The sequence below is a fragment of the Zingiber officinale genome, chromosome 2A (assembly GCF_018446385.1).
Source record: "Zingiber officinale cultivar Zhangliang chromosome 2A, Zo_v1.1, whole genome shotgun sequence".
Taxonomy (NCBI): domain Eukaryota; kingdom Viridiplantae; phylum Streptophyta; class Magnoliopsida; order Zingiberales; family Zingiberaceae; genus Zingiber; species Zingiber officinale.
The window spans coordinates 89663374-89735462 of record NC_055988.1 but is presented as its reverse complement, the minus strand read 5'-3'; the positions used below and the strand labels follow the sequence as shown (position 1 = coordinate 89735462).

Here is a 72089-nt window from a genome sequence, read left to right as displayed (position 1 = left end):
AACCCGATGATCGATCGACCGAACAAGGCAACTCAGAGTAGATATCAGTTCAGACCAAAATAGAGTAGAGTCCGATCAAAGCTTGATCAGTCGACCGAACCAGAGGATCGGTCGACTGAACCCAGAGGACTCAGCATAGATCAGTTCGGTCAGAAGCAGAGAAGGAAACTAAGTTGATCGATCGACTAAACCAAGAGATCAGTCGACCGAACAAACACCTCATCAATGCAGCATTAAGTGCGAATCTCGGTGAATAGGGAAATTCTCTATTCGGTTGACCGAAAAATGGGATCGGTCGATCAAACACTTAATTGTCATTAAATGCCGAAGATCGAATCAGCATCAGATCTCAGCTAAGATGGAAGGGAGCTGGTTCGGTCAACCAAACCTAGGGATCGGTCGACCGTGTTAGGACCTTCGGACGCGGCTAGAGAGGGGGGGGTGAATAGCCGACCCCAAATTCTCGTTTCTTCCTACAATTTGAGTTAGCGCAGCGGAAATAAAAGATAGAAACGAAACGGGAGAATATCAAACCTCAAACGCGACGATATAACGAGGTTCGAAGATGATACTCCTACTCCTCGGCGTGTCCGTAAGGTGGACGAATCCTATCAATCTGTCGGTGGATGAGACCCCGGAAAACCGGCTAATAAAAACTCCTTCTGGGTGGAGAAATCTCGCCACAATCTCTCTTGCAACAGCAAGATCAGAGTACAAGAAATACAGCAAGAAGCCAAGAACAATATGAATGTAAAAACACTAGTTTGCTTGCCTTCTCGTCGACTGTTGATGAAGCAGCAACTTCACGGATGCCAACCATAGCAGCAACTGATCAGTTGGAGACCCAGCCGAGGGAAGCTCACACGAAGCTTCAGTAATGGAGAGCTCAGCAAAGCTCAGATCGCCGGAGCAAGAAGAAGTCAACTTCACATTCCTTTTGTAGAGGCCTTCAACCTCGATTTATAACCTGAACCTGCGATACGAAGAAGACAAAAAAGACACAGAAATCTAGCCGTTGTGACTCAACCGCTAGGCCTGGACCGATCAGGCTATGGCCTGATCGGTCCAGGAAATCCCTGATCGGTCTGTGGACCGATCAAGCCTTAGGCTGATCGGTCCCCAGACCGATCCCAACTCTCACAGAGAGTTGGTTGCAGAGCCCTGATCGGTCTGTGGACCGATCAGGCCATAGGTGGATCGGTCCACAGACCGATCCCTCCTATTCCTTCTCCCAATCTGTTTGGTTACTGATCGGTCACCAGACCGATTAGATGACCCACAGTGAAGACCGATCCAGATACCCATAGTATCACTGGATCGGTCAGTAGACCGATCCAATTTCCCAGCCTTAAACCTAAAGCCTTCCTGATCTAGAGAATGAGCTACCGAGCCCTCTCTGACCTAGTCCGGAGAACGAGCTACCGAGCCCTCTCCGACTTCCACGTCCGGTCCAGAGAACGAGCTACCGAGCCCTCTCTGACCTAGTCCGGAGAACGAGCTACCGAGCCCTCTCCAACTTCGTTCGGTCCAGAGAACGAGCTACCGAGCCCTCTCTTGACCTAGTCCGGAGAACGAGCTACCGAGCCCTCTCCGACTTCCACGTCCGGTCCAGATAACGAGCTACCGAGCCCTCTCTGACCTAGTCCGGAGAACGAGCTACCGAGCCCTCTCCGACTTCCACGTCTGGTCCAGAGAATGAGCTACCGAGCCCTCTTCGACCTAGTCCGGAGAACGAGCTACCGAGCCCTCTCCAACTCCATCCAGTCCAGAGAACGAGCTACCGAGCCCTCTTTGACCTAGTCCGGAGAACGAGCTACCGAACCCTCTCTGACCTAGTCCGGAGAACGAGCTACCGAGCCCTCTCCGACTCTATCCAGTCCAGAGAACGAGCTACCGAGCCCTCTCCGACCTCCCATGCCAAGCTTCCATAGTTGGACATTTCCCCGTGCCCAGCTCCCTGCTTAGACTTTTCCGTGCCAAGTCTCCATACTTGGACTTTTCCCGTGCCAAGCTCCCTGCTTGGACTTTTCCTGTGCCAAGCTCCCTGCTTGGACTTTTCCGTGCCAAGTCTCCATACTTGGACTTTTCCCGTGTCAGGTCAACTCAAGTCGGGTCAACCAGGTCAGCCTTAACCAAAGGTTGCACCCACAATCCCCCAAGTTCCTATTCTTGTCAAACATCAAAATATAACTTCTCTATTCTTGTCAAACATCAAAATATACCTCGAGTCAGGTCAACTCGAGTCGGGTCACCCAGGTCAACCTTGACCTAAGGTTGCACCAACAATCTCCCCCTTTTTGATATTTGACAAAAACCATAATCAAGTTAGGTTAACTCGATAACCTAACTTAGGTTTTCCAATAGTTCTCCAATGTTCTTTCTTGAACATTCTCTGAACATTCTCCCCAAACTCCAATGTTCTTCCTTGAACATTCTCTGGACATTCTCCCCCTTTTTGACACACATCAAAAGGAGTGAATCAAGGTTAAGAGTTTCTTCCTAATGAAAGTCCCATACCTTTCATTGAAACCTTTAATTTCCCCCTTGATACTAAAGTCAACAATCAACTTAGTGATAATTCCATATCACTCATCCTCAGAAATATTGATGAGTAAAAACTCCCCCTAAAAGTCAACTCCCCCTTGACCAATAGGTAAAACTCCCCCTAAAGGTCAACTCCTCCTTGACCATTGCACCAACAATGTCTTGGAGAGTTTCAACCCTTTAGAAATCTAAAACACCAACTTCCACAGCTGAAATTTCAAACAACAGTTGAAAATCAGTATTTTGGCACGCTCTGACCGGTCACCAGACCGATCAGGACTCCACTGGATCGGTCACCAAACCGATCCACACTGCCCTGGATCGGTCCAGTGACCGATCCAGACTTCCCTTGACCGATCAGAATCTTCTCTGATCGGTCCACAATTCTCTGATAAGAATTTCTGATTTTTCTTCCGAAATTTAGAAATCTCTAAAAAAATACAGAAAATTCTAAAAATTGTAAAATTTTGAGGATACATTCCTCATAACATATATTATCATGGAAAAATAGTTTTCTATGAAAATAACTCCCATTTTTTAATCTTGATACAAAGTTCGAAAGACTTTGAAATAGCTCAAGGTTAATCCATCTTTGTATCAACTTGCTCAATGATGAATGCTATCACTAGAAAAGCTTCATCAAGGTTTTTCAAATCAATTTTGAAATGATCTTAAACCGTTCAATTTAGGACCACAATCTTAGGGCTAAATGTACATGACTTGTACACAAGTTTTCCCTGTAACGCCCGCCCTTCCAGGTAGCACTAAGGCCACCCCGGAGGGACGGACGTCACTGAAACATAGACATCAATTACTAATGCATATAGATTCATGGCAGCGGAAGACTTATTTAAATTTTTTTTTTCTTTTATCATATGCATTTAGTTTACTTATCATGGCATGTGAATCAAAACATACTGAACATTTCATCATATCATCATCATTCTAACATGAGTAAAATATCATAAGTGTATGAAATACTAGCTGAAATCATCATCATAAGCATAGGGTCCAACTTAGTTCACATGCACAGCTTAACTAATTATAAGTTCCAAAACTTAAGTAGATCTATCCACCGAGCACTTCCACACACATCCATCACCTTTCCTGCTACTCCCCTTAATTGATCCATTCCTTGCCTTTATCTGCAGTACAAGGAAAACGTGTAGCTATAAGCCAAAGGCTTAGTGAGGTCCTTGCCTACCCATAAATCCGAAAAACACATAACATAACATAACATGTAGAAACCATAGCATAGCATAACATAGCATGGAGAATCATAACATAGAACATATCTTATCATGTAAAAACCATAACATCTCATAACATAACATGAGAGAAAGCAGAACATAATATATCATATCACATAATGAGCATAACATATCAAAGTATATCATGTGAGTGCATATCATGATTCATATCACATTCTGTAAGCACATATCATGAAGCCTATCATATCATGTAAACATGTATCATAACTCATACCTGTTCATAAGGGTGCATAAACATAATTTCATAAATATGTGCATGTAGATGCAATATGTATATTTTTAAAACATGTATCATGGAATGCACATATGCATCATGCTTCTTTCAAAACATATAGTATACATACTTGAATATCATATCATCATCATGAGAAGGGCCCTGGCTTGTACCACATGTAAACATAAATGCGCGCAATCCCTAGGACAGGGTAGCTAGCCCCGAACCTACTAGGGATCTAGGTCCGTTCATAGTCCGTCGACCTAGGGGCGTACTGAGGAGTCCATCCCTTAACGAGGTCCGTTCATAGTCCGTCGACCCCGGGGCGCTTATGGAGCCCACCCTTGGTACAAGTCATACAAAGTAAAATATCATGCATATCATATCTCATCATATCATACTTGTCATAATTCTTGTCATATCATTAAGAGAGTTCTTGATCCCAACTTAAGGGAAGCATCTCTTTACCATAGCATGAAGAGTGCTCTTGATCCCAACTTAAGGGAAGCAACTCTTTTCCATAACATGAAGAGTGCTCTTGGTTCCAGCTTAAGGGAAACAACTCTTTAGGCTTTTATTCTTACATAAGCCATTCATACATGCATTATGAAACATAACATGTTCTTATCATAACATAAAGTATAACATGTCATTTTCATATCATCAAACATGGCATATCATCTCATGAACTTAGCATACATATCATGAACATGGCATATCATATCATGAGTCTAGCATATCATATCATTAACATGGCATATCATGTCATAAGTCTATCATATCATATCATGAACATGGCATATCATATCATAAGACATAGCAATGCAACATATCATAAGGCATATTTTCATCATATCATGAAGCATGAAAGCTTAATCTACTCATATATCAAAGGCTACATATCATGAGAATACATAAACATGTTTAGTTAGGTTTAAACTCTTTCCTAACTCAATTAATCCATCTTGGCCGAACCACATCAGTAGGTTTCATCCTCATTTCATTCCATATTAAGCATAGAACTTACCCACATAACATGTAAACTTGATCTAAACACATACAAGGCATTATACTTCATGAATAAGCATGTTTGAGTTCAAAACTCTAGCCTTAATCCATTTATCTCAATTTGGCCGAAACACATCAGTAGAGTTCTTATATCATTTGGTTCCATATGAAGCATAAAACTTATCCACATAACATGTAAACTTGACCTAAGCACATACAAGGCATTATACTTCATGAATAAGCATGTTTGAGTTCAAAACTCTAACCCTAACCCATTTATTTCAATTTGGCCGAAACATATCAGTAGGGTTTCATATCATTTTATTCCATATGAAGCATAAAACTTAATCATATGACATGCAAATTGGATCTAAGTATATACAAGGCACTATACAAGCATATACAAGGCACTATACTTCATGAATAAGCCTATTAGAGTTCAAAACTTTAACCTTAACCTATTTATCTCAATTTGGACGAAACATATCAGTAGGGCTTCATATCATTTTATTCCATATGAAGCATACAACTTAAACATATAACATGCAAATTTGATCTAAGCATATACAAGGCACTATACAAGCATATACAAGGTACTATACTTCATGAATAAACCTATTTGAGTTCAAAACTTTAACCTTAGCCTATTTATCTCAATTTGGCCGAAACATATCAGTAGGGTTTTATATCATTTTATTCCATATGAAGCATACAACTTAAACATATAACATGCAAATTTGATCTAAGCATATACAAGGCACTATACAAGCATATACAAGGCATTATACTTCATGAATAAGCCTATTTGAGTTCAAAACTTTAACCCTAACCTATTTATCTCAACTTGGCCGAAACATATCAGTAGGGTTTCATATCATTTTATTCCATATGAAGCATAGAACTTAACCATATAACATGCAAACTTAATCTAAGTATATACAAGGCATTGTACAAGGCATTGTACAAGCACATACAAGTCACCATACTTCATGAATGAGACTATTTGAGTTCAAAATTCTAACCCTAACTTATTTATCTAAATTTGGCTGAAACATATCAGTAGGGTTTCATGATTTTTCATTCCATATCAAGCATAAAAATTAAGTTATCCACATGTAAAAATTCATACATCATAAAAGAGTACAACTACTATGGTTTCTATGCAAAATTCTTGACCTAAGGCCTATAAGTCATGTTGGTCGAAACATATGTATAGAAATCTCCTTGTTTTTGTCACAACATGAAGAATGAGAACTTAACTATCAACACATAACATTCACATATCATATAAGAATGAAATCAAGCATGTTCTCACAAGAAAGAACCTAGCCTTAACCCTCTTTTGTCTCTTGGCCGAAATATTCATAGTGAGGGTTTAGATTTCTTTTTTTTTTTTTTTTATAAAACATAACTTGAAACTTGTTGACCCTAAAAGATCATCCATCAAAACCCACAAGAAAATTTTACGGTTTTGAAAACTCTTGAAAAAAAACTTAACGATCGATTCGACAACAACTTGTACTGCAGTGAGGGGAATACTCACATCCTTCGCTAAATTCTCTAAGGAGGGAACCTTGCTTGTGAATCCTTCCTAGAGGAGAGCTTCCTTGCTCCTTGGTCTCGGTAAGAGGATGAGAGGGAGAGAGAGGTCACGGTGAGGGAGAGTAGGAGGAGAATGAGAGCAAATGACAACTCATCTTTAATTTCCTCCTTTTATTCATTATGAGAGGAGGAAGGAAAATATATTTTTCTTCCTCTTTTCTTTTACTCTCTTCATAATTAAGAGAAAAGTCTAGATACATCCCTTCTTGGTGAGTAAGAAAGGAATATTCTAGAGCATCTCTTCATTAGAGAGGGAGAATGCAACTCTTACTTCTCCTTCTAAGAGAAGAGTCTTTTCTTCTTACATTTAATTATGGTTTCCCTCTATTTCCTAACAATAAATTTCTCTTGGTCTAGTGGTTATCTTATTCAGGCATCTAATGAGAGATCTAGAGTTCAAGTCCTAGATCTTATGTATTTTTATTTCTATTTTATTTGTTTAAGTGCTCGGCTAGGAGCAAAATTCAACTAAAGCATATATATTTTTCTTTATTCATGATAGAATATTCTAGAATTTTGCTAAGGACCCTATGGGTGTTACATTCCCTATGATCCTCAAATTCGAATTAGGCTCATCTAGGTACAAGAACTATGCACCTTGATCCTAACTCATAATCCTAATATCTCACACACATCTAAGGTGTATCAAACACATCCAAGTCAATTTTGATGTGAGATATGGGTTTAGGTCATCTTAAGCTAAGTTCTCATGTATTTTCCAAACAATAATTTGATCTCCATATCAAATTGTGTTTCTATCCTTAAATCAAATTTATTGATCATAACTGCAAGAGATGATGACATGGCATAAAATAATATTATAAGTGAAAACATGTGCCAATGTCATGATGTCATGTCATCAAGTATGAAACTTAAATAAGGCATGACATATAACTAACCTAAGCATTATCGTGACATTTCAAATGATAATAAAATAAATATGATGTCATGACATGACATATGACAAACAATGTATGACAAATAACATATAAAGGTATAGAAAATACCTAATTCTAGCCTTAGTTGCCATTTTTGATAATTTTGATCATTTTACCATAAATTCTATATTCCTAAGTGTAATAGACCTAAAATCATATACTAAAGATTTTTAGATCACTATGTGTCAATTAGATTGATCCTAGAAAACTCCTCAAATGTGGTTGGCACATCCTAATCACCTTAGGAATAATTTTTAATCTCATTTTCAAGGCTTGATTACACCTTGAAAATTCCTAAAATGCCACCTTTTGCCATGAGTAGGTTAACTACCTATCCAATTAAGGTTGGCACACCCTCAACCATCTAGCGTGAAGGGATCACGCTCCTAGGAACCCAATACCTATTTGAGCTCATTGGGTTCACCAAATATTCACTAGGGATGACTTCCCTAGCAACCCTCCTAATGACCCTCCTAGGCTTTAAAGTCTTGGTCATTTGGGACTCATCAAGATCGACTCTAGGGGTGACTCCCCTTGTGACCTTGGTGATGGTCTTCTTAGCCCTAGGTCTTGTTCCATAATCGAATGGAACATTATGATAAGCAGGTTTGACCACTTGAGACTTAGGTTTGTGACCCAAACCTCTCATGTCTTTGGGCTTTGATTTTTGACCCTTAGACCCTAGAGTTGACTTCTCCAAATTCTTAAGAGCCTTTTCTAAAGTGTCAAGTCTTGACCTCAAGACTTGATTTTCCTTCTTTAATACCTCAAGCTTTAATTTTTCATTTTTCTTTGAGGTATTCCTAGGCATATGTCTAGTTGTTTTGGGATTCCTATCTAGGTTTTCCTTAACCTTAGATGAGTTAACACTAGGGTTGGCATTTCTAGCATTGCCCTTATCTAGGCTAACATGTTTGGCACTTAAGCACATGTATCGGTTTCTATGGTTATCATGCTTATCACTATTGACAATTGCAATAAAACTACTAGCATGTGTCTTATTAGAATTGCAAGAATGTGCCTTAAAGGATACCTTAGGGTTTGCCTTAGCTCCCCCTATAGATGTGCTTGGTCTCTTGTCCTTGTGGGGTTGCCTCCCCCTTGGACATTGACTCCTATAATGTCCCCTTTGCTTGCATTGGAAGCACACCACGTGCTCCTTGCCCTTGCGTATCGGGACTCCGGCATCCTTGACTTTTGGTGCCGGTGGAGTCTTCCTAATCCTCTTTGGACATTTACTTTTGTAATGCCCATATTCCCTACACTCAAAGCACATTATATGTAATTTACTTGAAATTAAGTTGCTTAAGTTACCTAGGGTTGAGGATGGATATAAGCTCTCTCCTTCATCCCTTCCGGAGGTAGAGGCTTCTTCTTCTTGCTCCAGTCTTGAAGAAGAACTCTCCTCCTCTTCTTCCTTAGATATTGAGTAGCCCTCACCTTCTAATTCCATACCTCCATGATGTGAGCTACTTGGCTCACTTGACTCCTCTTCATGACTTGAATTGGAGCTCTCCTCATGGAACTTAGCCAAGTTGTTCCACAATTCCTTGGCATTAATGTATCCACCTATCTTACACAAGATATCATTAGGTAATGAAAATTCAAAGATTTTCGTTACATCATCGTTGATTATGGATTGGTGGATTTGTTCCTTCGTCCACTTCTTCTTCTCGAGAGGTTCTCCTTCTTTATCCACCGGAGGAATAAAACCTACTTGTACACAATTCCAATTTACTAGGTTAGTCATAAGAAAATACTTCATTCTTACCTTCCAATACGCGAAGTCGTCGCGATCGTAGAAGGGTGGAATCGTGACGTCTTCTCCAAGTTGATCCATTCTCTAGCTCGTGCTCACCCGGGTGTTAATCCGACGAAGAGCGACCTCGCTCTAATACCACTTGTTAGGACCTTCGGACGCGGCTAGAGAGGGGGGTGTGAATAGCCGACCCCAAATTCTCGTTTCTTCCTACAATTTGAGTTAGCGCAGCGGAAATAAAAGATAGAAATGAAACGGGAGAATATCAAACCTCAAACGCGACGATATAACGAGATTCGGAGATGATACTCCTACTCCTCGGCGTGTTCGTAAGGTGGTCGAATCCTATCAATCCGTCGGTGGATGAGACCTCGGAAAACCGACTAATAAAAACTCCTTCTGGGTGGAGAAACCTTGCCACAATCTCTCTTGCAACAGCAAGATCAGAGTACAAGAAATACAACAAGAAGCCAAGAACAATATGAATGTAAAAACACTAGTTTGCTTGCCTTCTCGTCGACTGTTGATGAAGCAGCAACTTCACGGATGCCAACCACAGCAGCAACTGATCATTTGGAGACCCCCGAGGGAAGCTCACACGAAGCTTCAGTAATGGAGAGCTCAGCAAAGCTCAGATCGCCGGAGCAAGAAGAAGTCAACTTCACATTCCTTTTGTAGAGGCCTTCAACCTCGATTTATAACCTGAACCTGCAATACGAAGAAGACAAAGAAGACACAGAAATCTAGCCGTTGTGACTCAACGGCTAGGCCTGGACCAATCAGGCTATGGCCTGATCAGTCCAAGAAATCCCTGATCGGTCTGTGGACCGATCAGGCCCTAGGCTGATCGGTCCCCAGACCGATCCCAACTCTCACAGAGAGTTGGTTGCAGAGCCCTGATCGTTCTGTGGACCGATCAGGCCATAGGTGGATCGGTCCACAGACCGATCCCTCCTATTCCTTCTCCCAATCTGTTTGGTTACTGATCGGTCACCAGACCGATCAGATGACCCACAGTGAAGACCGATCCAGATACCCATAGTATCACAGGATCGGTCAGCAGACCGATCCAATTTCCTAGCCTTACCTAAAGCCTTCCTGATCTAGAGAACGAGCTACCGAGCCCTCTCTGACCTAGTCCGATCAGGCCATAGGTGGATCGGTCCACAGACCGATCCCTCTTATTCCTTCTCCCAATCTGTTTGGTTACTGATCGGTCACCAGACCGATCAGATGACCCACAGTGAAGACCGATCCAGATACCCATAGTATCACTGGATCGGTCAGCAGACCGATCCAATTTCCTAGCCTTAAACCTAAAGCCTTCCTGATCTAGAGAACGAGCTACCAAGCCCTCTCTGACCTAGTCCGGAGAACGAGCTACCGAGCCCTCTCCGACTTCCACGTCCGGTCCAGAGAACGAGCTACCGAGCCCTCTCTGACCTAGTCCGGAGAACGAGCTACCGAGCCCTCTCCAACTTCGTCTGGTCCAGAGAACGAGCTACCGAGCCCTCTCTTGACCTAGTCCGGAGAACGAGCTACCGAGCCCTCTCCGACTTCCACGTCCGGTCCAGAGAACGAGCTACCGAGCCCTCTCTAACCTAGTCCGGAGAACAAGCTACCGAGCCCTCTCCGACTTCCACGTCTGGTCCAGAGAACGAGCTACCGAGCCCTCTTCGACATAGTCCGGAGAATGAGCTACCGAGCCCTCTCCGACTCCATCCAGTCCAGAGAACGAGCTACCGAGCCCTCTCTGACCTAGTCCGGAGAACGAGCTACCGAGCCCTCTCCGACTCTATCCAGTCCAGAGAACGAGCTACTGAGCCCTCTCTGACCTAGTCCGGAGAACGAGCTACCGAGCCCTCTCCGACTCTATCCAGTCCAGAGAATGAGCTACCGAGCCCTCTCCGACCTCCCATGCCAAGCTTCCATACTTGGACTTTTCCCCGTGCCCAGCTCCCTGCTTGGACTTTTCCGTGCCAAGTCTCCATACTTGGACTTTTCCCGTGCCAAGCTCCCTGCTTGGACTTTTCCGTGCCAAGTCTCCATACTTGGACTTTTCTCGTGTCAGGTCAACTCAAGTCGGGTCAACTAGGTCAGCCTTGACCAAAGGTTGCACTCACAATCCCCCAAGTTCCTATTCTTGTCAAACATCAAAATATAACTTCTCTATTCTTGTCAAACATCAAAATATACCTCGAGTCAGGTCAACTCGAGTCGGGTCACCCAGCTCAACCTTGACCTAAGGTTGCACCAACAGACCGAACGTTGACGACTCTTATAAAAGTGAGCTCGAGGTCTGAGGTTGTGCAACAAAATTTGTTTTGGTTCAAAGTTCATCTATGTGCTAGCTGCTGCTGTTCGTGCTCTACAACTCACGCAAGAAATTACCTCATTCAAGCGCCGACTGAGCATTATCTTCCACATAAGTGTCAGTATACTTTTATTTTAAAAAGCTTGCATTGTACTTAAACTCACATAAGATAGTAGGTTGTTAATATCTTATATTCTTGCATATTGTACTCACTGTTTCTACAAATAGAGTCTTAGTGGATTGTTCATCAGCGTGATCATGGATCGCGGGTCATGGAGTAGGAGTCGATCTAGACTTTGAACCAAGTAACCGAACTTGTTCTTTACTTTCCGCTGCACAACTTTGCTTTAAACGATTAAAAGAAAAGTTTTTAAAAGTGCGATATTCACCCCCCCCCCCCATCGTACTCTTTCGATCCTACAAATAGACCTAGCGAGTTCGGAATGAGATAAAACAAGTTCATATATGTTCGTCAATTGCTTCTAATTATAAAAATATCTCAAATATTTTTTTACCCTATATATTTTTTCAGTAATTTTCAAGCACCAATGTATTTGTAAAATGCAATTCGGATTTAAAAAATCATAGATCCAAATATATTTGGTCAAATTCATTTTTGAAGACATGCATATAATCATGACAACTATACGAACATATAGAAACTAATTTTGTATCATTTTGCGTTCTCTGACATTAATTTATAACTCTAACAAGTTCAACTAATTTAATTGTTTTCTAACTCTAACATGTTCAACTTCATTTGAAATCTATCTATTTGACTTAGCTATGAAAAAAAATATATTGGGTAAAACAAATATTTGAGGATACTTATATAATAATGAGAAATAGACAAACACATAGGAACTGGTTTTATCTAATTCCGAGCTCTCTAGGTCTATTAACCGGCTTTGGATATTTTTTTTAATTACAAGGTTTTCAACTAATAATTCTGAATTCATTGCAAATAATTTACAATGAATCCCAAAATTCGTTACAAATATTTGTAATGAATTCTAAAATTCATTGCAAATTTGCAACAAATTCTAAATTCATTGCAAACTTTTATTATATATGTCCAAAGCCGGTTAATAAACCTAGAGAGCTTGGAATGAGATGAAATAGTTCCTATCAGTCTGTTTGGAATGATATGGAATTCAATTCCTTTTAGAATTGGAATTGAATTCCATGCTTTGGAATGATTTCTTAGCTAAGAATTGATATGAAATTCAATTCCAATTCCATCAAACAAGGCAAAAGTAAATCACACCTCTTTATGTGTGATTTAGATAGGGAATTCAATTCTCCATATTATATGCATTGTGCCCTCATTCTCTCTTCTTTGTAAAAAAAAAGAAAAGAAAAAAGAGAGAAGGATAAAATGGTAAAACATAAGAATTCCATAACTTAAGTTGCAATTCATTCCAAACATGAGAATTGAATTCAATTCCTTATGGAATTCAATTCATAATGGAATTCAATTCAATTTCATGACTTAAGTTATTTCCAAACAGGGTGTATATGTTTGTCTATTTTTTCTGATTATATAAATATCCTCAAATATGTTTTTTACTCTATATATTTTTTACAGTGATTTTTCAAACACCAATGTGTTCGTAAAATATAATTCGGGTTTAAAAAAATTACAGATTCAAATATATTGAATCAAATTAATTTTTAAAAACATTCATATAATCAAGACAACTATATGAACACGTAAAAATTAAGTTTATGTCATTCTGAGCTCTCTGACATTAATTTGTAACTTTAACAATTTCAGCTAATTCAATTTATTTTCTAACTTTAACATGTTCAATTTCATCTGAAATCCATATATTTGACTTAGAAATGGAAAAAAAATATTGGGTTAAAAAAATATTTGAGGACATTTATATAATAAGGAGAAATAAATGAATACATAGGAACTGATTTCATCTCATTCCGAACTCTCTAGTTCCATTAACCGGCTTCAGAGATTTTTTTTTTAATTATAAGGTTTTCAATGAATTCTAAATTTATTGTAAACTTGCAACGAATCCCGAAATTCATTACAAATATTTGCAACGAATTCCAAAATTCATTACAAATTTACAACGAATTCTGAAATTCTTTGCAAATTTGCAACGAATTCTAAATTCTTTGCAAATTTGCAATAAATTCTAAATTCTTTTCAAATTTACAACAAATTCTAAATTCATTGCAAACTTTTATTATATATGTCCGAAGCCGATTATTAGACCTAGAGAACTCAAAATGAGATGAAATAAGTTTCTATATGTTTATCTATTTCTCCTAATTATATAAATATTTTCAAATATTCGTTTACTCTATATATTTTTTTCCAATGATTTTTCAAACACCAATGTATCCGTAAAATATAATTCAGATTTAAAAATTATAAATTTAAATATGTTAAGTAAATTAATTTTTAAAGACATGCATATAATCAAGACAGCTATATGAGCCTATAGAAATTAATTTTGTATCATTCTGAGCTCTTTGACATCAATTTGTAATTGTAACATGTTCAATTAATTCAATTTGTTTTCTAACTCTAACATGTTCAACTTCATTTGAAATCGATCTATTTGACTTTGAAATGAAAAAAATATATATATTGGGTCAAAAAATATTTGAGAATATTTATATAATAAGGAGAAATAGGCGAACATATAGAAACTAGTTTTATCTCATTCCAAATTCTCTAAGTCCGTCAACTAGCTTAGGAGATTTTTTTTTAATTACCAATGTTTGCAACGAATTCTGAATTCGTTGCAAATTTGCAACAAATTATGAAATTAATTGTAAATTTGTAATGAATTAGAAATTCGTTGTAAACTTTTATTATATATGTCCGAAGTCGATAACTAAACCTAGAGAGCTCAGAATGAGATGAAACAAGTTCCTATATGTTCGTTTATTTCTCCTGATTATATAAATATCCTCAAATATATTTTTTACCCTATATATTTTTTCAATGATTTTTTAATACTACAAGTTTAAAAATAACAGACCAAATATATTTGGTCAAATTGATTTGTGAAGATATGCATATAATCAGAAGAAATAAATGAACACCTTTTTTTATTTCAATCCGATCTCTCTATGTTCGTTAATTGACTTCAGAGTTTTTTTAATTACCAAAATTTACAATGACTTTTGAAATTCATTGCAAATTCTTTGTGACAATTCATATAAAAAATACTTTCAACAAATTTGAGATTCATTGTAAAATCTGGAACGAATATTGTTTCGTTGCTAAATTTGCAATGAATAATTTTTTTCGTCACCGATTTTACAACCAATATACATTTTTGTCATGAAATTGGAAAAAAAATAATAACGAAATAGTTTTTATTACTTATTTACATGAAATATTTTGTTACTAAATTTATTACTAATTAATAATAAATTTTATTTTTTTCATAAAATTTATCATAAATTTGAGATGAAAATTACTCATCATAAATATTCGTCCACTGATATTGAGTACTCGAGTTGCCTACGGAAGGCCCCACGGGATTATCCGGAGTGATTGGAGCATAGAAATTTGTCCAATGAAAACGTGGGTTCGAATCGCGGCGGCAGCAAAGGCGTAAATCCCTTATCCCGGTATCCCTCAACCCACTGTGCCCTTAACCCCTTCGGCTACCGTGATTAACCTCCCTCGTAATCACCTTAGGCAAGATTCACGGGGACACTGGGGATGAACGTTATCGTCTTTTTTTATCCAATCGAGTTGCCTACGGAAGCTCTTAATTGGGCACTGTAGTTTTCCAAGCAGTGTATTATTATTGGCATTGTACTGTAGAGTATTACGGGCCACACGGACACGATGAAAAGGACAACGACCGCGTGTACCTGAGATACATCACTTATGATTCTTCTAAAGCGTAACTGTAATTCATTTTAATCATTCAATATTTAATTTTTTTTAAAAGAAATAATACTTTTAAAACTGTAATTCATTTTTTAAATTTTAAATTTTAACATTTACTTTTGCTAGTCAGATGTGTTAAATAAACGCGTGTGAAGAGAGTAAAGGTCAGTTGCGTGATAAAAACGTCATTATTTAGGTGACCGGATATTATACAAAAATACAAAAAGCATTTAATTAAATTGTTAGCGAGCGGGTAAAACGACCGACGAGTGGGCCATCGGTCACGTCACGCTTCCGTGGACGTGTTCACTTGCGACGTTTGCCGTCGCTCGTGCATCTTCACCCGGAAGCACGATAGATGAGATGGCCCCTGACCCCCTCCATCGGCATGCAACAATAAATATCCCCTGCCGAGGCGCGCAAATATCTCAACTCCAACAACAAGTCTCGTAAGCCGGTGGCCACTCCTCCCACTCAACTCCCGCAGACGCCGTTTATTTAACTCCATTCCTAATTCCTCCCTTCGTAATCATCCCGCAACCTCTCCTCTCCTTCCCTCTACATCGCCGGTTCAATCCTTCCGTCGATCGGTCAAGTAGGACGGGCGATCGATGAAAATGGAGAATCAAGTGGGCGGCGGAGATCTGCGTCACCTCTTCGCCTGCTCCTTCCTTTTCTACTTCTCCGTCTGCATGGTGCTTCCGGCGATCATCGACGTCACCATCGACGCCCTCTGCCCCGGCCAGGAGCAGTGCTCCCTCGCCATCTACCTCGGCGGCGTCCACCAAGCGGTAATAATCCCACCAACCCTAGCTCGCCCTCTTTCCCCCCTTTTCTCGCATTCGGCCCGTTCGTTAATCCGTCGATTCCAGACGCGAAACCTGGATCCGTTTCCGAAATGCGTTTCCGATGTGGCCTCGCGCCCACGATTTTTTGCTTTATTTTCCCTTCGCTAGTTTTTCCGGGATTAATGCGATGGTAACGCAAGTGGTGGCCCCAATGTCGGTCTGTTTCCTCGGTGCCAGTTTTTTCAGTGCTCGCTCGCCGTCTGCCTCTGCGGCGTGAGCTAGCCAGCTCGTCTCCCTGATCCTTTCTTTCTTCCACAATTAATTTATTTAATTCCATGTGCTCTGATCGAATCGTAGAGTACGACAACACGGAGATTAGTTTCCTTTTGATTCCAAAACGAGATTAAACAAGCCCAGCCTCGAACAACGCGTATGTGCATGTCTTGTTAATTATTCCGAAGGGGAACACATGGTCGATCAAGATGCACTGGGTAGTGTCCGGTACCGTGGAAGAGGCGGGCCCGACCAACGTGGGAGAGCTACCTCTGGGCACGTGCTTCAGAAGGTGTGTTCGCATCTCATCTTCTGTACCATATTCAAATATAGTCCACCACAGAGCCTGGAGCTCGTTGCTGTACGGACGAACCCACCAGAAAGTTCCATGAATATGTTAACTGCCCCTCCATCTCCTAGCCCAAACAACTACAGTTAGTTGCTTGCATCACTGTAAACTTATGGAATACTCTTATGTTTTTTTTTGGCCTGTCTATTTTCATCTAGTCGGATCAATAAAGCTAGCTAGTGTTAATCTTCAGGAGAAAAATAGAAGGAAACAACTGACTCAAATCATTTTTAATAATATCATTATATAAATTTAGAGGTCCTTAGGATTATAGTGTCATGGTACCATGATATTCAGTTTGTCATTCAAATATTCGTGGTTCAATCTCCAATTACGGTGTATTTATAGAAATTTTTTCTCTAAATGAGACGTATAATTAAAGGATATTGAATTTCTGAACTGATCGTTATATGCTTTTTTCGATTTATTCTCTTGGCCGATGAAAAACCTCTGTAGACCAACCGATCATCCCAAGAATCGAGACTAATTAAATTTATTATTTTTTTATTATCTAAATTTAGAGATTAGATATTAATTATTGAAGTCAGTAATTTTCCGCTGGTAGAAGATGACAGGAGTTGATATTTCTCTCCTCTCCTAGTGTGGTGTATTATATGAATTGGAAAACATGTGGAGATAAATGCATTTCCTTTTTTTTTTTTTTTTTTTTGTAAATGTTTCAGCCAAAATAAACAGATAATCTAGCACTAATTGTCTTGCTACTTTAAAGTTGAGAAATTAGCTTTTCCTTTTCCAATTCCTTTTCCTTTTCCATTAATTTTCCTGAATGGTTAACTTGCTTTGGTAACAAAAAAAAAAGGGCTTATAATTAATTGGTTAATTAAGCTAGACATGCTTTATTTGATAAATTTATTGCTCGCAGGCAACTGGTTTAGGGGCCCTCTTCGTGACGCCTTTGGTGGGTAATTTGTCGGACAAGTACGGTCGAAAAGCCTTGCTCTCCCTTCCAATGGCCACCGCAATTATACCATTAGGTATGTTAGCTAATTCCATTAAGTTTTTTTTTTGTTTTTATTTCAAACTTAAATTTATTTTTAACTTCGGAGATTTAGAAATTGGTACATATATAATGAAATATATTGTTTATTTTATGCTTATTATTTTGGATAAAATTAATTATTTAAATAAAATAGTCGAGGGGGTTACTGAAACGAAGTCGACTCGCTAATTAATTAAAATCTTGAGAGGTCAACAATCACTTTACCATAATAGATAAAGATAGTTCTAAACGCCAAATAACTATCAAGCAGATAAATGAATGAGGGGGGTACTGATGAAGCCAAATTAGTGGGGCCATTTGCATTAATTAAACTCTCTAAATATCAATGAGGGCATGATATTAAAATCAACAGTGCAAATGGTAAAGATTGCCGACAAGTTATCAGAAAAGCACGTTGCAATATAATTTGATGCGTGGTTGAGTCAATTTAATTCAATTACTGATTGTCCACTAACCAAAATAACTTTATGAGAACATGAATAGGGTGAGACATCTTCATCTTAGGTTTTAAGCACTCTGGTAAATTTCATTTGTTGCTGCCCTACATTGACTCCTATTTTAATATTCCAAAACCACCCAAGTTCCTATTTTATTCTTATATTTCAAACATATAGAACAATAAATATTTTCAACTCAAAACTAGTGATGATGATTTTCTTTGGAGTGTTAAAAAATATATATAAATTTGCTCTCACTAAACTATTTACTCCTTAAAAATGTCAAGAATGTAGTGTAGATATCAAATTTTGTAATAAAGATCTCATAAGAATAAGAATTTATGTCTAGTTAGTATTTTTGAATACTATAAAGTCATCAAATAATCTTGACTCAAGACTATTGAATGTTCTTCTATTTGTAAATCTTTTTAAAATCAAAACATGCATGGTGTAGATTCGTGGGATGCATGTTGTAAAATTTGAGGATAAATTATTGCCTACATAATCTTATATGGCTTAGAATGTAATGTTAAGATGCAGCTTTTGAGTGGGAAACTAAATAGTTTGTGTTTGAAATGAAACATTTTAGTTAATTCCATAAAGACACCCAACTACTACCTTGAAAAAGATCATATAGTGACAACAGAGCTGACATCGATATATTTCATTATTTCACCACATCCTTTGTTTAGTTTTTTACTCTTACAAAAGATGAAGTTATACAAAGATTTTTACATGAAGAATTGATGGCTTGCAGTTATTTTATCCTGCGGTCGGTCGAAACCGTACTTCTATGCCTACTACGTGGCGAAGATGTTGACCGGCATGTTCTGTGAAGGGAGCATGCAATGCCTCACCCTCGCTTACGTGGTAAGTAACTTGCACTTTCTTAGGACATTTCCGATGATTAAATCTTTCAATAAATTTTTTTTTTTTTTTTTTTTTTTTTTGTAGTTTTCAATATGTCACATCAATGTCACATTACAAGTATAAAAAGTTTTTAAAATATCTCCAATGATTAACCCTCTCAATGAGCTTTTTTATAATTTTCAATATGTCACATCACAAGCATAAACATCTACTATATCTCCACAATGAAAAAATTCTCATACAATTTGTTGTGTGTGTCCTATATTATAAATCATATATTGTTATTTATTAATTTTTATTTAATATATCTATATATTTTTCATTTAATATTTTAATTAATTTATGATTTTGATTTTATTTATTTATAATTTTTAATTAATAAATTTATGATTTTAGTTTAATTATAATCATTTCTATATTTTTAACTTATCTTAAATATAGTTATTTTTAAAAGAAAAAAAATCATTTTAATTATTATTAACTATTTATGAAATAAAATATTATAATTAAATATTACACCAAATAATTTATTTTTAATTATTTAGAAATAATCACTTTCAAGGGAAAAAAATAGATTTAAAAACTCAAATATATTTTTAAATTAAAAATCCCAAACTTCACTTACACAATCATAAAATCTCTTTTTAATTAGATTTTTCAATTTTACAAATCTTTCACAAAATTTGCATCGGAGATTCTCGTCATCAGCGTAAGTTACTTAATTTGTGGGTCTTACATTACAAATCATACATCTTTATTTTTATTTTTTCATTTAATATCTCTATATAATTTTTACTTAATATTTTATTTAATTCTTATCTTTAAATTAATTTATTTGTAATTTTTAATTAATAAATTAATAAACTTATGATTTTTAATTTAATTTAATTTATAATTTTTATTTAATATTTAATTAACTTATGAATTTTAATTTAATTATAGTCATTTGTATTTTTTTTAACTTACCAAATATATTTATTTTCAAAAGAAAAATGTATAATTTAACTATTAAATAAAATATTTAATGGTTCTAAAAAATCAAACATGCAATATTAATTTTTCGATGATTAATGGCTCCATCTTCAAGAGAAAAAAACAGATTTGAAATATCAAAGCTGCTCTTAAAATAAAAACCTCAAAGCTTATGTCTCCACTCATTAGAACTTTTTTGTTGAGCTTTTTCAATTTTACAAACCTGTTAAAAAAACTGCATTGGAGATGTTCTTATATCTTCTTTTCTCGAAAAAAAATCACAAATAATAATAATAATAATAATAATAATAATAATATTATTATTATTATTATTATTATTATTATTATTAATGGGCTTTAACCCACGAAATATCATGAGATGGACTAGTGCAATTGCAATACAAACTCAAAGAAAAATGGTTAGATTTAATATTTTAATATTGAAAATAAATTCAAATTTGTACTTTACAGGCGGATGCAGTTTGCGAGCGGAAGAGGGCGTCGACCTTCTCCGTACTCTCCGGCATATCCCTCGCCGGTTTCGTCTCCGGTACGCTCGCCGCCCGTTTCCTCCCCACCTCCTACACGTTCCAGGTCGCTGCTTTGGTCGCAGCTTTCTCAACGCTATACATGAAGATCTTTTTGGCGGAAACCAACCGTGGAGCTTCACTCGCAGACGAGGAGTCCACCCAGCCACTCTGCTTCGACGAACACAAGCCACCAAAGCTATCCGCTTTGGGGAATGTTTCGGCGTTGAGTGACATGATTGCCCTCCTAAGGAGTAGGTTAGAATCTATTAAATTTCCTATTTCTTTTTCACTATTAAAAATTGTTTGCCACTCTTAGATCTCTCCCACTCCAAGCCTACCACCGCCGTCGCTTCCTGTCTCCCTAGCAAACTCGTCGGCCTCCACTCATCCTCTCTCTTCTCCCCGCTCACCACTTGCCCGTATGCCCACCCTACTGCACCAGCAATCCGCGACACCAGGACCACCCGTTCCACAAGGAGTCCCAACGCCGAGTAACGGCGGAGCTCACCCATCAACCTCATGAAGCCTCCTCTTCATTCCACCACCTCTGTAGTTTTTTTTTTTTTTGAAAAGAAAATTCATATTTATTACAACTTGCAACTTTTTTGATGAATGTTAAAAGAAGAATACTTCACGTACCCGTTAGTTCCATATTATATTAAAATATGCTTAAATACCATAAGCTCGCTACCTAAATGCTTTAGTCTTTTAATAAGATTGAGCTCTTTTCGAACTACTATAATATCAAAGTCAGCCCCTCCCATCTGAGGGGTATGTTTAAAGTAGTAGGAAGTTAATTAATAAAGGGAACAATTCCATCCGAGTAAGTCTACGTGCTAAATCTGACGGATACGAAGCCTGGCTCCCAACTGCTAATGGGATTTTGTAATGGGTTGAGCTTTACATAACTGGGACGGGCTACGAGGGACGCCCTTTTACTAGTTGAGTTCCATCCTAGCTTTAACAATGGGCATTCTATAACACAGCTTTGGATTAGCTTCGTTCTGGGACTCGGGAACTATTCCACAGACCATCGTGTTTGTTTGCTTATTTATCGATTTTATGTTCTTTTGTCTATCATCATTCATGAGGAAATTTGTCGCTTATATAGATGTTCTTTGCTAACCGGTGAAACACAACCTAACAATACTACTGTTGTACAATGATAATATAACTTCTCACTTGCACAGAATAATTATTTTTCTTGTTGGAATATCTTTGATTTTGTGATATATACTTCGATAATCCATTGTTGTAAATTCAATTCTTACCCTGAAATATGACATTTTTTTTCCATGCAGCAAGAACCTAACAAGAGCTGCTGCTGTTGCATTTTTCGCCAATCTTTCTGACAGTGGCTATCAAGTAGCACTATTGGTATTTTCTTCACTCCCATTTTGTATTAAGATTGATTTCCAAGTTTTTTTCATTGCTATATATGTTACTTCGACATCTTCCTCTACTATGTGTGAAATACGATTACCATTTAAAGTGAACTTGCAAATATTTGTTAGCTTTCTAATTCCATTTTGATGCAAATTCTTCTTCTTTATTGTGTCGAAACTTGTGTTTATTATACAATATTTGAAGCTCAATGTTTTTATTTGATTATCTAAAAGTATAACAGTTACTACATCATACTTAAAATTAGCATTCAATACTATCAACTTTCTTGTCAACCGTTCGTGGATGTGCACATTTGACGTTTTTTACTTGATATTCAACAGTACTATCTAAAAGCAAAGTTTCACTACAGCAAAGATCAGTTTGCTGATTTGATGTTGATGATAGGTTCTTTAGGAGCCGCATCACAGGTTTGGCTAATGCATTTGGTAAAATATATAGCACCATCAAGAATGTATAAATTTCTTAAGAATAACATGTCTTCCAGTTATTATTAATGCCATTACTAGCACCTGCCATAGGCGAGGAGAGACTTTTGATTATCGGTCTGTTGGCGAGCTGCGCACATGTAATTCTCATTTACTATCTATCCAATTGCTCAAACCATTCTTGCCAATTTCTGAATTTTTTTCTCTATTCTGCAGATATTTCTCTACGGCATTGCATGGGCATATTGGGTACTTTTCTTTTTTCGACTCACTCATCATCCTTTAAAGTATAGACGAACCTATGTTGTGTTACTTAAATCTTCAAATTTTCTTTCACAATTTATTTCTTCTTTTCTTTATGACACACTCAATTTTTTTTTTTTTTTTTTTTGCCAATTCAAATATCTCTAGTCTTCATCATGTCTCGAGTTCATATATGCATGCTTGCTTTTGTTACATTTTGTAAATGAAGCTTACTAAACTTGCTTTGCAGGTCCCCTATTTGTCCGCTGCGTTTACGATTCTGAGTGTATTCCTTCACCCAAGTGTAATTGTTTTCCTTCTTATTTTCTCCCCAATGATCTAATCTATCATAACTGTCGACGTTGAATTCTCAATTGTTAACGCAGCTCAGGAGCATTGTATCAAAGAAAGTCGGTCCAGCTGAGCAGGTAACGAGTTTTGTGAAATTTACATCACTCTTTAAAGCTCTGATTCTTTGTGGTTTAATTTCTCTATTATGCATGCTACAATTTTAGGGGATGGCTCAAGGGTGCGTCACCGGCGTAGCTTCATTCGCGAGCATTTTGGCACCGTTCATCTTCACCCCTCTCACCGGTAACTACATTCGTTATTACTCTCTCGTCCTCAATAAGAAATCTCATCAGTGACTGAAAAAAAAAATCACCTCTTCTCCCGCGCAGCTCTGTTTCTATCAGACAATGTGCCATTTTCTCTCAAAGGTTTCAGTATTATCTCCGCCGGGTTCATAACGGTAAGCAATTCCATTAGCAATAACTTGTAGGAGTCCTATTCCACTCACCATTTCGTCCGCAGCTGGTAGCTTTCTTTCTGAGCATCGCATTGAGCAAGAAGACGAGTACAACATAGCCATACCAGAAAGCACTCCTCGATCAGTTTAAGATATCGTTACCTCGAAGTAACAATCCGCAAAGCCGCAGCGTATCCAAAAGAGGTTCACTTCGTTTGTATAAATGTACTAGTTTAAAAACAGAAGAGATGGAAGGCCGAGAAGGAAGAAAATATCAGATACCTTCCCTGTTTCTACACTTATTTATTATATATTTCAAGCTTTTACTTAAATCGCTCCTTATCCTTGTGAAGGGAGGGAGGGTCCCTCTAAAAATATATAGGTGGTTGGGCCCGCCACCAACCATTGGCAACGAGGACAGGCGATACACACCATTTAGAATGAATCCGTTTATGGCGGCCATCCATTCCTCTCCTATAAATTAAGGCATTTTCCTATTTCTTCTGAAATTACAAAAAAAGAGAGAGAGAGAAAGAAATAGAATTTTTATTTTTGGTTAAATTTCTTTTATTTTATAGATAGATGGGATTGAAAAAAGAAAGAAAGAAAGGATGGATATCATCGATTGGGACCGTAGCAAAAGAGAAGAGGTCGAGGTTATACATCCTCCGGAGATGCGTAATAATTCTTCTTTGTTGGCACAAGTACGGTAAGTATTGATTAATTTCACATAACATATCTAATATTCTATCCGAAATGTATTTGTATTTTGATTGAATGGCAAATGAAGAAGAATCTGTATGAGAGAATAATTAATTGGGATTTGAAAGCGATCGAAACGAAGAAAAGTCCAGGCGGATGCTTTTGGCACGCAGCGCAGGTACTGCAGCGCAGGCAGCAGGCCACAAGGAAGCGACGGATTGGCAGGCAGGCAAGGGAGGAGAATGCAGCAGGTAGCTAGCCGCAATTAGTGAGGAGGCGAAGAAGAGCGCCAGGAGTCGTTGGCGACAGCAGTTGCCTCCTTCAATACCTTGCAGCTTTCCAATTAATGGCGCCAACGTCCGGTGCGTGACGAGATGGCACATGGCGCTAGCTAGCTCCCACTGCTTCACCGCATTGCCACTGGCTGGCACAGCGCCCATCGCACATCGCCACAATGCCGCTGCTATCGCTGCTGCCATGGCAAAACTTGCCATCCATCGCATTTAAGTACGTACGAATTGGATAGATGCGACCTGCCTGCCTGCCTGCCGCTGCCATGCATGTCGCAGAATTTATTTCGTCAGACCAAGATTCCTTCATTTACTACTCTCCATCATTACCCACGCTACAATTTCAAAACGATCGATCATTAGGAAGGAGCGAGCTAATTATTATAAGTTTGAGAAATCACAGAGTCGAAAGAAAAACCAAACAAACAAACAAAGAGAAGCGATCGATGTGCTGATCATTATTGCTCATTGAATGCGTGCATATTTATGACCAAGTAACTTTGGCACCTTCCTGTCTCGACCCGAGAAAGGGCGTAGCATAGCAGCTCCTCCCTCCCCTCCCCTCCCCTCTCGCTCGCTCGCTCGCTCACACCACCGAGCGGTAATTAATGGCCGCAGGCTGCAGCAGTACCAACCTCAAAAGTTGGTATCCTCCATCAATTTAACTCTCTAGCTTACTAGCTAGCTCCTTGCCTTCCAACTGCCTCTCTCTTGAATGCCACAAAATCCATCCAAAATATATGTAATTCTAATTAATTACCTTGCTTAATGTGTTCTTAATTTGAGCTCCATAAGGTAGTTAATTACAATTTACAAACTAGTTGAGTTACGGTCACATATAATTTTCACGAATCAATTAGATTTATTATTAATATTGTGAATGAATGAATGCACGGGGAAGAGAATATGTAGGTGATGCTACCATTAATGCTGCAGCTTGTTTTACTCCTCCGGTAGCTGGCCGTTTTAAATGCATCTGGCCACCTTCTTCCCTACTTAAATCCACATACATTTCCCTTCTTCTCCATATTCCTCCTCCTCCCCCTCCTCTTCATCTTCTTCTTCGAACCATTTGCTGAGTTTTATTTTAATTACATTATGAAATAATTACTATGATGTTGGCTCGGTTCACTCATACTCCTTCGATTGCATGGTAGCTAGCTCCATGTATGTTAGTATTGTGATTGAGCCGTGCCAATATCTTAGTAACTTTTCATTCCTACTCAAATCCTTTCCGCGAGTACTGATACACTTATCTTACTGATTTTAGGTGAGTAATGTGAATTTTTATTTGACAGCACTGTGTGTTTATATATTTGTATTTTAAAATTATTTTAAATTGGGCTCGCTCAATTTTGCCCATATTTGGAGCTAAGAAGTACAGTTGGTAATTTGCACTGTATTGTAAGAAAATATTATTATTAAAAAGATCCTATCATTTTAAAAAAAAAAAAAAAATCTTTTACTCAAAAGGTTTCCATGCATGTTTTATATTTGTCGTCTTGAAATAATTTAACTACTACTTTTGATTAAATTCACATTTGCTAATTTGTGCATATGACAAAAGTACGAATATTTATGATTTTTTATAACTAGTATTTTTTTTTTTTTGTTTTTTTATCAATTAAGGAACATTTAAGCATTGGAATCTTTTTTTATAGTTGTCTCTTCATTTAAAGGCTACTTGTTAGTCGGTTTTTTTGCCCATCAACCATTACTCCTTCCTCAAATGTACCTACTCCATTTATTGATTCCCAACTCCCAACTCAAGTTTATTCCTTCTTTAAACATCATTCAATGAATGTAATTAAAATTTACTTTTGAGAATTTTTTTTCCTCAATTCAATAATTAACCATGGAACATTCTTAGCATTGGAAATTGTTGAGAAAGCATATATATTAATCATATGGGAGGACACTTAATTTGTATTAAAGCTACAATCATAGGTTAACCCCTTTACTTATAAATGATATATTTGGTTACAAGATCATTGTGTTGTGTACATGATTGAAGCAATGCATATATAACTTCACTCATGATATGAACATAAACATTATATTATACATCGACAATAAGATTAGAATCACTCGATGCAATCAACAGAAGGTGACTCTTTTCGTCGAACATAAAAGAAAAAAAGCGTAAAATTTCATAAGCCAATCAACAGGCGAAAGCTGAGGTTTGATTATTTTTTCAGTATTCATAAAAAGTTTGGGACATCACCGAATAATTCCCTATACTTCAACAAACTACTACTTCGTTCACAAGATTAAAAGTGATTAAGCAAACACATTGTGTTTTAATATAAAGCATCCCGAATGGAACTCTGCTTGAAATCTTACAAAGTTCTTCTATCTATCTTTAAATGAATAGCCTGCAAACACACAATTCAATTTAGACGAGAATATTAACACGGCAAAAAAAAGGACAAATGATAAGACAAAAGGCACGTAATATTGCAGAGGTACCAGACATTGAAAGATAAAGCTAAAAGATTTAACTGTTCTTTAAAGGACAAGAGGCACTTTAAAAGATGAAATCATGATAAATAAAACTAACAGTTCAATCAAATTGAAATGCATAGAAGATGCGTGTAATTATAGGCTTCTGAAAGATTTACAGCGCAATCATGTAATTATCCTAACTGTTTACTGTTTCTATACTATGAATCATGAACAAGTTTTTTGGGAAAAGACCATTGTGAAATCGGAACTAAGGTGTAACCTAGTTTTTATGAGAGTTTATAACCATTTATTCTTGATATGAACATTAGATAAACTATTGAACTGAAAAAGATATACATCCTCCCAATATTTTCCTAAAATAAATTTATATAATATATCACATGACTGTTGCTATTGCGGTTCACAAATCTCCTGTTCATCTCGGCTTGGGAATGTTGATAGTGTTCTATCCATAATAAGATTATACGAAACAACCTAAATTATGTTTTCGGTCCGGTAACTTGCACCTTTTTCAATTTTATTACGTTCTTAGTCCGTAACTTGTAATATTTTCTAATTGTTGTCCTTTTTCTCCAAAATTGAAATTTTCTACCGGAAAAGGCCTAGTTGGCGGTCGGAATACTGAGCTGTAATGAAGGTATTTCTGTCCTTCATGTTTGCTATGTAGGTATTTCTATTCATGTTTGTTATGTTCCGAACGCCAACTGGGCATTTTCTGGTGGAAAATTTCAATTTTAGAGAAAAATGATTGAAATTGAAAAATATTACTAGTTACTGGACTAAGAATTTAAATTGACTCATAACAATACTAAAATTAAAAAAAGTGCAAGTTATAGGTCTGAAAACGTAATTTTCTCAAAACAAACGACGTTAAAGACTACAAAAAAGAACACCACATTAAACTTCTAAATGACATATGGCTACGATCAAACTCATACAAGTGGGAAATGGCCAAGCCTTATCTAGAATTAGATGAACTTACACAAATGGTCCATGTTGTCAAAGTGGAGCATGATTAATGCACTATTAAGTTTGATGGAATGATGCATCGCTATCTGAAATTATTTCTAGTACAAGTGCGGATTCTCATACTCTGGCTTAGTTTCACTTAAATATTTGCAAGTAGACAGACTATAATTCTGCATTATAAAGGAAGTGAACTGTTTTGAGTACTGACATTATTCTACCTAATAAGAGATCTCCATGTAAAATTTGTCATTTGCTTGATCTTGCTTTTTCTTCTTTGCATAATTTAACTTCTTTGTTTGTTGCGCCTTCCTTTTCAAATGCATAAGGATGTGTTTGACCCCAAGCATATTCCTTGTCAAATATTTTAGAGACTCCCAATAAGCTTGTTATTGGAACAAGTTCACTGAGAAATTCATCTTGGATAACAGAATGTAAGGAAATTAGTATTCTGTATATATAATGATCAAACGCTGCAAGTTTAAAATTGGTATTTCTGGTGTCAAATAATCCTATTCGTTTGAACAAATTTCTCGTGCACCTTCATCAGTTCTTCTCAGGTTCATCATAAGGAAGCAGGTCAAATTCTACTCTGAACCAACTGAATTGGATTGCGGCACCAATTGACCAGCACGTCAAATTCATGATTTTCTCAATGCTTCCTGGATCCCATAATATAACCTTCAAAGTAATCCTATTGATTGCAGAAAAAGTTGTGTCTAGTCTAGATAGAAATTGCTCTTATTGAAAGCTTAAAGTGTTATTGATTCGTTAAGATATAAAATGATCAAGCATTCTCATTTGCCCTCAACTAGTTCTTTCTGACAAAACTACTCCCATACACAAACATGTTGACATTTTCCGAACTTCGATTCAAGTTCCAATAGAATGATCTTAATGCAAGTAAACAAACAAAAATCAAACATTTAGAATCCTGAGAGAAAAATATTATAGCGACGACGCTGAACGCTGAAGAAGTAATCAAGGCGTCTGTAGTACCTGAGCCGGAGGAGCGGGGGACTATTTAGAGGAGGAAGAAGGGGGACTGTTTTGCTTCTTCGGAGCTTTATCGTCTTTGACGGTGAGGCAGTAGGCGACGACGGCAGACGGGTAGACGACGAAGGTCATCCAAGCCGACAGCCTCGACAGCAGTGGCTCCGCTCCCGTCCACGGCGCCGCCATTGCTCTCGTCTCGCTCCTTGGCGCTGCTTCGGATCGGTTCGAACCCACGACTAGCCCTCGCATATATACAACTTTGATTTTTCGATGGGCCGAAAAACATTCCAAATGGGTCAGATCGGGGCCGTCTATCCATTATTCCATTTCATAGTCCAGTCTAAAAATGAATCATGCTCGGTACGACTAGCCCATCTAATGTTGGCTCCACACCACTAAAGCTTTATTTACCTGAGAGCGGAAAATAAAATTAAAACAAAAATTGTCTTTAAATTTTTATCGTTTTTAAAATGAGAAACATAATTCATCAACTGAGCCGGCCCTGACCAGGACTACCAGAAGGCTCTATTCATTCATTAGGTAAGTAGACTGAACCCCATCTATTAAACTGATGGAATCCAGTTCATCCAATCAATGAATGAATAAGGGACCAGAAAACTTGTCCAAAGATCCGGGACTAAAGGATCCAGCCCTGAGCTACCAGGGCCTGTGCCCAGGGACCAAAATTTTAAGGGGCACATATATTATATATATTTATATATATATAATAAGTTTTTTCCCCCTCAAATTATTGTTTTTTCACTTCCTCACCGTAGCAAGCAGCGAAGCTTAACCTCATGATTTCTACTCGCCGTCGTCGAACCCCTCCCTCGCCGCACCTTCCCACGTTGCACCCTCCCTTGCCGCACCTTCCCAGCTCCCTCCCTTGTCACCGAAACCCTCCCTCGCAGTTGCCTTCCCTCCCTTGTCGTCGCTGCGCCTTCCCTCCCTCATCGCCGAAACAGCGAAACCCTCCCTTGGCCCAGGGACAGCTTTGCCTCTCACAAAGGCGTCCTCCATCAGCGAGATGAGCCCTCTCTAGCCCTCCATCGGGGAACCCACTGTGCCCTAGGTTTTGTTTTCCTTCTTATTTCTCTGTCATCTTACCTTCTCAAAGGTGTAAGGTGTGTTTTATTCATTCAAATTGTTTTATAATGCGTTGGACAGAAAAGTAAGACCCCTTGCGCTCCCTTCGGTTGCTTGCCCCTGCGTTTGTATCAGTTGTTGCATTATTTGCACTTCCCTTCTGAGTTCCATTCCTTTTATTGATTTTATGAGCTGCGGCTCACCCCTCACTTCTTGATGCTAGCTTTGTGCTCATTTGCTTGTTCTGCTTTTATACATTCCTTATCGCCTTCTATAGTTTCTAAACTAGTTTCAAGCCTTGCCCCCCTCGTCACGACGAAACTCCCTCACCGGTATACACTTATGCCTTTCTTTTTCTTATTAATCATGTTTTATTTATGCATAAATTAAAAAATTCTACTCCATTCATTTTTAGATCTTAATCGGCCTAACATAATTAATCATGTTTTATTTTTGCATAAATTGAAAATTTCTGCTCCATTCATTTTTAGGTTTTAATCGGTCCTAACATGATTAATCATGTTTTATTTATACATAAATTGGTATTTTTCTTATTAGACTGATAAATTTGGGTTTATGAGGATGAGTATTATTTGTTTTCTTATCTTTGCAAAATGCTCCAAAATACAATCAATGCTAATTGATAAAATATATTTATGGAGTAATAGGCAAGTTTATATTGGAGTAAAATTTTATAAATTTCAAAATAAAAGCAGTGCTCATATTCATAATTTACAGTAATATTTCTAAACATGCTTATATTGTTTCAGGTAGTTGGTAGTTTCACCATAAAAAATATCAATTATTTTACTATTATCTTTTTTTGGAACCTTAATTGAATATAATAGTTATGTTTTTTTATAAACTTGTAGGATATCAATGTAAAGTTTTATATAAGTGAATTTCAAATTGAAGATTCTTCGTATCAAGTTTTATTGTTCTTTGTTTATTACTTATTGTTCATAATTATATATCATCATGAAAATTTAAAAATTTACAGTATTTTTAATTTTTGTTATTACATGGATTCTTATACATAAAATTTAATTCATTTATATCGAGTTTTCACTTATTCAGGATACAAAGATTTAATTTTTAACTACTCTGTTGAATATATTATTTAAGTTACTCAAATTCAAAGTGAATATATTTATGATAGGTCTTCTTGGTATTTTTTTCATTCTTCTAGATTCCTATGCTGATGTTGAAAATAAAGATTATAGAGGTAAACTAACTAGATTACACTTCTTTATTATTTCTCAGTTTGGTGTCAGGATTTTGTGTTAAATTACTATGCTTATTTTTTATATTCTTGAGTTAAAATTTTCTTCACTGTCAATGTTCTTTTGCTAAGAATTCTAAGTAATTGTTTTTTGAAAACAACTCTTGCCTTTTGAATGAAATTGATTATAAATAGAATTGTTAGTCTTGGATAAGTTAATAGTATAGAAATAGAAAAAAAATTATATCCATAATTTTGGAATTGATGTCTCATTCTTATTTCTAGATTAGAATTACATAAATTTATACATAAATAAAAAAAGGAATAGTCATTATAAGATACAAAAGTTTCTTACAACTAAAAAGTTTTCTTATTCTATTTTTGAAACTAAAATTTTATAAATTAAAATAATTATTATTTATGTTGAAAGAAGGATAAAATTAGGGCATAATTAATAATTTCGCTCGGGGCATTTCAACAACCAAGACCGGCTCTATTCATCAACGGATAATTTTTGAACCAAAATTGATTATTTTAAAATTAGATAGAAATAGCGGAAAAAAATAACACAAATATCCATTTTCATTTTCAAAATTATACCATATATAAAAAAATAACACATACATCTTTTTTAACTCACAAAATTAAGTTATATACTTAAAACATAATGTATGTATCATTTTTCAATTAAGGTAAACAAGCATGTAGATGATGAGATTTCTTTTCCTTTCCATTCTCTTCCCATTCCCCTAGATTTGTTTCATCTATCCACCCCCACTCTTTCGGGTAAATAGAGCATAAAAATCACACCGCATCGCAATTATGTTTAGCTCAGTCCAACACCATCACACTACATCTCGATGGAAAACTAACTTGAAAAGACCTTGATGAATGCTCTTCACCCAGCAATCAACATCCTAAATTTTTCATTGAGAAAAATACCTACAATGCGTGAACAAAAAGAACTTGGTTAATCTATTGATCGCTTTGTCATTGTAGTGGCAAGATCCCTTTTACTATTGGTTAATCAATTGTTTAGATTCATTTACATTTTCTTCATATAGGAGGCAAGAAAAACTCAACTCCTCTTTTTCATTAACAAAAAAAAAGTATTAAAAAAAAGTGATAAGGTCCTGAAACACTGAAAACTTTCATCTTTCAGCAAAATAATGTCAACTTGTAAATTAAGCAGCAAAGGTTATGGCACAAGGATTTCAAGTATTGCTAATGGTTACAACAATGTTCGATATCGGTCGAGCAAAGAAGTAATGAAGTTTCCGAATAAAATCACCCTACTTTATCATAAACTTCGCGGAAGCTTGCATTGCTGCCGTCTTGTTGTAGGAAAAGAATGAGAGAATGAATGCTATAGACAAATGTTTAGAGTTGTGGCTTCTTTTCCTTCTTGCTGAAGAAGCCTGGTGGCAATCTGCAATTTACCAAGAAACATCGAAACTATTATGGCAAATCAAGAGTTCTCACATTATTAGATGTCCAAGTTTGCGAGTTTACCTGCAACTTTGAGGCACACTCCACGCAAAGTTTCTAGATATCCTTTGATCCGATGGCGAAGACATGAACTTTCTCCAGTCATCAAGCATGGCTCTCAGATCATCGATCTTCTTCTTCAAGCCGATACAACAGTTTGCATGCATAGTGCAGACCTTGCTGAAATCTCTACTCGGCTCACAGATACCTCCAAAGCGTTCAGTGCTGAGGAACCTTATTTGCACACCCATATCTCTGACATGCTGCTCGAACTTGATAATGTTAAGCACATTTTGCTCATGGACGTTGGGAAATCTGGCACGCGAGGCGTACCAGTATTTGAAAAATTCTATGGTTCTGTAGTTGGATCTTGCATAGTTGAACCCATTGTTCGGCCAGTTCTTCATGTTGGTAGGATCGCCCAAGAAGTTGTCGCAAGATATCTGAAAATCCCCATCTGGATAAAAGAAGGGTAAGGGGTTTCGGAACCACATCACATCGACATCCTGCAGTGAAGACAACATTTCTTCAGATAGTTTATTTCAATGTCAATTTTTAGATAATCAACATTATAAAAAATAAAATCAGAAGCATATTACACTACACATAGGTCAAAACAATCAAAAGTAATCCCCTTCATCTAAGTTTCATAAAAAAATCCTAGACTGGGCTCAATCATCTATTGCTAAAAACAAGACCATAACTAGGAAATGTTCTTCAGTTATGATTACAATTAAGTGATAGTTTAACATTCTCAATTTATGAGTATAGGAGGCCATGCTAATCTTTCTCCACACTTTGAATGATTCCAAAGAGAAAAGGGTGGTTAGAATTTTAGGTCCAACTTATTTGGCAGAGAGGAGAGTACCAAGGTAGTTAGGCAATCAGGCAAGTTGTGGTAACTTGTCTACACACCCTCTCGATCTTTGTCCTCTCTGCTGCGTCAACAGAGTTAGTAAACAAGGAAGAGGAAAGCTCTTTTTCATGATCCACTCTTCTCCTCTCTTTTCCATGATCCTCTCATGGCCTCTCCTCCTGTGCAAACTGGACTTTAACTTGCATCTTATTCTAGATATTTGGCCTACAAAAGAGAATTTTCTCTAATTTACAGGCTTGTTATAATGTTGTACCAAACTGAATAATGGAAGGGAAAAAAACTGCCACAGAGATAAGAAATATCAAATCCATACATGGTGGACAAGTGTGGGGTTCATGTTCACTATTCCTTTGCCTCTATAATGTCGTGCCAAATTGGCCCAAGTTCAAATATTTATAGACAGTATGCTAAACAAATGAAGTCACGTGACAAATGGAGAATTTTGGATGCCAACATGAAAAAGAAAAATGGAACTGAAGCTTGATCAAAGAATTTTAATTGGTCAACGATCATCCATGCTTTACTAATAGAGATTTGTTTTTTTTTTTTGTGTGTTTTAATTGTGAAATATGAAGAAAACAAGAATTTTTCGCTATGTTTTTGGCCACAAAATTGCTGCTAATGGCTCTACTAATGGAGATCGGAGCTTCGGAGGAGTCGAACTCACCGAAAAGACGAAGTTGTAGCCTTTCTCTAGAACCAGGCGCAGGAAATCGAGCCGCGCCCACATCATGTCCAGGTACTCCGGCGTGTTGAACACCTTCTCGCCGGAGAAGTCCAGCCCCTGGACCTTGAAATCGAAGCAGTGGCGGTGCACGGCGAGGCACCGTTCGTACGCCTTGTCGTCCACGGCGACGATCACGAGGTGGTCCAGCAGCGCGCTCGTCCCGTCCCCGATGCGGAAGCTCTCCAGGAACACGTCCAGCACAGACCCCGGCGTGGACCAGAACGCGTTCAACGAGGTCATTATGACCGTGTTGTCGGCGGTCGCCGCCGCCTTCAGAACCCTCTCCAACCTCATCTCCTGCGTTTCCTGCTGTAATAGAAAAAACGACAGATATTTCCATCAAATCCCATTAAAAAAAAACGCATCTTCTAGCGGGCAAAACGAGACAGCAACTCACTGGCTGCGGATCGGAAGCGACGACGGTGGGCTCGGCGAAAGCGGCCGATTGCTCCTCGTCGGCGATAGGAGGGGCGCTGCTTAGCTCGGCCCGAAGGTGGGAAACGGGGAAGGGCGCGGAAGGGGACGTAGCGCGGAAGAGCAAGGTGAACGAGAGAGCGACAACCCCGACAAATAGCAGCGGGGAAACCCACCGGCGTGTGAGGGAGTCCGCCGCCTTGACTCCGAAGGAGGCGGAGGACTTCATCGCGAGCGATCTTAGAGCCTGCCGCTATCCTTTCTTCCTAGAAACAAGCCAGCAGCTGTAGAAGGATGGCGGCAAAGCGAGAGAGAGAGAGAAAGAGGGGGCGTCTCGCTACCAGAAATGGGAGGAAACGCCATGGCCGGCGTTCACATTAATAGAAAGCCAAGATCAATCATGGCGTTCAAGCAGATGAGTCACGCCGGTCTAATAATGACGGTTTGACTCGTCCGGTTCAGTTTATTCTTGCATCGGCTCAAGTCAAATCGAGTTGTTTGGTAGACCAACAACCGGAATCGTCCCACACGCCACTGATTGAACCGGTCTACAATTTAAAAATAGCCGAAAATTATAAAATGGTCTGATCTCAATTATGATGCCGCTAATTAGTTATTAATATTGAGATTATTGAGCCAACCATGAAAGCAATAATAGTAAATAACCAACATATAAAGAATTCAAATAAAATTATATATATATATATATATATATATATATATATCTTACTATTTTATTAAAAATCTCTCCCCTTTACTAACTAACTTTGGTGAAGCCTAAAATACATTTACGTTAATGTCCTTTTTTCTATTCACACTAAAAATAATTTCAAAGTTTATTAGTAATTTCACAAGCAAAACAATGTTGTTTTATATAAAAAAATATAGTTATCTTTAGTCCCATATCTTAGAATTGACAACACTATAATTAAAAAAACTTCTATAAATATTTTAGGCCGACGATGTTAAAAAATATATTTTTCTTAATTTGTTTTACTAAGACAAGTATAATATTAAATTAAAATAATTTTTTTTATAAGGAAGCCCATTAATTTTTCTGACGAATCTTACCCAAATAATTAATTCTTGGTTCATAAGGGTAACACTAGAAAATCTAAACAATTCGGATTTTCAAAGACTCATTGGTTCATAAGGGTGACATTAGAAAATCCAAACAATTCGGATTTTCAAAGACCCAAATAATTTATATATTATTATATTACACACGCAACGCGTGTGCACGATCACATTAGTATTTATTAAAATACATACATGTGCATGCGGACTTCCGAGACCCATAATTTGATTGTTTTTAATATTCTTTTAATTTTTTAAATATAAGTTTTTCTTTGATATATATATATATATATATATATATATATATATATATATATATATATATATATTTATTAAAATACATACATGTGCATGCGGACTCGTCCGAGACCCATAATTTGATTGTTTTTAATATTCTTTTAATTTTTTAAATATAAGTTTTTGTTTGATATATATATATATATATAAGTATATAAATATATAAGGATTCGTATAAAATCAGGACATGGTAGCGGCGGAATCCATGCCGCGATCCCCGACGGGTTCACCCCCTGGGCTATAGTGTGGGTGGGTCCAGGCGGTCGGAGGCCGCCGGCGATGGGCAGATGGATGGCGGCCGGGCTAGTGGCGAGCGCGCGAGGAGGCGTGGTGAGCGGATGGCCGGCGGGCGAGGAGGCGTGGTGAGCAGCTTCGGCGAGAGAAAAATTTATATTTAAAAAATAAAAAAATATTTAAAAAAATCAACTTTTGTAGATCGCGGATGAGTCCGCCGATGGCCTCCGGCCGCCTGACCCACCCACACTATAGCCCAGGGGGTGAACCCGTCAAGGATCGCGACATGGATGCCGGATGCGCCCACCATTCGCCCGGCCGCCGACCATCTGCCCATTGCCGGTGACCTCCGGTCGCCTGGACCCATCACACTATAGCCCAAGGGGTGAACCCGTCGGGGATCGGCATGGATTCCGATATATATCGAGTCTTGATCTCCTGCGCGACGCGCACAGTGCGCGACTGTGCGCGTCGCGCAGGAGATCAAGCTTTGTTTTTTAAATTTTTTTATTTTTAAATATTTTAAATTAAAAAAATCAATTAAAAAAAATAATATTTCCTTATATAAATTTCTAATACATTAATATATCCCCTCAACATATTACAATACACAACAAATACTAAAATTAATTTTATTTTAATTTTTTTTAAAACCAAACACTATAATCTAATTGGGAAACCTGAACCCTAGAGGTAAAATCTAAAAAACAAAATAGCTTTGATACTATAACCAAAGCCTGAACCCTAGAGGTAAAATCTAAAAAAAAATAGCTTTAATACTATTACCCAAAACCTGAACCCTAAATAGCTTTGATATTATAACACAAAGCCTGAACCCTAGAGGTAAAATAAAAAAAAATAACTTCGATATTATAACCCAAAGCCTGAACCCTAAAAATTAAAATTTTTAAAAATATTTTAATTATTTTTTTAATTCAAAAATTAAAAAAAATTAAAAAGAACAAAAAAAAACGTTGAAATCCTGCGCGACGTGCACAGTCGTGCACTGTGCACAACTGTGCGTGTCGCGCAGGATATATATATATATAGAGTCTTGTTACATCTACCCTCCACAGCTGTGAGCACCTATTGAGATGATCTCCTATACATCATTGATCAAAATAATGACCATCAATGATTCGAGCACCTATTGAGATGATCTCCTATACATCATTGATCAAAATAATGACCATCAATTATTAGGATTACGCTATATCATCATTGTCCATATTGTGCAGGATAAGATGTCCCCTCAGGATAGTCTAATGGCTAGCGCATAAAGTGTTGCAGTCTGTGGTTCAAATCTTGACAAAACCGAGGTAAATGATTCTCTTATGTGTTAGTAATTATTCCAAAGACTAGTAGTCACCCTTGATTTACCTCCTCCGTGTTGACTTTGGGACGGGTTGGCAGGGGCACTGGGGGCAAGCGTATTCGTCTTTTGCCACCATATTATGCAGGATAAGGTATGCAACATAACAAATCTTTATCCTATATCATCATAGGCCTATGTAGGATTGGTAACGGGGCGAGTTTGGATCAGATTTGGCCAATCTAAGAACCCGCCCCCAAAAAAAAAGACCCGAATTCGGACTCACCTCACCTAATTTTTTAACCCACTCTGTCACATTTTGCATAAAACCTGACGGCTCAATAGGCTTAAAAAAATACAATACAACAATAAATTATTATTATAATAACCACTTCTAAACACGGCCAACGGGTTTAGACCCGTCCCATAATCCATCTGACTGGGTTTAAATCTATCCTGAACGGGGTGGGTTTAACACAGGGTCGGGTTTAAACCCAACCCATTGTCATCCCTAGGCAACTGCTGAATTGGTCACATGCACATCACTGATTAAAATGTGTGTGATGATCATAATTAGGATTATACCATATTATCTAGTTGTGCAGGTAAGGTGTGTAACATAACAAATTTTTATAGTCTTATTATATTACAGATTTACCCCGAGGGCGTAGCATAGACGGTGGACGCATGACATTTCTAGCATAATGGTCAGGGGTCGATTCTCAAGATCTAACGACATATCCGTGGGGCCGGTACTAGAGGAACCATTAAGATAGTAGATCTATTTTTTTTATTATACTATACATTTTACCTTGCATAATCATGGGCACTTGTTGATCTTAACATCATTGATCAAAATGGATATATCCAGGTGCCTGGGTGTTCGTTCGGGCGCCCCAATTCACTTTTAAGATTTTGGACACCTGGTCGTGTATCCGGACGCCCAAATTCCAAATCTATAAGAGTTGTCCAAGAGTATGTAGGGTAGCATTTCTTTTGTGTGTGTGTGTGCGCGCGCACGCGCGTGCACTCTCCTGGTTGACCCTCACATGTCAGGCACCCGGGAGTGTTCCCAGGCACCCGTGCACACTTGTTCGGTGCACACTCCTGGGTGACCCTCACATGTTCGAGCGTCCGAAAACACTCCCGAGCGCCCGGACATGTAAGGGTCATGTTGGAGCGTGCACCAAACAGGTGTGCATGCTAAATTCCCTATATATATAATGATAACCTATACAATCGTGGGTGATATCCAATGTGGATGCTTTGGCAAGGTCCTTACTCATTTTTTTATTCCCCTCTATCATCTATATGCAACTTTTTTCTCTCTCTTGCATGCAAATCTTTGTAGAATCGTTACACACTTGGGGGAAGGGTGAATCACGTGATTTTAAAAAACTTGTCTTTTTCATTTTGAAATCAAGAGTGCAGCGGAATGAAATGGAAATATAAACAAAAAAGAATAAGAACTCAAGGTGTTACTTGGTTCAAATCCTTCAGCGACTCCTACTCCAAGAACCACGATCTCTCGAATCGTATCTGATCCTGTCCGAGCGCTGAGTCGATGGACGCTGGGGACGTGGTGCTCTCCGCTGTCTTCGACTGGTGATGTGGATATCCGGCGGACTTGCAAAGAAGCCGAGCCGGGAGGGGTTTCCCGGCGACGACTCTCCGACGCTCAAGTCAGGCGGCAAAGAAGAAGAAGAACAAGGCAACGCTACTGTGGCTACAGTGATGAGAATTGCATACCTCCGTCGAAGTCTGGGGGTCCTTATATAGGACCCCGTGGAGGCACGGACACACTTCTCGATGTGTGAACGCTTCATCAAACATACCTCAGTAGGTCGTGTCAGAAAAGCATGTCTGACGTCATTCCGCAATCGTCCGAGCATATCCCGGATGTGACGGTGGAAGCTTCCACCGTACGATACTCTGTCCGCTCCGGCCGCCGACCATGCTATTTGTCGGCGGAAGGTGTCTCGAGGGCGAAGTTACCAGTTGTCCTTTTTGTCTTCTAGCGCTCTTACCTATCCCCGGGCCGAGCGGATCAGCCGCTCGGCGCTCACGATCTCCGGGAAGCCTTGCTCATGTGCTCGGATGGAATTGCGCCTTATTGTCCTGCGGCTCGGCCGAGCAGCATGTCCGCCCCGCCCATAGACCCTTTTACCTTGAGTATCGGAAACTCGACCCCTGGTCGGGCTGTCTTTCATCCGGTCCGGGAGACCCTTGGCCAGATGTCCGGTCGACAGGATGCTCGGTAGGCCCCGCCACTCCGCTCGGCACGACCTCCGAACGCTCGACACGACCTTGGGATTGACCCTCTTGACCATTGACCTCCACGTGTCGTTGACCTCCCGCCAATGAGTGATCCCCCGTCCTTACCACCGGATCAGTATCAATGGGTAATCTACTATAAGTCTCTTCCAGAACCGTCGGAAGAGAAAATCGAATACAACTACGAAGAAATGGGAAAGTGTAACAGCCTACACTGTCCTTTTGCAAGTATATAAAATATACAGTAATATTAAATCATTACCGACACTTTTGGAGTGTAGAGTCTGACTGGACTTGTATATCAGTGTTAGTCTGCAGGATGCGATTGGATGCCTCGGAGTCATAGCATAGCAGCAAAGTATAATCGAAGTAGTAAAGAAGTTATTGAAACTTGTATGCAAGTTTTGTGTAGTGTGTTGCTCGAACAAGACATATATAAGCTGTGGAAGGCACCTTCAGCCTCCTCCGAGGCACATCCACAAGCAATATTTATCCCCTTATCTTCGGTGAAGATAAACTCCACAACCTTCAGTTTTTATCCTTTTGAGGGCACCTTCAATTTTCAAAGCTCTCCAAGGCACCTACAGTGCCAAGCTCAAGGCGCCTCTAGAAGCATGCGACGCGCCTCCACGTCCTCACACACGGAGTCTTCAACCAAGCATATGAGGTGCCTCCACTCAAACAAGAGGAGCCTCGGGTAATTTCCATCCGAGACTTTTTTGTCCATTTTTACTCCTTTCTTACTACAAAATGTGTTAGTCTAAATACAAAGTATACCCTGCAAAATAAAGTTAGCACAAGTAGTATTAATTAGGCTCTGTTTGTCCAAAATCAGGATTTAGTCAATGTCTCAATTTAGGGATCCAAAGTGGACTTAAACTGGATCTGCGCCTAAAGTCCCTAATTGAGACTTGTCATCACTGGAACACTCTCCTCTAGTGACTTACCTTACTTACCATACAAAATCGCTTGAGTCTACTTCGGTCCACCGGGTCTTCTCGTTAGTTGTCAGGTCAGCAGATTCAACTAAACTTTGGCCAGCTATCAAGTCTCACGAACCCAACCGAACTTCCCACCAGATATTGGGTCACTCCTTGACCTATCTGGACTTCTACACCAGCTATCAGTCCTCCGACCTAGTTGGATTTCAGTCTGGTGTCAGACCAGCCAAGTTATGCATACTTGGTAGAAAGATTAGAGCACGTCACTTCTAACTTTAATCCATTTGTCATTCATCCAAACTTTAATTTGAGCATTGGTGTCAACTGCACCAACAGTCTCTCTCCTACATGCAAGATGGTGCTGGTCTTTAAAGACTATCACCAGTATTGATGTTGATCCTTAAAAATCAACACTAGCACTGGTTCAAAATCAACACTAGCCAACACTATGTTGGTGCTTGTCTTTAACTTTAAAGACCAGCACCATCGCTAGTTTCAAACCAGCACCATATTGGTGCTGGTCTTTCAAGACCATCACCAAAGTGCTTGGTGTTGGTCTGTCTTGAAGACTAGCACAGCTAGTTTAGCTGGTATTCAAGAGAAATATCATGCAGGTGCTAGTCTTTCAAGACCAGCACAAGCACTATTTTGAAACCAATACCAGTTGATGTTGATCTTTAAACACCAACACTAACGTTGATCTTTAAAGACCAGCACTAATGTTGAACTCAAACCAACACCACATTGGTGTTGATCTTTAAAGACCAACACCAATGTTGGTGCTGGTCTTAAAAGACCAACACCAAGGTGCTTATCTTCAAGAGCAGCACCTTGGTGCTGGTCTCTCAAGTGCTTGGTGTTGTGGTGCTGGTCTTCAAGAGCAGCATCAGCGTTGGTGGTGCTGGTCTCTCAAGTGCTTGGTGTTATGATGCTAATCTTCAAGAGCAACATCAGCATTGGTGCTGATCTTGAAAGACTAACACCAACACTATTTTGAAACCAGCACCAGTTGGTGCTGGTCTTTAAAGACCATCACCAATGTTGTGTTGATTTGAAAGCAACTGTGGTGTTGGTCTTAAAAACTAGTACCAACAACCAGTATTCACGTGGTGCTGGCTGGTGCTGGATTGAAACCAGTGTTGGTGCTGGTTGGTGCTAATTTTAAATTAGTGTTGATGTTGATTTTTAAAGACCAGTACTAAAGCTGGTGCTGGTCTTTAAAGACCAGCACCACATTGCATGCAAGAGATAAACTTACATATAGGAGAGAAAAAAAAGTTGCATGAAGATGAAAGAGGGGAATAAAAAAAAAGAGTAAAGGCTACGTCAGAGTGTGGCAACATATAATCACTATATATATATATATATATATATATATATATATAGTGATTATATGTTGCGCGCCGCACAGTGTGCGACTGTGCGCGTGCAACATATCAGACTTATTTTTTTAATTTCGAATTAAAAAAATGAATATTTTTTTTATATAAATCCCTAATACATAAATATATCCCCTAAACACATTATAATATTTCATAAATTTTTAATTTTTTTTACTAAACAGTATAACCCAATTGGGAAGCCTGAATCTTAGAGGTAAAATCTTTAAAAAAAAATAACTTAAAAATTATAACCTAATTGGGAAACATGAACTCTAAAATAAAATTTTAAAAAATATTTTAATTAATTTTTTAATTCAAAATTTAAAAAACTAATAATAAAAAATAACAGACGATATCTATTTTTTTTTTAGATTTTAAATTTTAAAAACTCAATATTTCTTTGTATAAATCCCTAATCCATCAATATATCTCTAAATACATTACAATACTTCATAAATATTTAAATTTATTTCATTTTTAGTTTTTCTTTTTACTAAATACGATAACTCAATTGAGAAGTCTAACCCCTAAGGATAAAATCTTTTAAAAAATAGCTTATAAATTATAACCCAATTGGGAAGCATCAACCCTATAAATAAAATCTTTAAAAATTATTTTAATTATTTTTTAATTCAAAATTTTAAAAAATAATTAAAAAGAAAAAAAACAAAGCTAATATCCTACGCGACGCACACAGTCGTATACTATGCGTGTCGCGCAGGATATCATATTCGTGTGTATATTGTTGGTGCAATATCCCTTAGGTCAAGGTTGATCTGGTTGACCAAGCTTGAGTCTTGGTTTGGGTTTCGATATTTGACAATACAAGACTTCGATGATATGGACAAGTGCAGGTGCAGTTGTTCATTTGGGGAGATTGTTTGGTGCAATTCCCCTCTGATCAGGGTCTGATCAGTTTGGTTGGAGAAGAGTCAAGTAGGTCAATGTTGACCAGATACTTGACTGGGAAGTCCTAACTGCGATGTTAGACAAAAGGGAAATCCTGGTGAGTAAAGCCAGGTGAAAGACCTAGTGAGTGAAGCTAGGCAGTGAGAAAATCCTGGTGAGTAAAGTCAGGTGAAAATTCTAGTGAGTGAAGCTAGGTGAAAGTCCTGGTGAGTGAAGTCAGGCAGAAGAGAAGACCTAGTGAGTGAAGCTAGGCAGAATGGAAGTCCTGGTGAGTGAAGCCAGGCACGGGGGAAATCCAGATGGGTCAAGGTTGACCAGACATTTGATGAAAGTCCAAGTAGGTCAAAGGATTGACCGGATACTTAGCATGATGAAGAAAAGTCTAAGTGGGTCAAAGGGATTGACCGGACACTTGGTGAGGGAGTCCTAGCAGGTCAAGGGTGACCGGATGCTAGGCATGATGAACCAACAGGTCATGGATTGACCGGATGTTGGTTTGGGGGCTTTGGGACTTGGTTTTGGGCAAAAACCAGCAGCTGGATCGATCAGCCGATCGATTGGTTGGAGCCCAATCGATCAGCCGATCAATTGGGGTGTCCCCGCGAGAAGCCTTCGTCCTAAATCGATCAGTGGATCGATTGGGAGGAAGTCGCGAGCGCACAGAACACCTCTGATCGATCCAGAGGTCCCAATCGATCAGTGGATCGATTGGGAAGGTACGTTTTGTCGCGATAAGCCCTGGATCGATCAGCCGATCGATCCAGGCAAATTCCTAGAGCACAGAGGCACTCTGGATCGATCCGTTGATCGATCCAAAGCCTCCCCGATCGATTGGGAGCAATCCAATTGATCGGATCCGACCGTTGACGTCGTATTAAGCTGCAGGCACTCGATTCCTTCGGTAGAGATCTTCAGAGCGACTTCATGATTCATCTCCGATCCTTTCCAGTAGCTCACCACACTTCTCATTCACTCCACCGCCAGTTCTTGAAGGGCTCTTGGGGCAAGGTTGCTAGTGATCCAAGATCAAGAGGCGGGCAACAACAAGAAGTTAGGGTTAGGGTTTTTACTGTATAACTTGTAAGCTTTTGCTTGTATTTTGTTTCACTTTCCTTCTTCTTGTATTGAGAGTGTTGTAGGGCTTCTCCGCCTTTGGTAGTTACCATAAAGGAGTGTTATTCATAGTGGAGGGTGTGTGTGTGCGTGGATCCTTGGACTAGTCACCTCTTGTGAGATGGATACCAAGTAAAATCCATTTGTTAGCATTGTATGATTTTGTTTCTTTGTATTTCCGCTGCACATCCTTGAAGAAACAAGCAACGAAGCACACGAGCACGCGACGAGCTATTCACCCCCCCTCTAGCTACATTTTCGGTCCCAACAAGTGGTATCAGAGCGAGATCGCTCTTCACCGGAATCATCGCCGGAAGGGGCAAACAAAACAAACAAAGCTAGAAGGGTGAAAAAGTTGGAGCAATTTCTTCAAAGTCAAAGAATTCAAGAAGCTCAACTTCAAGATGCAATTCCAAGATGGACTTGGATTTGACACAAGGGTGGCTCCACCATACGCTTCAACAAGCTTCGATATTTGGAAATCAAGGATCGAGAATTTCTCAATGGTGGAGATAGAGCAATGGTTTGCTCTTATGGAAGGCTTCGAAGCTTCAACAAATTCAAAGGGAAAAGTTCTCAAGAGGAGCAAATGGAGCCCGGAGCAAGTCCAAAGGTGCGAAGCAAATGACAAGGTAACCAAATTATTGGTTAATTTATTGCCTAGCACAATTCTATGTAAAATTGGAGAGTTCAAGGATGCCAAGGAGCTATGAAGCAAATTGGCATCAATTCATGAGATCCCGTCCACTGCACCAATCTAAGAAGAATCCAAAGAGGGTGACTCATTGGAGCAAAATCAAGAGGAAGAGGAAGAGGACTCCGAAGTTGAGAGATTCTCAACTTTCGAAGAAGAAGAAGAAGTTCAAGAAGCATCATCCTCAAAGAAATACAATCAAAAGAACAAGGAAGGAGCATACTCCTTGTTTAATGTGCAAGAGGATGAAGAAGAAGAAGAAGCCTCCACCTCTAGGATTGAGGGGGAGCAAGTTTCGGTGACACCGGATCAAGGAGAAGAAGAAGTCTCCACATCCGGGTCAAAAGAAGAAGAGGATGAAGAATCTTCCACCTCCACAAGTCAAGCTAAATCAAATGGAGGAGCTTCACTATCGGATCAAGAGGAAACCTCTACATCCACATCACATGGAGGACCAAGTGTCATCTTTACACATGAAGGTATAAGTGTGTCAATTAATAATAAAAATCATATCATATGCTTTGAATGTAGGGAACATGGACATTACAAGAGTAAATGCCCTAAATTGGCCAAGAAGAAGCCAAGTGGCACAAAAGGGCAAGGAGAATCCCAAGGAGACCGCTCCCGGAACCAAGAAGAGCAAGGAGCACATTGTATGCTTCTCTTGCAATCAAAAGGGACATTATAGGAGTCAATGTCCAAAGGGGAAGAAGGCGGTCAAGGCTCAAGGAGGAAGTTCAACTCAAGGGGGAGCCTCCAAGGTAAAAATAAAAGTAACATTTATTGAGCCTACCCCTTTAAATAATGGTAAAAAGGATGCTAATTCGAGTTTATATCATTTTAATACTATTTACCATGAAAATAGGAGGCGTGATAAAGTTAAGGAAAGTCATATAGCTTATCATGCTAGAACCTCTCAACCTAGGTTCAGAAAGGTAGATAGAAATTTAGGCAAGAACCCTAAGGATTCTAGGTACTTGCCTAAGAAGAAGAAAAATCAAGGTTTTAGTGAAAAACCTAAGGTTGAAGAATTATGGAAGGAAAATCAAGTCTTGAGGTCAAGACTTGACAAATTAGAGAGGACTCTTAGAAAAATCACAAATATGACACAAGGGTCCAAGAGTCAAAACCTAGGTCTAGAAGTATCAAAGTCATTCAATGGTCATAAGGGTTTGGGATACAAACCTAAAACCAAGAAGGATGTAATTTCTTACCATAGGGTTCCATATAGTTATGGAACCAACCCTAGGTCTAGTGATCAAGTCAAGAATACTAGGAAGATTATTCCCACGAGTATTTTTGCAACAAATGTGACTAAGACTTCTAAAAAGTCTAAGAAAGTCACTAAGAAGGTCACAAGGGAAGCAATCCCTAGGGTTGACCTAGAAAATGTGACCAAGGCTTCTAAGAAGTCAAATAAGGTCACTAGGAAGGTATCTAGGGAACTTATCCCTAGTGAGTACCTAGAGCATCCAAGGAGCACCAATAGGTTTTGGGTTCTTAGGAGCATCTTCTCTACCCCATAGATGGGTTAGAGAGTGTCAACTCTAAGTGGAAGGGTAGTTAACCCAATCATGATGAAGTTGATACTCAAGGAGCATTTTCAAATTTATTATTAACCTTTAAAAATAAAGAGGATAAAGGATTTACTCTTAGAAAGAGTAAAATGTGTCATATTTTGAGAAATTGGATGAAAGCTTAAATGACACAATTTGAGAAAATCATAAGAACTACCAAGTTGGGATTTTGGCATGTTCTTAAGAAGTTAAAGGCAAATTTAAGCTTTAACTCAAAATTGATTACTTTTTGAAAGAGTAAATTGTGCCAAAATTTGAGGAATATGCTGAATTCAAATTGGCACGAATTAGGAAAAGCAAAAGAAATGTCAAATTTGGTTTTTGACATTTTCTTGGGAAAATTGGGCAATCTAGGATTTATATTTTTAAGTTAGCTAAGGGTTAAGAATACTTAGGTAGGTAATCTAGGTATTTTATCTATGCTAACTTGCCATGCTTTGTTTACCCATCAAATGCCATGACATCATATTTATTTATTTGTATTTTGCATTCATCTTTTATTATGAAAAATATAAAAATACCATGTCATGTCATACATACATCATGTAGTTATATGAATCTTTCTTTTGAAAGCTTTTTCTTTTTGGTGTATTCCATAACATTATCATGCATTATGTTTATTTCCTTAAAATTAAGGACAAATGACATTTATAAACAAATGGTATAAACAAAAGGCATTTGCAAACAAGTGAAATCAACAAGTAACATCCTTGGTGGATGTTTACCACTAAAAATGCCTAGATAAATATGCATGATCCCTAGATTAGGGCAAAATCAAATTTTATATCTCACAAAAACCTATAAGATGACTTGTATGTGTTTTAGTGCACATTAGATACAAGTGAGATGTTAGGATGATGAACAAAACTCAAGATATTAATTTAGTGCATTCTTTTGAGTTTTAAGTTCATCAAAACACATAGTATGTGTTTTCCCATCATTGGGAAAGCTAATGTACAAGTTATGTGCATTATGCCCAAGGAACATGGTGGGATATTGGTTTTGAAAATGTTTTTGAATATATTTTGGAAAACCTTGGTGAAGGCTATCTTTTGATAGTAATCACCATTGAATAGTTAAACACAAACTTGAAGAAAACACTAAAGTTTTTGCAAGTTTTCAAGTTTGTGTCAATCTTTGAAAATATGATGTATTTTCTTATAAAACTATTTTTCCTTGAAAATATATACGCTAAATAATGTCTACACAAATTTTCATGATTTTTGAAATTTTGTTGAATTTTCTAGGGGTTTCTGAAGTTGACTGAAATGAAATTTCAACGACTATCAGACCTCAATCGATCACCTGATCGATTGAAGGGTCTCAATCGATCGGGCGATCGATTGAGAACAGGCTTCTCACGAACAAAAGCCGTCTGGATCGATCCACCGATCGATCCAGCCCTTCTGAATCGATCAGTGGATCGATTCAGCATGGTCCGATCGATTAGGACCCAACTCCAATCGATCGAAGTTGCTGATTTTGGATAGTAAAGCCTGATTTCAGCATTTTTGAACCATGGTCAGTCTAGGTAACCATTCCAAACCCTTAAAAATACATTTGAATACATAAAAAGGGTGTTTTCACGTTGAAAACAAGAATAGATTGGTTAAGGGAGACTAAGTAGAAGTTTAGGTTGAGGTTTGCTTCAAATATTGAATATTTGAACCTCAAAACTTCTAAATTTGGATTTCCTAAAGGTTTAGGGATTCCAAGTCATTGTTGGTGCAATGACAGAAGTTACCACCATGTCTTTAGGGGGAGGGACTCTTTAAAGACATGAAAAATAATTTTTTATGAACCTTGGAAGGTGGTTAACCTTCTTTTAAGAACATGCTCAAGGTTGAGCGTTTGAACTTTAATGGGGAGTGGATATCCTCATTGTTCAAGTGGTTTAAGTTAAAAATGCTCAAGGATGGGCATTTGACTACATTAATGGGAGAATGTAGGGTTAAGGGTAATGAAGGGTATGAGACTTTCATTATCGTGTTGATCACAACGAGTGAAGTTGTGAACAATAATAGCAACTCTTCAGGGGGAGAGTCTCAAAGGGGAGAGTTTTCAACAAGTGAATTTGTTGATGTGTGCCCAAAGATGGGGCATTTGTTGATGTGTGTCAATAGGGGGAGAATGAAAGGTTTAAGTTAGGACTTCATTACCTAGAGGGAATTTGCCCTCTTAGGAGGAGAATGAAGGGTTTAACTTATGCCTTCATTACCTAGTGGCATGAAGGAGGTTGAGGGTATAAGATTAGCCTAACTTAAATATGGTATTGTCAAACATCAAAAATGGGGAAATTGTTGGTGCAATATACCTCAGGTCAAGGCTGATCTGGTTGACCAAGCTTGAGTCTTGGTTTGGGTTTCGATGTTTGACAATACAAGACTTCGATGATATGGACAAGTGTAGGTGCAGTTGTTCATTTGGGGAGATTGTTTGGTGTAATTCCCCTCTGATCAGGGTCTGATCAGTTTGGTTGGAGAAGAGTCAAGTAGATTAAGGTTGACCAGATACTTGACTAGGAAGTCCTAATTGGGATGTTAGGCAGAAGGGAAATCCTGGTGAGTGAAACCAGGTGAAAGACCTAGTGAGTGAAGCTAGGTAGTGAGAAAATCATGGTGAGTAAAGCCAGGTGAAAATCCTAGTGAGTGAAGTTAGGTGAAAGTCTTGGTTAGTGAAGCCAGGTAGAAGAGAAGTCCTAGTGAGTAAAGCTAGGCAGAATGTAAGTCCTGGTGAGTGAAGCCAGGCACGGGGGAAATCTAGATGGGTCAAGGTTGACCAGACATCTGGTGAAAATCCAAGTAGGTCAAAGGATTGACCGGATACTTGGTATGATGAAGAAAAGTCCAAGTGGGTCAAAGGGATTGACCGGACACTTGTTGAGGGAGTCCTAGCAGGTCAAGGGTGACCGGATGCTAGGCATGATGAACCAACAGGTCATGGATTGACCGGATGTTGGTTTGGGGGCTTTAAAACTTAGTTTTGGGCAAAAACCAGCAGCTGGATCGATCAGCCGATCGATTGGCTGGAGCCCAATCGATCAGCCGATCAATTGGGGTGTCCCCGCGAGAAGCCTTCGTCCCAAATCGATCAGTGGATCGATTGGGAGGAAGTCGCGAGCGCACAGAACGCCTCTGGATTGATCAGTTGATCGATCCAGAGGTCCCAATCGATCAGTGGATCGATTGGGAAGGTGCGTTTTGTCGCGATAAGCCCTGGATCGATCAGCGAATCGATTCAGGCAAATTCCTAGAGCACATAGACGCTCTGAATCGATCCGTTGATCGATCCAAAGCCTCCCCGATCGATTGGGAGCAATCCAATCGATCGGGATCCGACCGTTGGCGTCGTATTAAGCTGCAGGCGCTCGATTCCTTCGGTAGAGATCTTCAGAGCGACTTCACAATTCATCTCCGATCCTTTCCAGCAGCTCTCCACACTTCTCCTTCACTCCACCGCCAGTTCTTGAAGGGCTCTTGGGGCAAGGTTGCTAGTGATCCAAGATCAAGAGGCGGGCAACAACAAGAAGTTAGGGTTAGGGTTTTTACTGCATAACTTGTAAGTTTTTGTTTGTATTTTGTTTCCCTTTCCTTCTTCTTGTATTGAGAGTGTTGTAGGGCTTCTCCGCCTTTGGTAGTTACCATAAAGGAGTGTTATTCATAGTGGAGGGTGTGTGTGTGTGCGTGGATCTTTGGACTAGTCACCTCTTGTGAGGTGGATACCAAATAGAATCCATTTGTTAGCATTGTATGCTTTTGTTTCTTTGTATTTCCGCTGCACATCCTTGAAGAAACAAGCAACGAAGCACACGAGCACGCGACGAGCTATTCACCCCCCCTCTAACTACATTTTCGGTCCCAACATATATATATATATATATATATATATATATATATATATATATATATATATATATATATATATATATATTCGGTGTACACTCCTAAGCGACCCTCATAGATTCTGATGTCCATAGTCACTCCAAGGTGTCTCGCTTCATTTTTGGGATCTAGGCACCCGGGAGTCTGTACGATGCACATTTCTAGACGACCCTCACAATTCTAAGCACCCGGGTGCCTCCCGATATCCATAGTCACTCCTGGGTGCCCCGATTTATTTTTGAGGGTCTAGGCGACCGGGAGTCTGTACGATGCACACTCCTAGACGACCCTCACAATTCTAAGCATCTAGGTGCACTTTCGAGCTCCCCGATTCATATTTTAGAATTGAGACATCTGAGGGTGTATTCAGATGTCCGGAATTATTGAGGAGTGTGCACCGAATGGGTGTGTATACTACCATTTGGTTATATATATATATATATATATATATATAAATAACATTTTATTGGAATATAAAAAAGCTTAACAATCAATTCGTCGAAGGAAACATGATTAAGAAATTGCGTAGAGAGAGTAAAGAATAGTCAATGTCGACAGCTACCTAACGTACTAAATTTTTAAAAATAAAATAACAAGTCAATTTCGACAACTATACTAACATTTTATCTCTACTAATTAATGCTGACAATGACAGATAATAGACATGACTAAATATAATGATATTTAACTTTAAAATTTAATTAATTAATTATTGTTACTAATTAATTGTCATTTATAAAGTATATATAGAGGCTACATGTGTTTTTTTACTAATTTTCTAATTATTTTTTTCAATGCTCAAACTAGACGTGAAGCCAACCAATTCAATTATTGGGAGAGTTGAACTTGAAATTGATTTCACTTTATTATTTGGTGAATATATTTCATGGACACGTTACATTTTTTTTAATAAAAGAAAGTGTTCGGTTAATGAATATTCAATAACAAGAAAAAAAAATAATATAGGAGTAGGCTCGTAGATCTCACATGGTCATTGTGCATGAAAATATATTAATTTTTATTGTACTAAAATAAAATTAGCTTTTTATGAGATGGACAATTAACTAATGAATTAGCTAATCAAGAATCGCCTGGTGTAACAATGGTCCAAATATATAAACAAAGTGTTTGTTATAATAAACAACACATGAAATGAGACGTCACTCTCGTATTATAAATATTTTTAAATATTTAATTTATTCAAATTGAAAAGTTGGTCAAAAAAAAAACGAAAAAGAACAGTAATGATGATAGTGATTGAGAGTTGGAGGCCTGTTATGATCAAGTTGAAATGTGATATACAAAAATTGCATGGCTAGTTATTTATCCAATTTAAAAATATAGATATTGATTGTAATCATCATAATTTGGTGATTTTCGTTTTCATCTTTTTTAAACAATATTTGAGTATTTAATTTGATGTGAGCAATCCTAAAATGTTTTGATAAAGCAGCAAAAGAACTAGGTCAAATTATAATAAGAACATAAAACAATCTAATTTACATTTCTGTTGGCATAACAAATATTTGATGGTTTTTCATGATCATTTACTTTACATAAACAATAATTGATTATTCAAAAACAATGAACATTTAACGACACATCTATTTAGAATTCTTCCTCTTCTTCTGTGGAATGAGCCTTCTTTTCCTTCAAAGAAATCTGCAGTAGGAACACCAACTCCAGCAAGAAAATCTCGAAGGAATGCGACCGGTTCTTCGAATGTAGTCTGCTTGTTGGGCAGTTTTTGCAGCTTCTTGATTTCTTTTGGCTTCTGCAGCCGCTCGCTTGTCTTCGGCTTTGTGTCTTACAGCCGCGAGCTGGTTCATCAATCTCTCATAGGCAGATGCCCTCAATCTCTCTACCTCAACCTGACGAGATCGAAATCGTCAAAAATGATCACTATGTTTTGTAGTTAGTCATGTAGAATCGACAATTCAATTGTTCAAAATAATTGCTTTACAAGGAGAAAGTATACCTCAACTTTCCTTGTTTCAGCTTCTATGGTTGCTTTTTGATGATTTTCCCATGCTACAATTTTGATCTCTTCACTTTTAAACCTGAGAAACAAATTTCTTCAAGTGATTTCAAAATCTACCAACACTTGAACCATTTCCATTGGCAATCAAAAGTAGAGAAAGCCTCACAAGCAACATGATCACTTATGTGGACTTCAATACCTAGCAAGATACTTGGCCTTTTCAGCTTCCTCCCATGCCGCTGCACGAGCTCCAGTGGCACTTCTGGCCAGGTCCTCCTCCTTTGACACTGTCTTAGTCGAAGTAGATGCGTCAGTTGCTTCCTCTTCCTTGCCGGCCCACGCAGCTATGTTCGTCTTGCCCAATTGCTGGCCTAGCATGAGTATCTCCCTCCTGGTGGTTTTTCGTTGCTCCTTCTCCGGCACCTCTCTAATGCTCTGTTGTTCCTCGTTGCCAGCGGCTGGGTATGTCTGAGTTGAACATGTAGCTGTTTTTTGCAGTGTCAACGGTGAAGCTGTTCTAATGGGTGTTCCTGTCCGAGAAGGCTCTTGGCTTGCCACAGGAGTCATTTCTGTACCCATATCCCTCATAGACACAGCCCTGACAGTGGCTGCTGGTGTCATAAATGCCGTAGCACTCTGAGTAGTCGATAGATCGTGCCAACTTGGATTAGCTGCAGAGAATTACGACACATTCATAAAGCCAGGATGAATTGGGAATGTGTTGAAGTTCTAACTATCTGTAAAAGCAATGCATCACTAGTGATCTTTTAGCATATTCACTGTTATTTTTTTTTATCTCTATCTCTCTTTACGACCTATTCAATTTGTCTAATAATCAATCCAAATATACAGGACAAAATCTACATTTCTGAAAAGAAACAACTTTAAGTCAATCATAGAACTTCTTACACTTGGTAATTTTCTATCTTCCTAGCCGAGAAGAACGGTTTCATAGAATTTTGCACTTAAAGTTTCTATTTCACTAGATAAATCTGAAATTCAAGAAGCATCAATAAAGATGAGAAGCAGGAAGCTAGAAAGAAAATCTACAGCCACAAAGAGCAGCAGATAAAACGAAAAGCTTAACAGAAGAGAAGCAAAGAAGCCATGGATGTTGGAGTTACCATCAGAATTGTCGAAAACAACTCCAGGCATGGCTGCTGAATCCGTCTCTTTCTGAGCACGGTTCACGTTCACGTCCACTCTCTTGGTATCGGCTTCCTCCACCGCGTCCAAAACGAACTTCGAAGAAGCCTGACGAGTTATGTATCCCGCTAAGCCTCCTTTCCTCGCCTGCCCTCCGCCGCCGCCCTTGTTTCCGCCTCGGTTCGATGTCGGGCTCGCAATCCACTTCTGCGCATCGTCCCACTTCGACGGCGCTGGCTTCGAGAACGGCGGCACCAACCCCGCCGTGGCCGTCGACCGGTTCGGCGGGAGTGACTGCGTCCTCTCCGCCTTCTGGAACTCGAATCCGGCGGACGCACTGTCTGATTCGAGAGCATCGTCCTCTTGTACCCTAATCCTCCCTGCGGCGATCGGAAGATCTCTCGATCTGTTCGGAATGGAGCACTCAACGTCCTTGCAACTATCCACCTCGCTGGCCCCTGCATGATTCCGCCGCAGATCGCTTCAATCAAAGCGAAAAACACACAATTTTTTTCTCAGAAAGGGGAGAACTTACTTCCGCTCTCGACCTCCGACGGTTCCGATCTCAACGAAGCCTTCGATTCCATCTCCTCCTCTTCATTTCTCCTCCTCTCCACTCTGAGCAACACCTTCCGAAGCTTCTTCGGAGAGAACCCGCCGCCCTAAACCACAAAACAGTATCATAAACCCTAGAATCCACACCTCGAGGGAGGTCAAAAATAGCGAGAAAAGGAAGAGCCTTGCCTGCGCAGCCAACGGCTTATGGATGCGTTCGTACTCCATGGCCAAGTGCCCAAGGCCTCGGATTGCAACTGCGATCAGAAATGGGAAGAGCAAGAAAAGCACAAGGATTCCTGGAGAATGAGAATCTGCTCGATCACAAACCACCGAACCGGGAGCTGCAAATTAGCGTCATGGATGCAGTTGCAGCGCTTAAGAATTGTCTCATCCTCGTCTTCTTCTTCTTCCTTGGACAGCGCCCATGGTCCACGGACAACTTGACAAGCAAAAGCTTGCGGCAAATAAATCCAAATTCCTTTACAAATTAACTATGCTTTTTAAATTTATTTCAATTCCGTTAAATTTACGCCCCAAAAAGGAGAAAGAAACAAGCCGAACAATGTATTTTTATAATATCCTAAACAACAGGGAAATTAATATAAAAAAATCAAACAGCAGATGGCGACAAAATGAAATTTTCTGAAATATTAATGCACGCACAGGACAGGACATTAACTCATCATATTTTTTCTTTAATTCATATTCATGGGCCATCTCTTTCGCAGGGCCCCACCAACGTGGCTGGTTGGATTGGAGGAGCGAATTAATGGATAGAGAAGGAACTGAGTTGGATTTTCCATCTTTTTAATAATCATTTAGGTGGAATTCTTTTGTTATTTAACAACTAATCAATTTAACTAAATCTCTAATTACTGTTTAGTCCACGGAAAGAATCATTAGCTCCATGTTCTTAACGGGCAACAAAACAAGGATTCAATTATGTCCATGTGTGATGTGATTAGTACAGTTATGCAAAAGTTGGCAACTTTGGAGAAAGAATCAATTGATAGTATTAAGATTGCAAACAAAGGATCTACTCAATTCGGTAGGCACTCGCACATGGAGGATGGTGTTTGAAGTAAGTCCGAGAGCATCCATCGAGTGAAAACTATACATTCGTCTAAAATTTATCCCATTATACGTCTAACGTCGAGTGACATTTTTAAAAAGCGAGTTCTCAAACCTCACCAATAGCATTTGGGCTGGAGAGAAAGGTATTTGGGCTATTGTTGGGCCGGTTCATTTCGTATCCGGGCTTTTAACAGATCGAGAGCTCGGTTAGAGTTCAAATAGGCTGAGATCAGAAACCCTAAACCCCGCCGATTCTTCCTGGTCTCCGTCTCTTCCGATGGCCTTCTTCCTCTCCGCCTCGCGCCGCCACTTGTCCCTCTTCTGCCATCTCCGTCGCGGCCTCTCCACAGCTGAGAATGCATCGGGTTCCGCTGGAATCAGCGCCGCCGTCGCCAAGTTTCGCCTCCAGAAGGAATTCGACCCCGACCGCGCTGTCTCCATTCTGTCCGCCATCGACGACAAATCCTCCTCGGTAACCACCTCTCGCTACGCCTTGGAGCTTACCGTCCGCCGGCTCGCAAGCACCCGCCGCTTCTCTGACGTCGAAGCCCTTATCGAATCCCGCAAGTCCGAGGCTACCTCCCTCACGGAGCCGTACGTCGCTTCTTTAATCCTCTCCTACGGAACCGCCGGCATGCTCGACCACGCCATCCGCACCTTTGACGAGGTGCCGACGCTCACTTCTGCTCCCCGTTCGGTTCTGTCCTTTAACGCGCTCCTCTCCGCCTTCATTCGCGCAAAGAAGCCATTTCGAGTGGTAAATCTTTTCTCCAAGCTTTTGGAGGAGCACTCCATCACGCCCGATTGCTTCTCCTATGGCATCCTCATTAAATCTCTCTGCCTCACCGGCAAGGTCACCAAGGCCTTGGAGACGTTGCAAGAGATGGTGGAGGTGAAGCAACTCGAGCCGACACTCATCATCTACACCACACTCATCGATTCTCTGTACAAGACAGGGAAGCAGGAGGAGGCGGAGGAGATGTGGAAGAAGATGATTGAGAAGGGTTGTGTGCCTGATCATGCTGCTTACAATGTGAGAGTTATGCATAGGGCGCTAAACGGGAAGCCAGAGGAAGTCCTTGAGCTGATTAAGGAGATGGAGGCTGCCGGCCTCGGCCCCGATCGCATCACCTATACTTATCTCATTGCTTGCCACTTCAACGCAGGTCAACACGAAGATGCCATACAGGTATACAGGGGACTAAGGAAGAAAGGTCCAAGACCGAATGCGAAGATGTTTAAGATTTTGCTCACACATTTGTGCGAGCATGAGGATTTCGACACTGGGTTTGCGGTGTTCAAAGATAGCTTGAGGTTTAATAAAGTCCCGGACTTTGAGACAGTGAAGCGCTTGGTGAGTGGTCTGGTTAAGGTAGACAAGGTGCAGGCAGCCAAGGAAGTAATCGATAAGGTGAAGAAGCGTTTCCCTGAAAATTTGGTTCAGGGATGGAAGAAGGTGGAACAGGAGCTTGGATTGAATGAAGAAGCAGATGCTGCTTAACAATCCTTTGTCAGATGGTGCTGTTGGTTATTGGGTTCCATGGAGTTTGTCCATTGAAGTATTCTGTGCCAAGGATAGACATAGAATCGAGCATGGAAACTGCCTTCAAGTCTTTCTTTTTCATCAGACTTATATTTGCTTTAATAGATTATGTTGGTCTATTAGACCAGATGCGCTAAACTGTACCTTGGTCTATCAATAGATTATGTTGCTTTAATTTGAAGCAGCATAGAGGTGGACTTGTTTGTTTAATCCCTTGTTTTTACGTGTACTCAATTTTTGATGTAGATGTTCTTAGATTGTAGTCCTCCAAATAGTTGCACTAATGGATATTTTTGTTGTTCTTGAATTATTGTTGTTTGGTATTTATTAGATTTGCAGTTGATTTCCAATGGTTTCATTTCACCTGCTGAATTAGTTGATACAGATCCAGTCTAAGAGATTAGTTTGAACAAGATTTAGATAGTTTATCAAAAGTTAGATAAAATAATATACAAACACCTTAATGAAACCACTTAAGAAAATTCTCAAAGCATTAATTGCAAGTCTAACTACCACAAAATTCTTATACAACACCATAACAGAATCAATCTCCGAATTTCAGTCTTTAAATTAAAGCTAATAACTCTTTATCACTTCTTCATCCCCCCTTTGTTTCTTGAAAATTTGTTCTTGTTGAAGGCTCTAAAGTCATTTGTTGATTCAGCAGTGTTTTGCTTCTTCATGCCTTTCCTGCCCCCGTGGCCAAACTTTGATTCTCTGTGATCTCTCTTCTTATTTTTATCTCCTCTCCTTACGAATCCTCCAGATCTGTCTCCAGGAGCAACCCCCGTGCGCCTTTTCTTCGACTTATTGAACCCGCCATCATCATCACCGTCATCCAGAGGCAATTTCATTTCATCATCATTACCTTTCGAAAACCCACTTTGCTGTCGTTGTTTCCGCCATTTTTTCACAGAATCAATCTCGTCTTTCTTGCGCTTTGCCCTCTCTTTTGTCTTCTGCACCTGGACTTCTTTCGCCAATTTCTTTGCTTCCCTAGCTTTCTTCCTCTCTTCTGCTTCCTCAATCTTCTTTTTCTCTTCCAAAAGCTTGGTTTTCACCTTCAACATGTGAGAGTCGCTTTTCACCATCTCTGCATAGTAGTCTGGAGGCCTGAGAAACGGAACACCCATGGACTGCAACTTCTCAAAGGCCTGCCGAGTGCCAATCAAAGCTTGCGTATAAAATGCTGATTCACGTATCAGATCATCATTGGCATCTATTTCTTGCTCTGGGTTGTGATCAATAGTCAGCTTGTCAATCCATTTGACATGCTCTGGCCAAGCTATATCACCAAGCCTCTCAAGAAGAGCCTCCTTATTATTAATATAATTCTTGGCAGGTTCACTCCGTCGCACTTCTTCGTCTGATTCTGTTTCAGATTCCTCAGCATCATCAACATAATCATTCAGCAACTCTTCCTCAGCAAGTGTTGAATCTTGACCTCTGAGTGCAACCATTTTAGACTGCAAAGGAGATAACAATCAATCAGTTACATTCAGGTATTCTCTTATAAATTGTGGACTAAAAACAGCAGTAACATCCAATTCCTTGCGTTATCAGAATGAGAAAGAAATCAAAAGGGAATAAATAGAAGATAATCACTGTATAAAAGTTGATGCTCTATAGAGTTAATAAATAGATATAAATCAAATAAATGTCAAAATACAGCTTTAACGAGAACAAGATTCAGGAACAAATCAAGAGAACGAAAAAAACAAACAGAAATAGTTTAGAGCAAAGGAATCATAAAACATATCCAGTAGTCAGCATTTTACAATTGCTAGCATCATACAGCAATGTTGATAAGATAAATGACAATATAAGTTATAAAGAACAGAGAAAATGTTATCAATCGACAGTCAATAAGACCATCTGGCCAACTGTGTTTCTTCTCCATCTAGTGTAGATGGTTTGACTAGATTCTCCTACAATAAAAGTGCAACCTATTGCATCTAGAAGGCCAAACAGAAAATTTGCATTTAGGGGATACTCAGAACAGAGAAAATGTTATCAATCGACAGTCAATAAGACCATCTGGCCAACTGTGTTTCTTCTCCATCTAGTGTAGATGGTTTGACTAGATTCTCCTACAATAAAAGTGCAACCTATTGCATCTAGAAGGCCAAACAGAAAATTTGCATTTAGGGGATACTCAGATAAGTTGGCACCAACACTTACTTCCTTGAAAGGTTTTACAATATGAATTTTGTAGGCTTACATATTCTAAATTATAAGATCAACAATATTTTGTTTTAAATCCTGCTAGCATAGGAGAATCATCTATAGAAATATAATGCACCTATAACAGACAGAAGGGGAGAACCACCAGCAGCTAGGCATGAGGGAATGTTGGAGGTGGCTCATTCATGTGTAAAACAATGAGAAGGTGTCGCAATGGGAGGAAAGATGCAGAACAGTAGAGCAACACTAGTTTACTTGGCAAATGCTGGTTTGGACAAAAAACACTTAGATCCAGTTCAAGTCAAATTGAACCAAAATCATATCCCAACCGATTCAATTATAATACTACACATTTAGAAGCTAAAAGTCCTCTAACCCAATACTACACATTTGGCAACAAATCAACACCTAATACCTTGGTCCATTACTAAGTAATAAAATTTTAAACAAAAATAAGGAAATCCTATATGCTAATTTGTTGTGTTCCAGTACTTGTGTCCAAAATAACACAGATATAAAGATAATAGGAAATGATGAGACAATTTGTATTTTGAATTTTCATTGATGCACAAAGCTTTCAAATCTGATTAAGTAGTTGACCAGATTGATCATGTTGATTCAACTATGATCTCATAGCAACAATGTAATTCCCCAATTTGTATCGTCCCACAAATGCTATCTATTTTCTTTCTGTCTTTCCTAGTTTTCTCTTAGAGTTTCTTGCCACACTAAAATTTACACAAATCAAAGTTTAGTAAATACATCCGATAAAGAGAGTGGTATCTAAATCCTGACCAAGATAGAAACATTGATACGAACTATGAAAAAATCTAATATTTTTATGAAAACCTGATAACCAAAATCATCTTATCACTCTCTGTTGAGATCTCCAGAATTAAAAGCAATAACCAATAAAATGCAAAGTCATTAAAAATAGTAATTGAAACATAATAAATTCCTAAGAAACACACAAAATTAGTAAAGTGGATAGTTGTGAAGCTTTGTTAGTCGGCGGAAGATTTGTTTCCACAAAAGAGTAATTCATGATCAACATCACTTGAGATAAAATCACCCAAAAAATCATTAAAAAACTAAAAGATCAAATACAGCAGAGGTGAGGTGCGCAGCTGACGTGCTGAGGCGGTAGAGAATATGGGATTTCCAGAAGTAAACCCAGAGTCCGAGAGGGGTGGGGAGTTAAGGCGGCGGCGGCGAAGATGGGGAAGTGGGGCCGCAACGTTGGGGAAGAAAAGGGAGTCGAGGCCACTAAGATGGGTCTGAGACGCCGGGGAAGATGGGAACGTGCAGAAGAGACAACGATATGAGGCGGAGATCGGAGGAGAGGGCCGTACCTGGTTGCGGGGCGGAGATCGGTGGAGAGGGCCGTATAAGGGCGGCGGCGATAGGGCTCAGGGTTTGGGGTTTGGGATGGGAACGAAGAAAAAGAAACAGTCTCTCTCTATATATAAAATAAAAGAGCCCTGCCACTTGAAATTACCAAAATAGTGCTCCTTTATAATTTTATAATTCAAAATTAAAAGGTTAAATAAATTATTTGAAGCTCGATTCGATAAAAGTTCATTTGAGTTCATTTGAACTTGTGTAAGGAGACTCGTCAAGATAAACAAATCAAGCTCAAACTTCATAATATTCAATTCGTTATCTCATGAACATATTCGTTAAACTTATGAATTAACTTTTAAATAAAAAATTAATAATTTTGATATTTCATTTATAGATTTTATATTCTACCTATACAATATATAGATAAATATATTAAATTTATTTATTTGAATAAAATTATAAATTTTAATAAGAATATTATAATTTTTTTAAAATATATAATTTAGTTTTTAATGAATATTTAAAATTATAATTTATATTTATTAAGCTCGTTTAGACTCGATAAAAACTTATAAGTCATGAATATATTCATTAAATAAAGTTTGAGCTTGGCTTAATTATAAACGAGCTAAACTCAAACATTCAAGAGTTCAGCTCGGCTCGATTCGATTACACCCCTACTCAAAATATCAAAATATCTCTTATATAGCAGGTATATACATTACCAAGTCCCCGGGGTCATGGTGCCGCGGTAGTACATTCAGATTGTCACTCAGACATCTATGATTCGAATCCCGGCTGCGATATATTTGTAAAAAAAATTCCTCTAAATAGAGGATGTAACTAAAAGCATACTGGACTTCGGTACTGACCGTCACGTGCGCTTTCCGATTTAACTGGGATTATAATTTTTATATGGATTGCCAAAATAAACAAATATATATTTTAAAATATATAATAAAAAAACAAAACTTAAGTATTCAGGTACTCTTCGTTTAAAAATTATCAAAATAATAACACCTCATTTATAATTTTCTATTTTTTTATTCCAAAAAAATGGTGTGCAATTAAAAGTGATTAAGTTGATAATTTATAATTATGAAACTAAACTGGATGAGAATAACAATTTTATTAATAAAAAAGTATAAATAACGTGTTATTTAATAATTTTTTAAAATACATTTCTTTCTAAATATTTTATCGTGTATAAAACATTAGATATATAATATTTTCCATGAAATATAGAAATAAATGGATTTAAAGATTAAATTTATAATAATACATTATTGTTATTATTATTTTAATAATTTAGGTATAAAATTATTTGAATCAAATAATTTTAGAGTTGACTAATTAACTCGATAGAAATTTTCCATCTATTAGAATAAATTAAAAGTACTCATTTAAACTATCTGTTTTGGTCGAGCAAGGGAGAACATCCAGAGGTTGAGATTTGGCTCGTAAATTTTGAAGTGCTTTTCGGTTGCCCCGTGATCATGCTTCCGACAGTAGCAGCCTCTTCGTCGACCGGTGTCTTCAATTACGATTTCTTCGGGAGATCACGGTGAGTGATTACCACTTTCGTTTCGTTTTATTTCATGCTTTCAAAGAACCAATAATAGTATCAGAGCATAGATTTGAAAGTATGAAAATCGACGCGGAAAAACTCACGTTTTTTCTTCTTCTGTCGTGAAGAAGATGAACAATGAGCACTGTTCATCAATTGAATCGATTAACCAATCAATTCAATTGAATTGAATCGATTGAAATTTCGTTCCAATCGATTCAAAATCGTGTACAATAATTTAATCAATTCTTGAATGGATTGAAGAGAGAAAAGGATGAACAGTATTGTTTTGACGAAGTACAGTGCATTTAAATCATTCAAGGAATCGATTGGAAAAAAAATTTAGACATGAACATTAATTTTTTTTGTTAATGATGCATAGAGTGAAGGAGGAAAAAAAAATGCATGCATGCTTTTAATTTTTTTTTTCTTGTTCACGTACATGAACAGTGATATAAAATTTAATTAAATATATTAATTAATTAATTAAATATATAAGGAAATGTATTTATTAATTAATAAATAAATATTTATTTAATTTATAGTTTAATTTATTAAAAATGGAACCATACCAACTTGTCTAATCAAACCCAGGTCTGATTTAAATTATTAATTAATTTAAGCAGACTAGTTTGATTCAATGATACCTAGATCTGATTCAAATTATTTATTGGTTTAACCAGTTCGGTTTATTATTGAATCAATTGGGGTGATCCTGATTACAAAAGTTGGGCTGATCAAATATGACCAGATTAGTTCTGTTGTGTCAGATTTGATCAAAAAGATTAGATTTGTTCTAATGAATCATTGGATGAATCAAACGGACCTAAGTTTGATCAATAAGTCTGAGATTGACTCAAATGAGCTTAAACAATAACAGAACATAGGTCAGAAATCCCTGTCCAATTAGATTAGTTATAATGAGGACAATAGATTAAGCTTATGATCCAGATTCCTGATTGACCGATCCAATGGGTCAGTCGACTTAAACTCCTAAAAATCAAGAAAATTTATTTTTCTTGATTTATAATGATGGTATTATGCCCGTATGAATTGAATTAAACTGGTTTTGTACTAGTTAGTCAGTTTTGTACTGACTTATTTAAATTCAATTTTTCAGATCGCACAGACTATTACCACATTGACTCGTCGTGAAGTGCGGCGAAACCAGCTCCAAGAGGAGATTCAGGAGATAGAGTATAAGTCTGCTTATGGAGTCGACAGACATGTTAGACGGCTTGATAGACTATTTTGGAAACTTGAGCAAGAAGAATTTTCAGTCCTGAATAGTTATAGGATCTGGGCATTAATGCAATCATTGCTAGAGTATCCTAAGGTAATAGCAGATTATGTATGGGGACGTCATGAAGGACGCGTCACATATTCAGAACTGTGTGAAGAACTGCTTCACCATATGGGTGAAGAAGAGCCTGAAGAGTTTGAAGAGGACCAGGAAATATTCGAGGAAGCTCCAGAAATGGATCTGATGGAGAATCCTGAAGCTGCCCCATCTGAGATTATCCCAAATGAGTCCAGGTTAATAGGGATAATATTGGCTGCTACATTAGTGTTTGCCCTAGTGGGAGCAGTGCTGGCTTATCTAGTTTATTAGTATTCTGTTTATTGTCGTTATGTACGAACATTGTTAGCTCATCAGTTTTTGAGTCATGTAATAATCTCTGTCGTTATGTACAAACAGAATTATATATTGAAAAGTTATGTTATATGTTAACAAACTTGGAAATGATTAGTTCATTTCATGACATGATTAGTTCATGTGAATATGATTCATTCATATATCCATATGATTAGTTCATATGAAAAATGATTAATTCATTTTAATAATGATTCATTCATTAGATGGGATGTGTGTAATATGATTGATCAGTGTTGATTAGATTAGAACATACAAATGATGAGTGGAAACAATATTATCATTTGATTTTGTAAACTAACTCTAATTTACACTGAGTCAATAAATAATTGCATATATATGAATTACACTGAAATAATAAATAATGTGTTTATTTATATAGATCATGACAACTAAAAACATCATAGCTGACCTCAATAAGGGTGAAAAATTATATGGGGATAACTACAAAATCTGGCACCTCAAGATACAATACGTTCTTGAGGAATAAGAAGTTCTAGAGGCTGTAAATCAAATCATGGAGGAACTGATTGATGGTTCTACAGCACAGTACAGACGTGGCCTTGATGCCTATAAGGCATAAAAAAAGGAAGGACTCCATTACTAAGGGTATATTGATTAGTTCAATGGTGGATGACTTGGTATTTGAGTATGAGCTATTACCATCTACTCATGCTGTCTGAGTAGCCCTTAGAGAGAAGTACAGTGGAGTCAGTCTGAGTAAGTTCCGTCAGCTAACTATCAAGTTTGATAGCTGTAAAAAGCACTCGAATATTACCATGGCCCAACATCTCAGGGAGATGGGTAACATGATTCGAAAGCTTAAGACTGTTGGCCATGTGTTGACCGATGAACAACAGGTTCAAGCAGTTATCCATTCCCTTCCTGATTCTTAGAAAACGATGAAACAAAATATGACCCATGGTGAGAGTATCAAGAATTTCACTAATTTCTCACGCCATGCTGAACTTGAGACGGAGAGGATTGAATTCGCAAGGATTTCTGGTCAAGCTTTTGAAGCTGAAGATTCTGGTTCCAAGAATAAAAAAAGATGGTTTAAGAAAGGAAAGGGAAAAGGAAAGGAGGCTAGTGCTCATGGTCGGCTTTAGGCATAGGTCATTAAGGCCTATGCCTAGGGCCCCATTTTTTATTGGGACCCATTATTTTTAATGTATTAAAAATATTTGATAAAGATAATGAAAAAAATAGGTCCACATAATAAAAGATTATGCAATCTCATTATCTAAAAATTAGGATCATTATTTTTTAATATATTAAATATATTTTTATGTATACCTTTTAAGAGAATGGAAAAAAATAGGGTCCTAATGATTAAATAAATATTTGCATGATCTCAGTCTATCAAAGCTTCAAATTTCACAAGGATCTCATTATGATTCCAATAGATAGAGTCATAAAGAGACTCTTTTTTTAACAAATTATTTTTTTAAAATTATGAATGTTATTTTATAAAACTTAATCTATTCCTCTTCAATATCTCTCAATCATAGTCTACTCTCGTTACATTTCTCATTAGTTGGCGATGCTTTCTCTTTAATCAATAAGAACATGAATTAATTTTTTTTTTTATCTTATCCATACAATACAAAATAAAAATGTTAGTTTTTTTTTTTTTGAAGTTTCCCCTCTTCTTTTCCAACTCTCTCTCTCTCTCTCTCTCTCTCTCTCTCTCTCTCTGTGTGTGTGTGTGTGTGCGCTTTTCTTGCTCATTGAGATTCGAGAAGAGAAATTGCACATCTCCACCTAACACTAACACGCTGATTTAGTCGGTACTACTATGCTCCTTGATTAAATTCAAATGTTCATGCATTTATCCATATTGTGTCGGATCAAAATGGAAGATTTTATTATTTTTTAGCAATAATGAGTTAGATACCTTTACCATTTCGTTTTTTTGATAGACATTAAATTTAATTTTTATTTAGATATATTTACAATCACAAATTATTCAATTTTCCTTTATCTTCATTCTATCATTTATAATTGCTCTGGTTTAAGTAATAAAAATATGATTTATTTTTTCTTTTGCTCAGTTCTTAAAATGGTTTCCATTTAGTTCTTGATAAATGATAATGGCAGGTTTAGTCTCATTGCGATCTTTATTTTCTAAGGATTAAATTTAGTTTTATCATTTTGTACATTATTTTTTATTTATTTATTTTTTGTGCTTCGCCGATGATGATGAGTTGAGCATGGGAGAATGATTTTTTTGTATTGTTATCCTATTTTATTGTTCTTATTTTCTCAATTTTATTCCTTTTTTTAAGGGTTGTTCTCTCCGCCTTACATTTAAATAATTAGACATACTTCTATCTTCTTCATTTTAAAACAATTTTGAATACACTTATTTTTAGTTAAGTGAATTGTAAACTTATTATCTACTTGAGATATTATTATATCTAATAATACTCTATTTGTTGAAGTGTATACTGAAAACCTAAGCTTTTGTAAACATTTATTTTGAATAAAGAATCATATTTGGTCAAATTATCTACATTTGTTTGTAGTTGTTCAATTAATTTATATTGTAGATAACATAGTATGTGGTGTCACATGCAGAAGATGATGTTATCAGTACCTTATAAATTATAAACAGTAGCTCACGGCCAAAATGGAAAGGAACAAACCATTGGAAGGTCGTAGTGTAATTAGGAATTAGTTTATCTTAACTATATAATTACACTAGTACACTTAGAGTGTATTGAGTAGGACCATTAGAGGTCGTTTCTTTTATACTGACTTTATAAAGAAACAAATACCTCAGTTATTATGGAAGTGTGTGCTCTTAATCCTAATATAATAACAAGCACATATATTTGATATTTATTTCTTTAATTTATCAATGGGTGAGATTTAGTTCGATGAATCAATAAGCCCGATAAATTGGGAAATGATATCACTTATAGTGTGTGTTGTTGATTATAGAAGGAAACTGTGTCCTAGGGATACTAGATTGATAATGTCCCTAAGAGGATCTCATAAGGATTGTCATGTTAAACCTTGCAGGTGGACTTAGTCCGATATGATGATAAGGTTGAGTGGTACTACTCTTGGACTAAGATATTAATTAAATGAGTTGTCAGTAACTCACTTAATTAGTGGACATTCGATATCTTAAACACAGGGAGACTAACACACTCATAATAAGAAGGAGCCCAAAAATGTAATTTGGGATTGATGCGGTAGTTCAATAATAGTTCTCTAGTGGAATGAATTATTATTGATAAAATTAAGTTGTGTGTTCGGGACGAACACGGGATGCTTAATTTTATCGGGAGACCAAAATCAATTCCTCCTCTCGGTCCCTATCGTAGCCTCTTGTTTATAGAGTACTATACCCACCTATACCCACCTTCTATACCCACCTAAAGGGGGCCGGCCAAGCTAGCTTGGGAATCAAGCTAGGGCCGGCCTAAGCATGGTTTATGGGTGGCCGGCCCTAGCTTGAACCCAAGCTAGAGGGGGCCGGCCCTAATGAAATAAAAAAGAATTTTAATTTTAATTTTTTCTTATGTGGAAGATATAATTTATTGGAGAGAATTAAAATTAAAATATCTCTTCTAAAAAAGATTAAGAAAAGAGATTAGATCTCTTTCCTTATTTGTAAATTGGAAAGATATTTTATTTTATTTTTTTCCTTCTTTATAAATTATTCACATGTTGAAAATTAAAATTATAGAAATTTCTTTTTATCAACCATGAAGGGATTTTGAAGAGAAATTTTATTTTTAAAATTTCCAGAAACAAATTAGGAAGTTTTAATTTATTGATTGAAACTCTCCTAATTTGCCCCTTTTGATGTGGCCGGCCAAGACATGGAGTTTTAAGAAATTTTGTTTAATTTTTCTTAATTAATTCATGTCAAGGAAAATTAAGGAAATTTTATTGTAATTAAATTTCCTAATTTACCAATGTTAAGGAATATAAAAGAGGGGGTTGGGGTGCCTTCAAGAGTGACAATCTCTATTATTTTTCTCCCTCTCTTATTCCTTGTTGTGGCCGGCCATCCTCTCCCTCTCTTCCTCTTTGTGGTGGACGAAACCTCTCTCTTGATTGGAGCTCTTGTGGTGGCCGGATACTACTTGGAGAAGAAGAAGAAGAAGGAGAGAAAGCTTGCATCCCTTGGAGCTTGGTTGGTGGTTTTCTTCATCCTTGGTGAAGCTCTTTTGTTTTGGCCGAACCTAGCTAGGAGGAGAAGAAGGTGCATTGGTGGTTTATCATCTCGGAAGATCGTTGCCCACACAACGTCTGAGGTTAGAAGAGGAATACGGTAGAAGATCAAGAGGTCTTTCTAAAAGGTATAACTAGTAATTTTTCCTTTCCGCATCATACTAGTTATTTTTGGAAATAATACCAAATACAAGAGGTTTACAATTCTAGTGTTTCGAATTTATTTTTGATGTAGTGTTCTTATGTTTATTTTTTATCCTTGTGATTTGATTGTTCCTTTCGGTTAACCTAAAGTTATTTTAGGAAATTAAATATTAGCTTTCCATAAAAGGTTTTGTCTAGTCGGTGATGGTTGCTCCCATATCCAAGAAGGTCATGTGCCTCGCCACGTCAGTACTAGAAACCAATTATGGAAATTAATATTTAATGGAATTAATAACTTAAGGTGATTTGGGTCGAACGTGTTAAGTTCCGCAGGAGATCCAAGTCAAAACCTAAGGGAACAAATAGATTAAGTTTTGGATCAAACGTGTTAAGTTCCGCAGGCGATCCAAAATTTAATTTAAAAGAACACATGGTAGCTAGGAAAATGTTCAGACCTTTGTACAAAATTTTTGTACAATGGAACCTCTAGGTTTTCCGAGTAGCAACCAACACTATTTAATATCGTAAAATTTATATTTATCTAAATTAAGTTATCTTGAATATAAAAATTTAATTAATAATTTTACATCTAAAAAGTGAGAAAATTAAATTGTATAAAAAAAATACTTTATAAAATTAATATTTAATTTGTTAAAAAATTTAAACCACCATTTTCTATCCAAGTCTAAATGAAAAATGGTATGATATTTTTTTTTTAAAACAACGTCAAAGGCTTTTAAAAAAAAATTTGCTTAGGGCCTTAAATAGGCTTGAGTCGACCCTGCTAGTGCTGTTGCTGTTAAAAACCAAATCAAGAAGAAAGGAAAGAAATATGAACAAAGACCTATGAGCAAGTTAACTTGCTTCAACTGTGGCAAAAAGGTCATTTTGCTCGGGAGTGTGCTGAGCCTAAAAAGGTAGATCCAACTTTGTCTTCTTTCCACGAGCAATATATTATAAGTACAATGTTGCTAGTTGATTCGTATCCTTTGTGGATTGTAGATTCAGGAGCAACGAACCACGTAGCACGTGATCAAGCTACATATGTGGAGTATCGTCGGGTACCAGCCGGCAACAAATGGATATATGTAGGAAACAATGCAAGAATTGAAATCAAAGGAATTGGGACTTGCAAGCTCAACTTACGTGATGGAGGCACCTTATTTCTACATGATGTCCTGTATACTCCTGAGATTCAACGGAATCTGGTTTCTGTCATTTGTCTTCTTGATTTAGGTTATAATGTAAATTTTTATAGCCGTTGTGTGGAACTTCAAATTAACTCTGTGTTAATTGGATATGGTTATGTAACAAATGATTTTATGGTTCTTGATGTAGAATCAAATAATAATGATGGTTGTTTTTCAAACATTGCTCTTACTAGTAATGCTGATGTTAATGATGAAATTTGGCATGGTAGACTAGGACATATAGGACAAGAACGAATGAATAGATTAGCTAAGGAGGATCTTTTAGGCACTCATGCTAAGATTAACTTGTCTATATATGAGTATTGTCTTGCTGGAAAGACGACTAGAAAATCATTTGGTAAAGCTATTAGGGTTGAATCACCATTGCAATTAATTCATTCGGATATTTGTGGTCCGATGAATATGAAGGCTAGAAATGGGAGTTCTTATTTCATTACATTTATTGATGACTTCACGCATTTTGGTCGTGTGTATTTGATTTCTCACAAATCTGAATCATTGTATTGCTTTATTCATTACTTGAACGAAGTTGAGAATCAATTAGAACGTAAGGTTAAAACCTTGCGCACTGACCGTGGAGGTGAATATTTGTCTGATCAGTTCAAGATAATGTGTAATGAGAAAGGGATTATTAGATAGCTAACTATCCCTGGAACTCCACAGCAAAATGAGGTTGCTGAAAAAAGAAATAGGACTCTTCTTGAAATGGTTAGGTCTATGATGGCGCAAGCTAATTTGCCAATCTCCTATTGGGGAGATGCATTATTAGTTGCGACTTATATACTTAACAAAGTGCCTTCAAAGTCAGTTTCATCTACCCCACACGAACGTTGGACAGGTAGAAAGCCGGATTTAAGCAATCTGAGACCTTAGGGGTCAACTGCCTACGTTCATGATAAGACTCACGAACATGGAAAATTAGGACCCAGAAGTAAGAAATGTATCTTTATAAGGTACTCTGAGACTTCTAAGGGTTATGTTTTATTGGTGAGCGACAAGATGGAATCATCTCTGAAATAGAGTCAAGAGATGCTACTTTTCTTGAAATTGAATTCCCAACACGAGGTGAAGTTGATAAGAGAATTCCTCTATATGAGATAGAGGAGGAGGATAATGTTCCTTTATCAACAGATCAGGAGATGCCTGAATCTAGTCAACCGAGTGGGAGTAATTTGCCACTGAATGAGTCAGTTTCTCAACGGTCTAACCTTCGAAGAAGTAGTCGTCAGATTATTCCTGGAGAATGTTTGATATTGAGAATGAGGCATTGATGGTTCTCCCAGTTAATGATGAGGAACCTCGAACAGTTGAGAAAGCTTTGAGAAGCTCAGTTAGAAAAGAATGGAAAATTACAATGGATGAAGAAATAGAGTCAATGAGAAAAAATCAAGTTTGGGATTTAGTCGATCTTCCTCTGGGCCGAAGGGCTATTGGGAATAAGTGGATTCTCAAAGTAAAGAGGAAAGCAGATGGATCGATTAATCGATACAAAGCTCGATTAGTTGCAAAAGGATATACCCAAATGGAGGGTATTGACTTTGAAGAGACATTCTTCCCAGTTGTGAAGTTTGTGTCAATACATGTCATCCTAGCTATAGTAGCACAATATGACATGAAATTACATCATATGGATGTAAAAACGACTTTCCTTAATGGTAATCTTGACGAAGAAATCTATATGGTACAACCAGAAGGTTATGTTGCTGAAGGCCAAGAGAAAAGAGTATGTAGACTTCGGAAGTCTATATATGGGTCAAAGCAAGCGTCAAGACAATGGAACATAAGATTTAATGAAGTAATATTGTCTTATGGTTTCAAAATGGTCAATGAGGATCATTGTATTTACCTAAGAAAGGAGAAAGGAAAGTTTGCCATTTTATCATTATATGTTGATGATATGCTAATAGCTGGAAGCGACATAAAGTGTGTGATAGAAGTCAAAAGTTGGCTTTCATCACAATTTGACATAATAGATATGGGAGAAGCAGAGTACATCTTAGGAGTGAAGATCGTTAGAGACTGATCAAAAAGACTTTTGAATTTGTCTCAAGAAGCTTATATCACTAAGATGCTACAACACTTCAATATGTCAGATTGCAACATTGAACAGACGCCTATAGCTAAAGGTACTGTTTTGAGCACAAGTATATATCCCAAGACTCTTGATTTAATAGCCGAAATGAAGAAGAAATCATATGCCAGTGCTATTGTTAGTTTGATGTACACTATGTTGTGTACTCGTCCTGATATAAACTATGTTGTTGGCTTAGTTAGTCGTTTCCAGTCAAACCCAGGATCAAGACACTAGAAAGCGGTGAAGAGGATATTCAGATATCTCAAAGGAACAGTTGATTATTACCTCTGTTTCTAAGGATCATATATGAGCCTAAGTGGCTACTCAGATGCAGATTGGGCAGGAGACCTTGATGGCAGAAAATCCACATCTGGCTATGTCTTCTTGTTGAATGGTGGTGCCATCTCATGGAACAACAAGAAGTAGACTTGTGTAGCCTTGTCGACAATGGAAGCTGAGTATGTGGTTTGTGCAACGGCTGTGCAAGAGGTTGTCTGGCTAAGAAGGTTCCTGAAGCATTTAAAAATTGCTGAGGATAGTGGAAGTCCTGTTATTGTGAACTGTGACAGTCAAGCTGCAATAGTTTTTTCTAAGGATCCCAAATATCACAACAAAGGCAAGCATGTGACTTGGACGAGTGGGAGATGTTGGGCGTTACTAGAGACGAAGGGACACGATTTCCCTTCGTTTCTCTTTGCTGCAAACGCTAAGGAGACGAAGGGGCGTCCTTTCCCCTTCGTCTTCCTTAGTCTTCTTATAAAGGTCCGTCCAAGCCTTTGAGAAGACGAGAGAAGATAGCGCAACAGAAGGTGATCAGAGGAGCAAGAGAAGCTGTGAGGTGTTTTGGTCGAGCAAAGGTGAATGTCCAGAGATTGGGATTTGGCTCGTGAACTTTGAAGTGCT

General features: G+C 37.9%; 5 protein-coding genes and 1 long non-coding RNA gene across 7 annotated transcripts; 2 read left to right on the top strand and 4 right to left on the bottom strand.

The window, feature by feature from the left end:
• Positions 1–15944: 15944 nt before the first annotated feature.
• On the top strand, positions 15945–23830 carry LOC122041486 (hippocampus abundant transcript-like protein 1). The gene is made up of 13 exons (XM_042601185.1): positions 15945–16318; positions 17821–17932; positions 19153–19265; positions 20709–21022; positions 22069–22144; positions 22495–22581; positions 22659–22739; positions 22816–22848; positions 23093–23146; positions 23229–23270; positions 23358–23436; positions 23523–23593; positions 23656–23830. Exons 1-13 carry the CDS (start codon positions 16139–16141, stop codon positions 23707–23709), a joined length of 1296 nt encoding a protein of 431 aa, XP_042457119.1. The 5' UTR covers positions 15945–16138; the 3' UTR covers positions 23710–23830.
• Positions 23831–26763: 2933 nt separating this feature from the next.
• Positions 26764–29236, bottom strand: LOC122039780. The gene is made up of 2 exons (XR_006128378.1): positions 29014–29236; positions 26764–26957 (listed from the first exon to the last, which is right to left on the bottom strand). It is a non-coding gene; the product is annotated as an uncharacterized LOC122039780 (long non-coding RNA).
• Positions 29237–32455: 3219 nt separating this feature from the next.
• Positions 32456–35221, bottom strand: LOC122041485 (uncharacterized protein At4g15970-like). Of its 2 annotated transcripts, none has more exons than XM_042601184.1 (4): positions 34808–35221; positions 34351–34716; positions 32831–33312; positions 32456–32747 (listed from the first exon to the last, which is right to left on the bottom strand). In XM_042601184.1, the coding sequence occupies exons 1-4, from the start codon at positions 35051–35053 to the stop codon at positions 32699–32701; spliced, it is 1143 nt and encodes a 380-aa protein (XP_042457118.1). In that variant the 5' UTR covers positions 35054–35221; the 3' UTR covers positions 32456–32698. The 2 variants fall into 2 exon arrangements, with proteins under 2 accessions (XP_042457118.1, XP_042457117.1); XM_042601183.1 differs by having other exon boundaries at positions 34351–34719; positions 34808–35219.
• Positions 35222–51997: 16776 nt separating this feature from the next.
• On the bottom strand, positions 51998–54666 carry LOC122041484. Its single transcript, XM_042601182.1, has 6 exons — positions 54387–54666; positions 54178–54304; positions 53621–54100; positions 52696–53167; positions 52494–52575; positions 51998–52386 (listed from the first exon to the last, which is right to left on the bottom strand). The coding sequence occupies exons 1-6, from the start codon at positions 54423–54425 to the stop codon at positions 52168–52170; spliced, it is 1419 nt and encodes a 472-aa protein (XP_042457116.1). The 5' UTR covers positions 54426–54666; the 3' UTR covers positions 51998–52167.
• Positions 54667–55551: 885 nt separating this feature from the next.
• LOC122043792 (pentatricopeptide repeat-containing protein At4g36680, mitochondrial-like) lies at positions 55552–56775 on the top strand. Its single transcript, XM_042604369.1, has one exon. The coding sequence runs from the start codon at positions 55552–55554 to the stop codon at positions 56773–56775; it is 1224 nt and encodes a 407-aa protein (XP_042460303.1).
• Positions 56776–57277: 502 nt separating this feature from the next.
• Positions 57278–60477, bottom strand: LOC122041483 (probable rRNA-processing protein EBP2 homolog). The gene is made up of 2 exons (XM_042601181.1): positions 60354–60477; positions 57278–58283 (listed from the first exon to the last, which is right to left on the bottom strand). The coding sequence occupies exon 2, from the start codon at positions 58275–58277 to the stop codon at positions 57408–57410; it is 870 nt and encodes a 289-aa protein (XP_042457115.1). The 5' UTR covers positions 58278–58283; positions 60354–60477; the 3' UTR covers positions 57278–57407.
• Between the last annotated feature and the right edge of the window lie 11612 nt (positions 60478–72089).

Excerpts from the sequence above, each read along its gene's own strand:
- LOC122041483 (XM_042601181.1), bottom strand. The coding sequence starts at position 58,277 with ATGGTTGCACTCAGAGGTCAAGATTCAACACTTGCTGAGGAAGAGTTG.
- LOC122041485 (XM_042601183.1), bottom strand. The coding sequence starts at position 35,053 with ATGAAGTCCTCCGCCTCCTTCGGAGTCAAGGCGGCGGACTCCCTCACA. Across the intron at positions 33,313-34,350 it reads GCTACAACTTCGTCTTTTCG|GATGTCGATGTGATGTGGTT; the intron begins GTGAGTTCGACT and ends TCTTCACTGCAG. Across the intron at positions 32,748-32,830 it reads AGTGTGCCTCAAAGTTGCAG|ATTGCCACCAGGCTTCTTCA; the intron begins GTAAACTCGCAA and ends GGTAAATTGCAG.
- LOC122041484 (XM_042601182.1), bottom strand. The coding sequence starts at position 54,425 with ATGGAGTACGAACGCATCCATAAGCCGTTGGCTGCGCAG. Across the intron at positions 54,305-54,386 it reads ATAAGCCGTTGGCTGCGCAG|GGCGGCGGGTTCTCTCCGAA; the intron begins GCAAGGCTCTTC and ends TTTGTGGTTTAG. Across the intron at positions 52,387-52,493 it reads CTGAAACAAGGAAAGTTGAG|GTTGAGGTAGAGAGATTGAG; the intron begins GTATACTTTCTC and ends CGATCTCGTCAG.
- LOC122041486 (XM_042601185.1), top strand. The coding sequence starts at position 16,139 with ATGAAAATGGAGAATCAAGTGGGCGGCGGAGATCTGCGTCACCTCTTC. Across the intron at positions 23,147-23,228 it reads GTGTATTCCTTCACCCAAGT|CTCAGGAGCATTGTATCAAA; the intron begins GTAATTGTTTTC and ends TTGTTAACGCAG. Across the intron at positions 23,594-23,655 it reads TCTCCGCCGGGTTCATAACG|CTGGTAGCTTTCTTTCTGAG; the intron begins GTAAGCAATTCC and ends TTTCGTCCGCAG.
- LOC122043792 (XM_042604369.1), top strand. The coding sequence starts at position 55,552 with ATGGCCTTCTTCCTCTCCGCCTCGCGCCGCCACTTGTCCCTCTTCTGC.